Raw genomic sequence first — 63,081 nt, forward strand, 5'->3', positions numbered from 1 at the left:
AAGATGCACACATCTAAGTTGCAATGCAAACGCGCAATGAATCAATTGCTTGGTTAAGGACCAGAACCAAAATTGTGCACACAACAAACAGTCACACACACACGCACACACACAACACCCACAACACCCACAACACACAGCACACACGCACACATGAAATGCAATAATAGGCCCCTCTCATAATTAGCTGCTCATGTGTCACGCAGCAAGTGCAACAGCTGAGACGCGACAGACAGACGGACATTTAAGGACGAGCATAAGGTCCTTTTGGTCGACTGAGAATGTGAGATTTGGCGTCAACAGCCAATTTGGTGCATTAGCGAAAACCGTTGGGCAATTACTGTCAAGTAGGTTTGTAGGTTCGTGGATTACCCTAAGCTCGGCGAGTTGCTAATCAAACGCTTCTTCGTGGTAGGGGCCAACTGGGAATTAACCGGGACATGCCTGGGGCATTGAAAAACCAATTGTCAACCGGCTGAGTCGCTTGTAGCACACACGCAAAAGCAGGCAGGACATCTTTAATCACACACGACCCGGGGCAATCCGTGCAGGTAGCAGTTGTCCCAACTCAATAAATGTCATCATCGGGCTAAAATGTTAATTAGCCAGCGGCACCTCTGGGGCGGCAATTGGGCGTGGACTTGCGCGGCGGAGTCTTGGCATGGATTGCAGTACGTGTGCGACACTAATTACGCTGAAAGCTGCGATTGTCAGCCGAGATTGCGGCTATCGGAAAAGTCCTTTTGTTTTCCAGTTTGAAGCGAATTAATCAGCGGCAAGCATTCGACATTGTTATCGGACGTCATCAGCAGCCCCGGCGAGCGCAACAACAATGGGCCAAGAGCCAAGGGCCATAACCATAACAATGACAGCAACCATCAGCAGCTCACAACAACAACAACAACAATACTGGCAAGGAATCTACCCCACAGCACCAACAACAACACACACACACACACACGAGCGCTAAACAACAAACGGGAGCCTTCTCCATATCTGTCGCCTGCCTTTGATGTGCGCCTTTGACAAGTGAGTTGACAATGTCAACGTCAACAGTTGACAGCCTTATTATGGCATTATGTCTGCCCCCGGCAAAGCTTGAGCCTCCTGGATTCGAATATGGTGTTGACTCTAGATAAAGACTGATGAAGACCTCTTAACGGCGACCCTTATGCCGTTGATACCCAACACCCAGGCTTGATGCAAGATGGTAATCAAGCGCATTGACGCAAACATTTTGCAGCACTGAACGAAAGCGCTTTGTCGACAACATTTTGCAACACCGAACGTCTCTGTTCTATATAGTAAGGAACACTGGCAATGTATCTACATATATATATTATTATATTATGCTGCTCTTATGTTATTATAGCCTTGTAGAGGCTAATATCATTTTGTTATGGAATGTGTAACGCATAGAGGGAGACATCTCCGACCCCATAAAGTATATATGTATATATATATATCTCGGTTTTCAAGCTTTCGTCTTGAAACTTTGCATGGATCCGTCTTTTTGTTGTATGCAGTATATCAGAACCGGCCAGATTGGACCATTATATCATATAGCTACTGTTTGGTCGAAATGGAGATCCCTGTATTGCAAAATAGTCGGTTTTCCAAGATATTTTCAGTAAACTCAACATTTTGCGAGCTTCAATACTCCCACATACATATCTGCAAAGCCGTAAGGCATTTGTTTTTTCAAGGGCATTCAGTCTTCGGTGCGCCGAGAATATCCTTTCTGTCCCGTTTTTTTTTTAAGTCATTCAACAATTTTTCAGCAGGCAACTTTCTTAAATGAAGTTAAAGGATTTTGATTGGCAAGCTAGACGGGGGCTTGTAACCCGTTTCCAGGCCGGTTATGTGCATAATTTATGATCCCATCAGACTGAATGTGGACGCTTCTAAGAGGAGGTGAGAGCGTTTGATACTCCTTAGATTCCAGGTAGGAATTACAGGTTTGTAATTTTCTTTGCTAAGCAACACGATTTTATAATGAATTTGTAGAAACTGCATAAGTTTACTCTTGACGAAATTTGCAACCATTTCCTATACCGCCGCCATTCAAACTGACTCAATTAAATTTAAATGTGATGCTTTTCACTTTCTTCATTTGCTTTTTACTTCATGAGACTTTTTACTCTTTTCCTTCTGATACATCCACGGAGATGTTTTGCATTCCTATTTATTATTTAAAGTTGAGCCAACCTCAGCACAACTAATCCATATATGAGCATCGCCTTCCGTCGCAGACATTCAAGTGTGACAGCTAAATCAATTATTTTATTTTTTTGGACAATCTGCTCGTCAGCCTGTCGACGAACGTCAAATGCCACACTAATTACATAAACCAAATCATTTTTTTTAAAGAAGAAATCAATGATTTTTATCCAATACATGTTGCCGCATTGTCATTCAAATGTTGACCAGATGAAATGCGTCATTTCATATTTCATTTCGAATGACAATAAAAATTCTGCACATATTACTTGTGAAACTCATCAGGACCAGGAGCAGGCTCTCTCTGTATCCTCATCAACGCGCCGCCCTGTCAGCGACCATTGAGACTTCAAGTGTAAGACATGTCAGGTCCACTCAATGACAATGCAACCCCTCTACTCGCTACCCCCGCTACCGAGGGCTTTATCCCACTGCCTGTCCCCGTCGAATGGTCATTCCCATTTGCACGAGTGCGTAACACTTGTCCGTCACATCAAAAGCATCAAAAGTTTTGTCATGTGAATGAAAGTTTTGCACCTGCCTTTAATACAAAAACATTGACATAAGTATTAATCCTAAATAGAAATTTCATCAACAGGCAACAACAATGACAGCCACAGGAACCACATTATATATATATGTATATATGTATGACAATGACAGCAGCTCCAACTGTTGCCCTCGGACTCGGACTCGCTATATGTCTGTTCTGACGGCAAGTGACAGACTGTCAGCCTGTCTGCTGATGGGTGCTGGGCTGTGGGCATGGGCTGATTTGACATTTTATGTCCAGGTGCAAAAAATGTCAAATAAATACGCTTGTGCTGGGCATTATTTGGTGGACAATGGATTTGATGATTAAAATTCCAATAGGCAATGCCTTCTCATATTCACTAATATTTCAACATTTTTAAATTCCTTTATAAATTAAACCTGCTTCAATACGATTCTTTATCAAAGCCAAATAAATTGCATAGAGCTTAGCTTATCCACTTTGGAAGTTGTTTATATATAATTTTGAGAAATTTTACATGTCTCATGGTCAGATTAAAAACTAATTTAATCATGTAAATTTAAAAAAAATGTAATATGTAATAAAATACAAAATTATATATTAAAATATAATTTATATTCTGTAATAAAATGTTTTGTAAATTATATTCAATTATTGCACACAAAATAATAATTTTGTATGGTTCAGAGAACTCTTTCTTATCGATTGAATATAAATTGACATTTTAATATATATTTTTTTTTAGATTTGTATTGATTGGCTTACATTTTGATTTAATGTTTTTTGTGAGCTAAGCTGCATTTCAAGCTATGAATATTAACCGAGTAATGGCTGTCCTATGCCTTCAATTATTTTATTAAAATATCATAATTAATTTGCAGTACTTAATTGCTTACTGTCTCAGCCTGGCCTGAATCGGATCTCAACTGAATTACTGCCCAAAGTTAACCTCTTGTGAAGAAAAACATATTTTAAAAAATGTTTTCAACTAAAAAGTTTCAAACAAAAAAAAAAAACGAAGTCCGGCAAGTTAACTGCACATTTAATGAACTCAACAGCCGCGAGTGACGCATTGTTCCATTTTGGATGGTGGACGGCGCCCAACCGCCAACTGGACTGGGTTCACGGATGTCGAAGGTTCGAATCCGGGCTTCGAACTCATTTGTCGCAGCGAATTGCGATTGACAAACTGTCAAGCGACGGAATTTGTTGTTTTCATTTTGGCCGCTGCTCGAATGCAACTCACGGCACAAAAAAAAAAAAAAGCTGCCGAAATTAATTGAACAATTTAAAGAGGTTTTTTTCCTGCTGGTTTCTGGCTCGGCGGCGGTTACCGCCAGCGGACACTGGCTGTCGGTGTCAAAAAGGACATGACCGAGCATTTGGGTGAGTGAGTGAGAGATTGTATTATTGATTTTGCATAATAAAAATGTCACACACACGCGCGCACACACACACACACACACACACACACAGAGACTAGTGGGCCTAGAGTGTGTGAGTGTGTGTGTGAGTGGACAATACAGCAACAATAAATTAATTAAGCCGATGAGACAGTTTAATGTCATTTAATAAAATATTGACGTGTCACTGACGCTGATGCTGACACTCACGCACACACACGACTACACACACACGAAATGAATGACGCCATTTTGTTTTTTGGCTTTGACATCTGATGGGTGTTAAAATCAATTGACGAAATCAATTGGAATTGGCGGTCAGTTGGCGTCGAGAGTCCAAAGCGCGCGTTGATTGATTGACAGGCGACATATTGGGCAGCCCCAAGATTGATGGCTTCATCAAGAACGTAACAAGGCAAGGCCCGAGAGAGGTGGGGGAAGAGAGAGGGAGCGAGGGGGACAGCCAAACTAGACAAACTCATAGATTAAGCGAATTGGTTTTAACTGCATTTCCAGTCACACTCTTCAAACTTGACCATAAATTCACATAATGAAATGTTAATTTTGACACGTCATTAATATATTTTGTCTACCTTCCGATTGCCACGCCCACCACAGTCTCCCCTCCACCTCCTGGTCGACGACCACAGCTGACCATTCGTTCAATTGACAGCGGCAGCGACATTGTAATTAGTTTTGACGTTTCTCGTTGCACAAATTAATTTATTTGACATGTCAGACGACCATCGGATCGGCCATTGACAATTGGCCACTAGCCGCTGCCACAGACGCCATTTGCCACAAAGTCTCATGGTTTTTCAAAATGCGACATTTATTGGCAGAGCGACAAAACATGCACATATCTATACATATGTATATGTATATACTACCTGTCATATCATCATATTCAAAAATATATATGTGTTTATAGAGTTTTGTGCATGTTTGTGTGTTAATTGCAATTTGTCACATTATATTAGACAATAATTTAGTTTATGCTATGATTAAACAATAAAGGCAGAGACTTCAAAGTCTAGCTGAATGCTCTATTATTATTATATTATTATAATTAAGGCTACACTAAATCTCAAGGGAGAAACCCAACACACAAACTATCTTCTAAATGTATAGATCAATCAAAACCAGTATAGGCTTCCACATCAACATATTAAATTATATCAAAAAGAAAATATACAGAATAAGAAACCTTACAGTAACATTCTTATTATTTTTAACCCAATAAAATGTTGGGAATTTAAAAAATATAAATAAAAATTTTGCATTTCAATCGCAGTTAAATTTTTCTTACTGATCCATTTCTTACCTTTCAGCGCACTTTTCTCATGGAGGTCAACTCAAGCGCTGAGCACTCAATACACATACGAACGGAAGGGGGATTATCGGGGGGGTACAAGATAATTAAGTGTTTCCACTCCTTCAAGCGTCCCAACTCTATTTGCACTTTAATCAATGGTCACTCCCATTCAGTAATTTTCTTCTCGATTCTTTTTCCTTAGCATTTTTTCTCACTCGTTCCTTTTTGTCTCGCTCCATTTGAATTTATATTCTTGGGCGGCAGGGGGGTAAGGGGGTCAGCAGTTGACACTTTGCATCTTGTGCAATCACCAAATATTGTCAGAGGATGTCAACGTCGTTTTCGTCGCAGTCGGCATCGGCGTCAGCTCCAACTTTGTATCGAAGTTTGCACACAATCAGTAAAATATTTTGGCCATCCTTCGGGGACGACCTCATTTCGTCTTTGTCGTTGTCAGTTGAACGCTGGAGGGGTTACGGAGAACGGGGACGAGGACGAGGATGTGGACGTGGACAAGACGACGCTTCGTCGCCTGCTCGGGACTCTTCAATGTTTTTCTTTTAGCCCTGCACATTTTTCCGTTTTTTAATCTTTTGCCTTTCGCTTCTGGCTGCTTTCTAAGCCTTGCCCCTTTCGATGCTCCGCCAAGCCGGAGTCCTGGTCTAGCTGAGGGCAAACTTTTTGGCGTTTCATCTGCAGCACATCAATTTTTGTTGCTGACGAGCAAAAGTTGCAATAGTCTAAGTCCAGGCAATGCCAAAAGCTAGCCACCCACCCAACTACCACACCATGCCCTCGAATGCGAATATTATTCTACTATTGGGTCGCAGGCTGTCCTTCCGGCTGTCTACTGATTGACGGCGACTGACAAGTTTCTCTTCGACTGCGCATTGACTTTTCTTTGCAGTCGTTGCATTTTACGAGTATGTTCCAAGTTCCAACTTGGCTCGTGTTCAGGCCCAGGCTCAGGCAGGCTACGCAGACAATTTCAGTAAATATCTAATCCTTAAGTATATAACAGGAAGCGTCAACCGTCACATGTGTATGTGTTTTGGTCCTGGCTATGTGAAATTCTGTCGCTTCGTTGCATAACATCGTGCCTGCCAGACATCGCATTCGCAGCTAACACCCCCAAGCTGCCACCAGCCCGCCCCACTGGGAACTGGGTAGCCCAAGGAGCTTTTGCCTGTTATTTGCTGGTCACTTTGTCAGTCTTTCAGTCAGTGCAGTTGCACAAAACTGTCTACATTGAGCCCCAACAACAACAATGACAACCGACAGACACGAGTCCTTATTACATCTTGGCGACAAACTCCTTGACCGTATTTTCTTCATTTTTTTTTATTTTCTACAAAGATTTTGCATGTTTCACTAACAAGTTGCAAGTAAATTTCAATTAAACTATTTCTTTTCTTATCAACAATTTGGTATCATCTGAATGAACTTGACTTGGCTAAGAATTTCGGGAAACTTTAAAGCTCAAACTAATCCCCAAAAAGTACAGAGGAATTTCGAAATAACGAACGCTGAATTTACAGATTTTTTATAAAAAAATTAAGCTTTCTGAAACTAGAACGAACCAGACACTAAAAAAAGATATTACAAATTACATTCGTAGCTACTCTGCCATTTCTTCAACTACCCGACGTTTATCAACACTGGAAGTCCACATCAATCAATATGTATACGCAATGAAAAATACATAGCAGAATGCATCAGGATAAGAGAAGTTCTAGAACTGTCAAGAGGAAGAGAGAGAATGAGAGCAAGTGATGGAGGGAGATAGAGGGGGGTCGAGAGATGAAAAGAAATACGTTGGCTACTTTGTGTGGAGCAGAGTTCAAACCTCAAGCTCATTGCTTAAACTTTTCAACCGACCAAAACCCAAACTCAAACTTGAAACTTCAACTCGGACGTGCATGTGGACGTACAACATATAGCGCATCAGTCAAAAATTGTTCTTGCTTGTCATCAGAGACGTGCCACGTCCGCGTGCAGCGTGGCAAAGGGAAGTAGCTGGAAAAAAGATGAGGAAATGTTGCAAAAGCACAGAAGAAACTTTGATGCTGACCACAAGATAGGCAAATCATCAAGAAAGTTTACCGAAGTGGGCATACCCTAATCAGAAAGGCGAAGAAATTATATCTGCTTAAATAACTGTTCTAAGTGCTAGAAAACAGTGTTGCAAAGTGTTATATTAACTCTTAAGTGGCTATATAACCTCCTACATTATTCGGCTCAAGTTATACACCATGATTGAAACGCCTCAATGGCAATTGTTTACGCTATTGTCCTAGGAGCAATACAATTAAATTATCTCTTATATTCCTATCTAAGCTCCTACACCATTCGGCTCAAGCCATACATCATGATGTAAACATCTTTAAATTAAGGGTAGACATTAACTAATTTCCAATATTGTAAGAAAAACATAACAATTTAGCTAAAACAGCTTAATTAACTTGTAGGAGCCTATCAAACCTACCACATCATTCGGTTCAAGCTATACATCACGATTGAAACGCTTTTAAAGTGAGGGTATTTAGCTCACAGCATCTATAGCCAGCACACAGGAAGTCCATATGTGTAGCTTTTGGTTAGTTTCCTAGTGGACGCAGCATTGATGAGGGCCACGTCAATAAAATTGCGGGCGGGTTGGGGGCTGGTTGGACGTTTGGCGAGATGGAAGCTCGACATGAAACAAAATGTCTAACTAAGAAGTATAAAAGAAATGCGCCACGTCAGACTAATCCTTGCGCCATCATATTACAGCATCGTCGGGACGACTGCTTTAGCTACAACCCAAGAGCCAAGAAAACTTGTGAATATTGTGCAGGAGGCGAGGCGCTCGACTCCTCGTTCCATCTTCGTCTCGCCTTGCCTCTGCCAGCGCCCTCCGCATCAGCCAGTGTGTCATGGAAGCCATCAATCGTTTTGTTGAAATGTGCAATAAAAGAAAAGTCATGAAAACTTTCTGCGCTGCTCGCAGATTTCTCCGAATAAGGAGGTGGCCTTGGGTTGGGTTGGGTTGGGTCAGGTCTGGGCTTGGATTCGGATTTGGGTTCGCTGTTAGTTGCCTAATGCCAGCGACAACATGGCACGGCTACGACTTCGCATCCGCATCCGTTCGCCTGTCCAAATGTCCGTCTGCCCGTCATTTTCCTGCATTTGACAGCGTCTTGGCGACATTTGACGATTGACGAGGACGTCGAAGACGTTCGCCTCAGTCCCAGGCTCAACCATTGCTCTGGTCGTGGCTCGTAATAGCCAAGACGTTGCCCACACTCAGCCAGGCTCCAGCTGCCACTGGTCCATGTTGATGTTTTCTGCCACCCAAAAATGTCTCGGGTCAAACTGTCGTTCGCACGTTGAATTGCGGTTCGCTGGGGCATGGCGCATGGAGCCAGGCAAACTGGGCTTGTGTATTGGATTTGCGCCTGACTGGGACTTGACTTGACTGGGAGGTCGGCGCTGGCGTCTTAGTGTCAGCGTCCGAGTCCATGACTGCGGCATCAGATTCTAGTATTCTCTCGCTCTCACTCTCTCCCTATCTCGCTCGCCCTTTCTCTCTCTATCTCGCAGCAACTGCAAGCGACAAGTGCAGCGTTTGTCCCTCTGCTCCCTTCGGGCCACGTCCTGGCTTCGAGTTATTCGGCTCGGCTCGCTCTATCAATCCGCACAGCACATTGAACGACAGCGTCAGGATTTTTGCAATTTGAGAAGTTGCTACGTGACATTTCAATAATTTTTGAAAAGTTTCTTACTTAGCCCCGCACCTACCCCGCGCCCACGACCTTTTCCTGCTTATTTTCGCTTCAGCTTCCTTTTCTCTTTTATTTTATATACGTTTTTTTTTTTAGTATTTTTCGCCATCGTCTTCTTTATTTTATATATTTTTATAGTGTATTTTGCGCTGCGTCCTTGGGACAAAAAGCGAGGCGAGGCCAGGCGGATGTGCATGTGGTTTGGTCCTGGGCATGGGCACACGGTTTGGACTGTCGCATCGGGCGGCGCCGGAACTAGGAATTTTATATTCTGCAATTTTCGTGACAACGTCATTTTGTCCACGACATTCTGCCTGATGCGTCCTCGTCTTTCGTCCAGCCTCCCCCCCCCCCTGCCGACCCGTCTCCAGTCCTATGCAAGAAATTTGTTGTGTGCATTAGGAACTTTGACGCTTGACTGGATAGCTGTCAGTGGGCTGGCTGACTGCCTGACTTGGGTGTTGGCTGTTTGGTTCTTTTTGGGGCGTTTGGGCAAGGGTTGCGGATCTGGATGGTTCGCCTCCTTTTGACGTTTGAATTTTGATGCTCCGACAGTTTATTCGATTGTTTTTCTCGCTTCTACTCGGCAAAATTACGGAAGTGCAGTATATGCCCCCTCCTCCGCCTAGCCGAACCAAGTCCGCCCGCTGCTTCTCTCATCTGGCGCTGCTCGGGCTCTGTCTCGGGCTGGGGCTTATGTAAGAACAGAAAATTGCTGGCACAAATGGCGCCCGGCCGTGTCCTGGGTCCTGGGTTGCGCCATGCTGTCCGGCCATCTTCATTAGAATTTATTTTTATTGTTTTGCGCAACTTTCAACTTTTACAACTTTATCAATATATGAATATAGATGCGCGCATAGCTGCTTCCATAGAAGCCTTTAATTATGAAAATGCTTCTGACGATGACGATGACAACGACCACAATAGCGATGACGACGATTTCGCTTCCGGCGAGGTGAATATTAATGTTAAAGCGCCTTAGAAAGGCGGATAATCTATGCTAACCTAAGACTGAATTACAGTACTTAGATGTCTAAGACCTTTAAGTAGCTTTAATAAAAATAAATTCAGATAGCTTCAGTGAAAATCCTGACACAAGATTCCATAAATCTAGTCAATATCTTTTAATACTTTTTCAATTTTTGGATATTATCAAAGCTGGACCTCGACATTTATTGAGTATTTTTGTGCAAACGATAAAAAAACAAATTAATCATGCGGATTGGCATATTTGTACTATACTATATATTTAAATATACGTATATACTTATGCCATCGAAGAGGATTATTTTTGTCATTTGAAAAACACCCATTTTTGTAATTTTTGACCAATCCATAAACAAATTGTAACGAAATGAAATCAAGTTTAATAAAAAGTATCGAAGAATCGCACTTGCCGATTGTCCTATGAAAGGAATCGACTTGTAGAGCGCTAAGCTTATCAACTCAATTTGCACGTTTTACAACACTAACCGGGAAGAGAAAGAAAACTTGAAACGAAAAATTCTTTCATTGAGTTGACATTGCTCGAACTAGAGTCGAAAAATATTCAATTTAAAAAATTTAAACATGTTTATGCAGAAAGTTGATCGCAATGCAATTTACACCGTGCTTTTTCGTTCGGGAGTTATGTTTGCAGAGCGCGCACCCCAGAAGATGCATCCGGAGGAGGAGTTGAAGCATTTGACCAATTTGCAGGTTATCAAGACGCTGCAGTCGCTCAAGTCGCGCGGCTACGTCTCGGAGCAGACGGCCTGGCGCCACTTCTACTGGTGCCTGAACAACGAGGGCATCGAGTACCTCAGGGGTTACCTCCACATGCCCACCGAGGTGGTGCCCACCACTCTGCAGCGCCGCAACGAGCCCGTCCGCATGTCGCGCACCTCCGAAGATCCTCGCTCCCGTGGACCACGTGAGGGCAAGGAGCGCGACGATCGCACCATGTACCGTCGCACTGAGCGTCCCAATGAGACGGACAAAACGGGCAATGTGGGAGCTGGCACCGCGTCTGTGGAGTTCCGCGGTGGCTTTGGACGTGGCAGGAAATGAACAATACAATTGCTTTAAAAGCTCAAGTCGTACGAATAAATCTCATATTTACTCTTTAATTTGTCAGTTAATGCAGTGGAACTGCAGCTGGACCCACATTCACATGACGTCCGCTCAGCTGGTGAGGCCGACACCTTTCTGAACATGTGTAGCTACAACTTCGACTAGAAAGAATTTGCATTTGAATGGATTACGAGTGTTGTAGGCGACAGCGGGTTACGGCCTCGTGGGGGCACAGATCAGCGCCACACGCTGGCAACAAGTGTTCCAGGTTGCGGTCGTGGAGTTGAAGTTGGATTTGGTCTGGGGAATCGTGGGCGCCTGGCTGAGGTCTTTTGCATATCGCGACATGGTCGTGTCTTTGTCGCTGTCTCCGCTGCGAGGCGACAAATAGACTTGTTTGCCCAATTCCCAGCTGCTAATGATGCATTTTCGATGACGTTTCGTGCGCATGCAAATTTTCTGTTTGCTCTGGAGCCGCCAAGCGCGACCTATTACCCAGGAGGAGGGGGCTGCGGCAGTCTGTGGGTGTGTGTGTGTATGTGTGTGTCTGGGGCGGCATAATCACAGCCATCAGTAACGTGGCGTGCGACATTTATGACACGCTCCGCTCCAAGCTCGAAGGCAGCCAACGCGACAGCGTAACATAATATGGCTCATCATCTACAGCATCGCTGTTAACCTCATCAGTTTCAGCCTCCGCGCTGAGATTGTCACCATCAGTTGCAGTTGCCTGTCCTTGTCCCGGTAACAGAGACCGTCGACGGCGTCCCTGCCCCTGACCCTATCCCTATCCCTATCCCTACAGCTCGCCCGCTCGTAATCATGCTCATCAACCTCGTCCTCCTCGACGCGACTGCTCTTGTCGACGACGACGACATCAGCATCATCATCCTCGCAGACATCAGCTTCAGCTGCAGGGACGGCACAACATATCACATCATCACTGGGAATGCATTTTGCATCGCTTCGTGTCACTTCTCCGCATTTGGCTGCATTCCTTGCCGCCGCCTCCTGCTTGGCGTGTCTCTGGCAGCCGCCGCTGGCTGCGGTCCCCAGGAATTATTTAGATGCAAGTCAAGGATTTTGGCGGGCTCAAATGAGTTATGATTCGTGTGGACCAATTTCGAATGAATGAGGATTAATATAAATGCATATATAATATTTGCCTGCTTTTAATTTTCAGTGTCCCTCCAGATATTTGTTGATAGAAATATTTAAAGGTTTTGATTAGTGGAGAATTGTTTCTTTATATTTTATCTGTATTAGTTTTTTATACTGAAGTTCTGACTGGATATATAAGCTTTAATGCTTAACAGAGTCAACTAGGGGATAAGATCGATGACATGTTTAAGAAAAGAATAATGTGATTTAAAATAGTTGTATATAAATTTGAGGTATGGAATGATCTTCCCGGTAATATTCATGTTACTTAAGGAACTTGGGTATAAAAAGCTGAGCATGTATGACAACAAAAAATCATTTACATAAAGATTTTCATAAAATATTTTGTTCGTACAAGAATAAAAACAAAATAAATTAAATTAAAGGAACAAAGGCGTCTATCTAAAATCTATCCGATGGTGGAATCTGTTTGTGATACATAATAATGTAATCTATTATATATATCTATATAATCTCTATATCTGTGTATCCTTATGTGTATCTATTGACATAATCTAAGCTTTAATGCTTGGGATAAGGCAACTTTCTGTGGAAGAATAGTTGATATAAAACTGATACAGATATATATCTAATTTTCTGGAATCTACTCTTTATAAGCATCCTTCTCGTTATAAGCATCCTACTCACTACAAGTCACCTACTTACTTAAAGTCAGCATACGAAAATCATCTCCTTCAAATAGGAAACCCTTTTCTACTAACTTTTAGGCCCTTTCAAAGATCCTTTTGCACCAACTAAGAACCTAATATAAGCCCTGTTATACTTATAAAAAACCATCCAATATCTTTCTTATCTATTCCTTTTAATATTTTTGAAAGATTTTTATGTCGTGATATAAAAGTCCTAGCTGCAAGTAATCGTAGTTGAATCTTAAATACATTTTATAACACAATAATACTCCTATTATTTCTGCCATGGGATTAAGTGAGCTATGTGTGCTTTTTTCTCAAAATCCTAGTTTGTTAAATATTTATGATCCACATTTGAAGCTATTTATGACATCCATTAGAACTTGCAGCAACAGGTTGCGTAGCTTTAAGAGTTCAGTCAAAATAGATTGTAAGTTCATCTAAACTTTTTGTCCACTTTATTTAGGCAATAAAATGCACATATGTACACATAAGCGCACGAATAAATTTAAGTGAAACATATTTTAACAGAAGAAGACAAAGATTCTAAAATAAGCGCCTAAATGAGCTCCTCCTCAGGCGGGGGGAGTATTTGCTTGCCCAGCTCTTTGTGAAATTTCACAGCCCAATTTGTCAGGGGCGTTGACAAAGACGCTTTGTTGGCATCTTTTTTTTTTTTTTTTGGTTTTTTTTGGTTTGGGATGCAATGCGTCCAGCCTGGCGACTGCTGCGCCAAGTGGAAAACATTTCCGGATGAGTAACCCATCAGTCAGCGCGCCGAGAGCTGTTGACACCACTTTGGGGGCCAGCGTCATGAGAAGATGCAAAAGTTGCAAAGTGATTTTCAGCTGCTGCAACGTTTAGTCTGCTTCTGCCACTTCTAGCTGTTGTTGTGGCTGTTGTTGTTGTTGTTGTTGTTGTGGCGCAACAAGTGCGCAGTAAATCATGGCATGCAGCATGGGAGCTGTGGGTAAGCGGAGCTGTTGCTGGGTGGCGGGGACACGTCGAGGCGTTGCAATTCAGCGCGTGATTGAAAACTGATGGCGTGTTGGCGGCGCATTCGAAATGCATTGGCATTAAATAAACAGAAATTGCGCATTTCTCACGCGGAAATGTCTCGCAGTTGCCGACAGACAAACAGACAAACAACAGCTAGAGAGTCAGTCGGACGGGTAAGAGATACAGATACTCTGATAGACTGACTGAAGCATCTACATGGATGCAGATGCAGATGCATCTGCAGCGCTGTCGCCGCACATCTTCACAGCTCTCGCTGCCGATGCCATTCCATTCCATTCCATTGGCATCGCCAGCGGCACCCACTTAATTTGCCAGCTCGCTGCAACGGCCGGATGCAGATGCAGATGCAGTCAGTCAGTCAGCTGGCTGCCGCCTCTGTGGATGGGGTCGCATCTATTCGCGTCACTTGGCCCTGACAAAATGTATCTGTTTGCAATTAAATGTCACCCATCGTGCATAACGGCACTCGTTGACAGCCTGCCAAATTCCAGAACATTATCTAGGATATCTCATACTGGCAATGTCATATCCTATATGCCAATGGTAAGCAATCGCGAGCATAATAAGTATGTCAAATTATTGGATTTATTATCCAAAGATGCTTTAAAAAATGTATCATGTATCTATATTTATGCGAACTAGTTACTTAAATGACAAATATTAATCCCATTACTAATTTGGTTTATTTTTCTTTTAATTTAAAAGTACCTAAACTTTGACCATTTGATAGAGAATACCCTACCCGTCATCTTAAAGTCAGAATTTCTAACCGATTCTTGGCAATATAATTGAATTCTCATATTATGTGACTACGTAATAGCTGTGAGGTAGCGTACATGCTTCCATAAATATACAGATTTGAGAATTGAAACTTTAATAGACAGCTTTAGCCTATCTTATATATAAATACTTCCTATACTATGTATAATATTCCTCGATACTTTGATTTGTATATGATTTAAGGACCTTTTCCAAGAAGCAAATATTTTACAATTATCCAAATAACTCATAAAACATCTCGTAATTATATGCTTTTTATACTTTCAAGAAACACCAATTTTTTCACTTAAAACTCACCCTCTTCACAACTTCGTTAGTTCCCCAACAGACGGCCGTAATAAGTCAAGTTTTATACAAATTTTGCATATCTTGGTAAGCTCAGCGAGCTGTAGATAGGCCGCATATTGATTCGGCTGCTAATTGGGGAATTGAGAGGCGAGAGAAGTCGACTATCTCACGGCTGCCCATTGATCTGGGGCTGCTTACTTATTGCAATTCAAACAATTACCATAAATGACGATAAATGGCCAGAGTTTAATCAGAGCTGAGCCAAGACGCAGCAGCGCAGCCGACTGGGGGTCCGGTAGCCAACTGGACAACCGTGTGCTGCGTGGGGCTCCCAAGGCGGAGACGCAGGCGCAGCAGCTACCTTGGCTGCTTTACGATGGCAGTTGGCGGGGCACAGCTTTTGTGCGGCGTGTCAAACGTCAACCTACTGCCGACTGGGAGAGTTAAACATGCGCCTTGCAGCCAGGCTGCGAGGCAACCAGTAGAGACTTTGACTTTCCCAAGCGCTGCCAGCGTGCAACGGCACCCATTTGCCATGAAATATAACCTCAATCAACATTCGCTCATTACCAGCCAAGCAGCCAGCGAGCAAACGGCGGCGGCAGCGGCGGCAGCGGCGGCGTCGGAGGACTCCAGATGACATTTTATTTATGAATACCAAATTGTAAATTATTAACATGTTTCACGCAAGTTATGGCCGGGCCGAGTGCGAGCTCTGACAGCGAATGTCCATGTCCACGTTCACGTCCAAGTCCAACTGCAACGGGTCGCAGCCAAACGGGGAAAGAGACAGAGAGAGAGAGAGGGAGAGAGAGCAAAAGGGAGAGCGAGATAGATACAGTGAAGCGACTGGCGATGGATCGCTGACTGGTCGGCGAGTCCATTGGACAATCTCCATCTGGTCTGGCCGTCTGTGCCCGGGCTGCCTGCCTTCCTGCCTGCCTGCATTTGCTCAATGCAAAATTTTTCGCGTGGCAAATGAAAAGTTAATGGCCCGCTTGGACATACAAATGAGGTTATTAGCGCTTGATTATGGCGTCCATTTAGAAATGCCATACCATGGGCATGTACTCCCAGGAAACGACATCAATCGGGCGAGCAACCAACAAGCTACAAAAAAAATGTACAAAATGCAAATGGCATAGAAGAGGGTGAAAATAATTGTGGGTTTGTTAGTGCCAAAAGCTGTTAGCTCCTAGTTATGAACCCAAACTATCTGAATAATAATATGATGAGATAACGTTGGCAGATATTCCTTAAACTCTCAGAATTAAAGCTACCAAGAACTAAATGAAAATAAGCAGCCAAAATGATTTAATATAAATAGGAATATTGAACATTTAATGTGACGTGATAAAGGGAAAAGCGAAAACGAGAAAGTAAGGATATCTACGGCACGTCGAATGTTGTATATCCTTAAATGCTGAGTCCGATGAATATATATTGGAAATCAGATAATGTTGCAATATATACTTTATTGGGTCGGAGATGTCTCCTTCTATGCGTTACACATTTCATGATAAAACTATAATTCTACAAGTGTATAAGAATCTGGTCAGATAAATGTGTTCAAATATGTTACTTCTGAACAGCTCTTTATTCAGAACCTTCAAGAGTTTAGATTGCGTCTTCTGTGGTGACAATTTGTAATCGAACATCATTATGTCCAATCTCTAGACACTCTGCTCCTACATATTGCATACTTGCACTGAATATCATGACTAAGTAATACAAATTAGTTAAATAAAAATATTATTATATTATAGATCCAAGTGTTTTTGGAAGAATTGATACATCGCGACAATTAAAAAATTCATTTTAACAAATGATTGAATTGAAAGAACAATTTTTCAAATGCAATTATAAATTATCAAGTGTAGATATAAAATAAACAAATACTCCGCAAATTGTAGTATTAATATTAATCAATACTTTATCAACCAAAAAGTATTTTATTTGACTTTAGAAAACTTTAGAATTAAACTAATTTTATTAAAATTTTACTAGAGTTCCTATTATCAATATTCTTAATAGTTTTTCAAAATTATAATTGTCATATTTAAAATATTTTATTATATTTTTTTGCCTAAGGAGAAACCTATTTGCTAAGCCATAAGAAGATTCCAAGTAAAAGTTGGCATATTAAATTCGGTTTACAAATAAGGACCTGCCACTTTCTTTTAATTCACAAGCCTCGATCTTCTTTCCCATGCAAATGTTGTACATATATATGTTGTACTAGTTATCTGCTGCGACCTCAAAACGTAGTGTTCATAAATTAACACTCGACTAAGATCCAAAGATCGGAATCTGCAACACTTGAATACGTATACGACTACGTACGCGTGCTTCGTATAGTTGTATGAATGTATGTATGTATGGAAGTGTATATCTATATATCATTGCTTGAAACACAAATCAAAGCGCTGTGAAATCTCGGACACTTCCTGATGCAGCAGATCCAATGGAGCGAGTGCCTCAGCGCGCCTGGCTTATGCCTTATGGCAACTGGCCGCATCGTTAGGGACGTTTCAATAATTTACCTGAAAAATTACATGCGGCCAGGTGACGAATGAAAGCAGCCGCCGCTGTGGACAGCAGTAAAAGTTGCCAAGTGAAAATCGCCAACTGATTGCGATTCGGTCAAACGGACGGACGGATGGACGATCGGACAGACAGACAGACAGACGGACAGAGAGAGCCTGCGACTTGGCGACTTGGCGACTGCGGGCATCGTCAATTTATCTTTCTCATATTTTTCAAGATAAACACGAAAAGTAGACGGACTGCAAACAAATCATGCGACTGACTGCATAAATCACACAATACATTTGACACTTTTGGGATGCCACTGCAGCCACCAATCGCCCCTCCTTCAAATCCCCTACCCCGATCCCTCGACCATCATTACCAGCCCGAATCTGAACGGAGCTGTTTAAAGCAAACGCAACTCTTGTCTTTGATGAGAATTGAACTGAACGAGAGGAAAGTTTCATGGTCTGGGTCAGAAGTTGTATCCGTGTGCCTGTTTGTGTGTGTGTTGACCGAGGTCAACGCTGATTGCCCGTGAAATTGTTGCCAGTTCCTCAGCTTAAATGCTTACAAAATGGCTACCCGAACTTATCCTTCTGTTTTGTATCTGACATATAGACACTCTTTAGATACTTGCAAGTGTATAAGTCAGGACCACTTCCTAATTTTATTTTAGATCAATTTAATCTCCAAGTCTTAACAGATTATTTTATTTTATTTATCTATTTGTACTAGATAACAATATTTTGAGTAGTTTTGACAACTGAAGGGCGGATTCTTGGTCGTCTCTCTCTCTCAGATAACGATTCTAGATAAAAATCGATATATTTTTGTGAAAAACGAGAAAAATTAACTTTAAATAATAGCACAAAGATTCCGGAATCAAGTCGAATCCTAACATTTTATAAGTGTTTAAATTTGCTAACCATTCCAACAATTTCTTTTAGTACATGTACAATGAGAGTTAAAAATATTCAATTAAAATATTTCTTTACCTTATAGTTCAAATATAATAAAATATAAAAACTTTCCTAACAAACAAATTTTTGAAAAGAATAAAAATGATTCGTAGTTAAAATAGAAGCTCAAACTCTAAAATATGGATTTCAGATGTTAAACAAAAAACTTTTCTACAACCGTTTGATGCGTTTTTTCCATACTCGCGGCTGGAATTTTTCACAACCTCGTCTCCATCACAAAAGGGGGTACAGTAAAAATTTCAGTTTTCTAGCTTGAACGACTTGTGCGTTGATCACCAATCAGTCAATCATTCAGTCAGTCGGGACTAATAGTTTTAAGTATAGTGCTTTAATATTTGATGCTCTTCAACATAAACGTGATATTTTTCTGTTGCTCCTTTAGATTCACCTTGGTAAATAATCCAATATCAGGCCAATCTATGGCAGGGTCTCTCACTTTCGAGATGCCGACGCAAGCTTTTTGGTTAATGTTATTTTTTTTTAAGTTTCTTTCTTTTTTGTGATATTTTTTTTTGCTTAATGAGGCTAAAGAGTTAGGGCTTGTTTCAAAGTGCAAAGGGAAAAGCGGGGCAAACGCTTCACATGCCACCCATAAAGTGATGGTCCTGGTCTTCGTCTTGGTCTTGGTCTTCCGAAACGTTGCAACGTGCAATGTTCGGCTACCAGGAGTGGCCTGTGCTGAGCTGCAGCAGCTCCGCTCCGCTCGACACGAAGTTGATTACACTGATGGCGTTGCCGTGTAGCTGTCAGCATCGTTGCCTGATGACGACGATGATGAGCTCGAGGACGCGGACGCCGATGTGGTCGATGCCTCGCTGCAGTTGCTCACTGACGGCGGCTGCTGCTGCTGCTGTTGTTGCCGTATCTGTTTGTTGTCAAAGCGGAAAGCGTCTGCCGTCTGGCCAGGGGTTGCCCGTTGCCGGCGAGAGTCGGTCGACTCAACCGACTCGCTGGCTGTGTAATAAATCTGTCAGTAGGTGATTTTTATGGCCCCGCTCGACACTCGCCGCTGCTCGCTGCTGTTTATAATCAAATAATAAATGCGCTCCAAGCGTTTCCCAGCTCTTCCCAGCCAGCCAGATGCCCGGTCTAAAACCAGGTCCAAGCTGCGTTGGCGTGGCCAGCACTGCAACGTCAAGCTGTGGATTTATTGTCGTTATCCCGCGTCGGGGTGAATTGTTTATCATAATGTAGACACATATTTTTAGTGGGTATTTAAGTAGACAGCTAAACGTGCAGTTGATTGAGCAACTGAGCGGTAAGAACTGGCCAAATGATTGAGTCTATGACACGATGCAATAAGGACTTACACAAGCAACTATAAATATGTAAACTAATATAAACATACAAGGATAAGGACGCCAATTTAGGTCCTTACCAAGTCAAGTCTTCAAACATATTCAACATAGAATGATTCGGATCGGAAGGCTATATCACATAGCATTCACATCACTTTCACAATTCCAACTCATTTCCAAACTAACATATTCGAAACAAATATTAATATAATACCAAAATTGGCTTTAATATATGTGAGTGCATGAATAAATAGTTGCTTACAAATACTCGATTCTTTAATTGCATCAGCTTTGGCAAATTCTGTATAAAACTCTAAGAAAAATAGGATATTTGCCAGCTTTACTTGCGGCCACGTCCAAAGCCACCGCGGAACTCCACAGACGCGGTGCCAGCTCCCACATTGCCCGTTTTGTCCGTCTCATTGGGACGCTCAGTGCGACGGTACATGGTGCGATCGTCGCGCTCCTTGCCCTCACGTGGTCCACGGGAGCGAGGATCTTCGGAGGTGCGCGACATGCGGACGGGCTCGTTGCGGCGCTGCAGAGTGGTGGGCACCACCTCGGTGGGCATGTGGAGGTAACCCCTGAGGTACTCGATGCCCTCGTTGTTCAGGCACCAGTAGAAGTGGCGCCAGGCCGTCTGCTCTGAGACGTAGCCGCGCGACTTGAGCGACTGCAGCGTCTTGATAACCTGCAAATTGGTCAAATGCTTCAACTCCTCCTCCGGATGCATCTTCTGGGGTGCGCGCTCTGCAAACATAACTCCCGAACGAAAAAGCACGGTGTAAATTGCATTGCGATCAACTTTCTGCATAAACATGTTGAAAATTTCCAAATTGAATATTTTTTCGACACTAGTTCGAGCAATGTCAACTCAATGAAAGAATTTTTCGTTTCAAGTTTTCTTTCTCGTCGCGCAAAGTGTTGGAAAACGTTCAAATTAAGTCGATAAATTGGGTACTCTACAAGTCGATTACTTTTATCACTAACCAAATAACATATAGACCGGACAAACCCTACTTTTGATGGTGACATTCGATATTTCTGCGGCTGGTCCAAACTCGCCTTCGTTTTTGTTCGGGTTCGAGACATGCCCGCATGCTCTCAGAAGCAAGAGAGTAAGAATACATATGGCCTGTGTCGGGGAACGGCAACGCTGTCTTTTTACTCGCTCACTCTACAAGAAACTGCTGTGGCTTACTCTCATCCATATGATTTGTGCGATAGAACGGCATCGCTGTTTTTTATCTTGCTCCCACTACAGGAAACTGCTTTGGCTTACTCTCAATGCTCTTTCAATTTGTCTATGTACCGTTTAAATGTTTGTGTGTGTATGTGTCCGCATAAGCAAAAATGCCCACAAATTCAATTTTTCTCAAAAGTCGGTGGCATATCTTCCCTTTTGAGGGGACGAGTAATATGAAATAATGAAAGGGTTTGCCCCGTCGATGCGAAATTCTTTCATTTTAGCTCGTTCTTCTTCGAAAGGGTACCTAAGCGTTGGCATGTGTGCATTTAAAAGTTTTTGGACTTGCTATTCACGCATACTTGCGTATTTTGTATATGAATAGAAGCATTTATGCGCTTGTGTGCCTGTTGGTCCCTGCCTGCCTGTCCGATGCAAATTTGGCAATATTTTTGGACTTCTGAATTTCGAGCTCTGCGCACACACACACAGAGACACAAATGTGTGTGAATGGGCTGATCATGGGCGCAAAATTTAAAAATATCATTATCACGCGTCTGACGCGCGCCCTTCTTTTTATGATTTAGGGCTTGAATTGATGAATGAATGTTGACCCCTTATTACCTGCAGCAGCCCGTTGGGCCGAAAGGGTCAACTTTTGGCAAACACCTGCACCTGCATATGTAGGTCAAGTGACTGATCACTTAAATAATTTTAGGAAATTTGTGTAAAAAATAAACTCTTTAAAATATTCAAATATACCAAATACAAAAAAGGAGCAATTATATATTTATAGTATTAATAATTTTATTGTCTTAAAATATTTAGCTTTTTCATATATGAATTGGATCTGCAGGTAATAAGGGGTCAACATTCATTCATCAATTCAAGCCCTAAATCATAAAAAGAAGGGCGCGCGTCAGACGCGTGATAATGATATTTTTAAATTTTGCGCCCATGATCAGCCCATTCACACACATTTGTGTCTCTGTGTGTGTGTGCGCAGAGCTCGAAATTCAGAAGTCCAAAAATATTGCCAAATTTGCATCGGACAGGCAGGCAGGGACCAACAGGCACACAAGCGCATAAATGCTTCTATTCATATACAAAATACGCAAGTATGCGTGAATAGCAAGTCCAAAAACTTTTAAATGCACACATGCCAACGCTTAGGTACCCTTTCGAAGAAGAACGAGCTAAAATGAAAGAATTTCGCATCGACGGGGCAAACCCTTTCATTATTTCATATTACTCGTCCCCTCAAAAGGGAAGATATGCCACCGACTTTTGAGAAAAATTGAATTTGTGGGCATTTTTGCTTATGCGGACACATACACACACAAACATTTAAACGGTACATAGACAAATTGAAAGAGCATTGAGAGTAAGCCAAAGCAGTTTCCTGTAGTGGGAGCAAGATAAAAAACAGCGATGCCGTTCTATCGCACAAATCATATGGATGAGAGTAAGCCACAGCAGTTTCTTGTAGAGTGAGCGAGTAAAAAGACAGCGTTGCCGTTCCCCGACACAGGCCATATGTATTCTTACTCTCTTGCTTCTGAGAGCATGCGGGCATGTCTCGAACCCGAACAAAAACGAAGGCGAGTTTGGACCAGCCGCAGAAATATCGAATGTCACCATCAAAAGTAGGGTTTGTCCGGTCTATATGTTATTTGGTTAGTGCTTTTATGGAATGCATATCAGTAATTTAAGCATTTCTTATTTATTTTTTAAACGCATCGATTAATCAAGTTGACCAGCGCTTTGCCTAAAAGTTTCAATTTAAAATGAAAAACTTAAAAGTAGTGCTGATTAAGATAGTTTTAAGCCACAGTTTCCCTTAGTAAATATTCTAAGTTTTTGAAACAATAAAGTAGCAGAAACCTATAAAAAAAATTGTTTATTTTGGAGTTTCATGTAAGCCAATCCAAAATCATAAGCGCCTCGTCGCAACAAAATGTTTATTGTCTTATGAAGTTATGTGCACGCACACATACTGCAGCTGTGTGTGTGTGTGTGTGCAGCCACATGTGTATTCCTCGCATCAACAGCATCCAAGTCGTCCGTCTCCAAATTGGCCAAAAATATGTCAAAGCAGCGGCGCCGCGACAACTTTGTTAAGTGCAAGGCACTCGGTGGAATCGGTCCCCATTCATATATATGTATGTATGTATACATGTACATACATATGTATATACATATGTATGTATGTATCTTTCCCATCATCCGATGTTGTCACTTGCAACGCGTTGCTGCAAATTGTCACCGTGTCTGTCACAACAGACTCAGCCCAAAAGGACGGACAGCATCGACGGAATGCCTCATATCTTACGACTGACTGCCGGCGGCTAACACAAAATGTCAATGTTCTTATTGTTATTGTTGTTTTTTGCTGTTGCTCTTCTTGTTGTTGTTGCTGTTGTTGTTGTTGTCGTCTTGTCGCTGCTTTGATTGAGTGACGGTCGCTGCGATGTTTGCCAAGTCGACGGCCAACATATCAGGCATTAGATCACCTATGCAAACCAACAGCGCGGAACGCACCTCATGTCTATTGGTTGCGAAGTTTCCTCATTCCGAATTTCTAGCAAGAAAGTAATAAGTACTCGACTTTTACTTGACTTTTTCAGCACACAGTAAAATTGCCAAGGATCGGGAGTATTTACTTTTAACACCTTGAACCCAAGGAAAATGTGCGAAATGTATGGAATAGGAAGAATGATGAACCTCCAATCCTATTAAGTATATCATAATTTCTTGCTATAAAATCTAGAGTCTTGAAACTTTAATTATAGCTTCTCCTATTACCAAGATAACTTTTCTTCAAATCAATTTCAACTTCTTGATTTCAAAATCCGTTTTTTGTGAGCACATCTCTGAGCTTATTTAAGCTAGAGACACCAAGTAGAGTATGTAGCCTTTCGTATAGTATACGCAGACCAAGAGTTTTTCACTTTTTCGATACCTTCCTCTGTTCCACACCAAAGTGTAAAAAATGCATTTTGGAAGGTATCATCTTGGACATTGGTATTAAAACATATTTGAGTGCCATATTTATGACTTGAAAATCTCAGAAGGATCGGATTTTAATTACGAGCGTTAGTTTCCTGTGCTGCATAGGGGAGAAGTTCCAAAGCCAGCTATGAAAGTCCCAGTCTGCATAAAGCTGTACAATCCTCCAGAATATTTTCTAGAGTTCTTTTTATTGATTATATAGACTGACTGTCATATAATCAGTTAAAGCACTTTATAAGAATCACAGAATTCTCAACAATATTTAGGGGAGAGTATTTCTATCACAAGATATATATTATATCTTATTCCAAGAGTTGTCATTAAGAGCTTCAACATTCTCGATGAAGCTCGTACTATTAAGTTTGAATGCTTATTAGATTGCTTCAATTGTGGGTACAGGGTATTTCTTAGTTAATCAATCCATGCCTAGCCGAAACTTCGATGTTAAAAGTGAGATATATGAAGTTGATATAAACTTGACGAATGGCTGACTGACCAATTAAAAAGTTTGATACCAAGAATTCGTTACAAACTTATGTACATATATGCAAGATTTTACATGAAAAGTTGGTATCAAGATTTGGTCCATGGAAAATGTCGTAAATAAATGAATATGTATGTAACATGTCATGGTCCAAAAGCTAAAATAAAACATAAATTCATAAACGAGCGCAACATTTGGCGCTGTGATGGCCACTACACACACCGACTGATGGACTGATGAACTGACTGACTGACGGACTGACGGTCTGGCATAAGTTTTCGAGCAAAAACTACAACGACATAAATTGTCAGCTGAAGCGTTTCGTCTAGTTCGTCACTCTGGCGTATGAATGAATGTCATATTCTTGGTTGGAAATGACGAACTGCTGACAGGTGGCAACGTCTAATTGGGCTTCTTAATTTTTTGACACTCGGTTTGCCAGCGCATAAAGTGATTTACATGCGGCGCAACCCACCGCCAACCGCTGCGCCTCAGCATTAGTGAATGCTGCCCAAAAGACACAGACAATTGCTTGGCTGCAGAGGAAATTCCTCGGAATTGCCACATTTCTTCAACGTGGTCGTCGTCGTGGTCGTCGTCGTCGTCGCTGCTGTCATGTTGACAATCCGCGATTGCCGCTCACAGTGGAGGCTGTGGCAGCTGAGAGGGTAGGGGCGCGGGACGGCTTGCAATTGGCAAAAGGCGGCCGAGCAAATCGGACAACCACGCGTTCATCATCATAATCATCATAATTCCCTGCCAAAATAAAAAACCAGAGAAAATACTGTCACCATGAGGCATGTCAGTCTTTCGCATTGGCACAGTGGAATGCAAAGGCATATATTAACATGCATACACATGTAGGTTGATCGATCATTGAGATAGAAAAGGCTAAGGAAAATTAATTATAGAACCTTGGCATAGCAGAACACTGGCTACAAAGGCCTTCTACTAGAACAAAAATTGGCAACATTTGAACTAGAGCCTGGATCCTCATTGTTAGACCAGCTAGACAGGTCATTTATCGAAGGGACAAAGAGTTATAATGCCTCAAAACATAATTTTTGGATTTTGTAAATGACAAATTCTCAAAATTTCAAGCCCGTCATAAGATTACTGTTAAATACATCGATAACAGGATAATGTTAGTTTATTGTGAATGCAACTAGACTGCGAACATACAATATTATTTTTACTTATTTAAATTTTTGTTTAAAAGCGGGATATTATATTGCTTGGACTTTTGCAGTTTTCCGTTTGCAATGCAATGTATAATAGTATAAATAGTCAAAGGTATTGAATAGTAAAAATTAATTTAATTTCGGTGCGTTTTGCAGCACTGACCATATAAACTGAACTCTAGGAATTGAAATACATGCGTCAAATTGATGAGGGAATTATAACTGCGTCGGCTCTACATATATTTGCTTTTACTTCTAACGTCAAGTGGAGTATTAACATATTCAATATGAATTTATACTAAAACATTAAATTAATTCAAGTCAGATTGACAATTGGCAAATACGTGATTTGATTTCACTCTGAAGTCGCAAAATCAATAATACATATAATCAATAAAACACGTAAATATATATATTATAGTGTTATGAATTGCTGACATTTTGACCGCCAGTGTTGAAAATGTTTTTGTGCATTTAGCAGCATTGTTTCTAATAAAATAAAAATATCCTGAACCCCATCCTGAGAGAAAAGAATTAAAAAAAATAATAATTTAAAGTTTATGTAATATTGAGGGTTTTTCCAACTCAAATGTGACTAATTAAAGTTATTTGATGCAAGTACTTTAAATAAATTATTATTTGTATTTGCCATCGAAATACGCGTGTATATATAACTTCGTCACCTTTAATTAAGTTCCACTGTGCACATCGCCTCAGTTTCAGCAGGCCACGAAGCTAAGAGAAGCGCCCGCAGCATCATCCACAGCGGCGAAGACGACGTTGACGCTGACGCTTGTCACTTGTCAGTTGTTTGTCATCTGACATACATGTGAGTGATATATAAACACACACGGTCGGTCGGCTATGCGACTCGGGACTTGGCCATGTCGGCGTCCACGTCTCCCAGTACTGGGGGTATTTTCCATCCACATTCATGTTCACATGCAGGCACTTAGTCTAAATTCCCGCGTACTTAGCGGCATGTATGTACATATTTACGGGCCCAACTCTCTCTGATACAAAGAGAGACGGAAGGAGTGCCACAGAAAGAGAGAGAGGGAAGAGGAGATATACACATACACTAGAATATATGCATTTTGGTATGCTGCTTGTTTTTGTCAGCAAAATTTATTGCTTCATTTGTTTCGCAAAATCCACATCCAAAACCTGGCACGAATCGCCGCCTCGGCCACAGCAGCCGCAACATGAGCGAAGGCCTCTTTCAAACGAGACGCGTTCGGTAGCGGGGAGCTTACAGTTTAGTTTTTCATATTTTTCAGATGTCAGTGATATATCATCGGGCAAATGGCCACAGCGAACACAGCGCCGAAAAAAAAGCAGCGTATGAAAATATAATTGAATAACTAACCATCAGCTCGGATCAAGTGCCACTTCCGCTCAACTTCCTTTCAAGTGCGCATATCATCTATCAATCAATCTGTCATTTGTGGACAATTTATGCTCTAAAGCATGTACAGACGCATAGCTCGATACTGTATGTGACCGATATATAATAAGTATATTTAATATTATGGCGAATTATTTGACATTCTTTAATTTCTTATCAAAATCAAAAGGCTAGAGAATCGATGGGTGTGAGTTTGCATTTGGGACTCGGGCATTGGTTTTGACTGTTGTCTGTTGAGTTCTTAGTTTTAAATATATCTTAATCAAAGTTTACAAAAATTGACTTAACTGTCGCAGTTAGAGCTCTTGTAATACACGTAGAAAGATGTCTTTATTTTTGCTCACTTAGCTTGTTGTTGCTTTTTGTTACTTATCGCTTATAATTCTCAACAAGTTAAAGCAAGTGGGACAAAATGTTTGCTAACCTCAAATCATTGGTATAGCCTGCGAAGGGATCTCTCATAATAGTTGAATAGATAACCCGGCCAGTTTAAAGCGTTTAATTCATCCGCTTTTTGGTTATTATTAAATAATAGTAATTGGTGAGTTTTTCCATGAATTCTTTTTTAAGACAATTTACAAAAATTCAACAGCTATCAATATCGGAAGTTGTGATAAAGAAAGTTCAGTACGTAATCTTCATAGAAAAAATAGCTGAAATCTATTCATTGCTTAAGGCTTACACAAAAGTTGTGTCTAATTTGTTAAGTAAAATAAACCACAGCCGCAAATTGGCTCGAGACACATGTCTGACCCATCTGTTTGGTGGTTTGTGTCGTGTATATATAAATATATTTATATATATTTTCACGTCTGTACACTACTGTAGGGCTTTTATGACGTTCATTGAATGACGGACGGAATGCAAAACGTCACGTACTTTTTGATTGACGAAACAAGCGCGCACAAAGCTTAAATCCATCTAAGTTCGTACTGACAAATCGCCAGACTGTGGGACAGACTGACGACGCGTCGTCGTGGCTAGAACAAAGCGCCAAAAGGCGGACGGTAAAAGTTTTGCAATGCATTTGCACGGGGTTTTCTCTCCCACGGCACTGCGAAGGATACGGAACCGATTCATTTGTACGTGCGGTTGTTGTACTCGCTGCGTTTTCTATATGTATGTCTGTGTACATACATAACCATATATAAAATATATATAAACCTCTACAAGTTATTTAATCTCATCTGTCTATCAAGCTGTCCATCAATTTGCCAGTCAGTCAGTCAATCAGTCAGGCTGGCGCTTAGCTAGTGCAGTTCCGTTGGCTTCGTGTGTTTCAAAAGCACCCAAAGTCGTAACAATGTATGTCCATCTAACAGGCACATCTAACACACACACACACAAAAGCATACATATACACACTCATTTACACACATACATGCTGAAGGATTGTGCAGTAACTACGAAGGCTGTCCATCATTTTGTCTGCTCTATAAATTTTCTATTTTAAATTGACAGCGTTTCGTCCAAAACTGAAGCTAAACGGAACCGAGGCACTCAACCTCAGGTTCTCCTGCTTCAAAATTGAACATGCAATTGAATGGATTGAGCGAGTGACTGCCTGACGGACGGGGAACGGACGGGGGGCAAACTGACGTCCTGTCTGGGCAAATGAGCGAACGGGTCGAGGCAGTTGACAGATTGACGTCGTCCTCGCAGACCAGACCGCCCGCCCGCCCAACCCGCAGTCATCGCCACCTATTCTATTTAGTGCTGAACTTGAGTTGCAAAACGGATTTTCAATTGGCATTAAATTATACTCAAGGACGACGTTCAATTCAAATGGCATATTGCATTTAGCTAAAGGATTTTATGGCTATTATACGGAGATCGCTAGACTACAAGAATTTGTGGAAAATGCTTAAATATCAAATATTGACAAATATATAGGTCGAAATTCCCCAGTCCCATAACTCGGGCAAAACTCATCCGATTTTCCTTAGGTTTGTCTTTTTGTACATGGTCCGACCTCTAGATCAATTTGGCATTTAAATCGGGCAACATTATTTTTGGTCAAAGTTCATGTTAGGTACCCTCAAATGTCCTACAAATGTCCTACTCCCATAACTCGGTCAAATCTCAACAGCTTTTCAAGAGGTTTAACTCTTTGTTCATGGTTTGGCCTATAGATCAATTTGGTATCTTAGTCTGGCAACATTATTCCTGGTCAAAATTCATGTTAAAATGGTACCCTCAAATATCCCACATAGACATAGGTCGAAATTTTCCACTCCCATAACTCGGTCAAATCTCAACAGCTTTTCAAGAGGTTTGACTTTTTGTACATGGTTCGACCTCTAGATCAATTTGGCATTTAAATCTGGCAACATTATTCATGGTCAAAACTCGTGTAAAAATGGTACCCTCAAATATTCTATGTAGACATAGGTCAAAATTATCCATCCCTATAAATCTCATCCAGTTTCCACGAGGTTTGGCTCTTTGTTTTTTTATTCTATACGTTCCACTAGTACATATACTAGTACATATATAAGTTAGTATATGGTCAAGTAAGAAGGGTAACATGCAGTAACATGCTCAGATTGATTTGTACATCCTTTCAATTGCAATCTCTGGGATCTACTCGAAAGCCCCGTCTGTAAACGCACTTTTGCTGTTGACTATGGCGACACTTGCACTGTTTGTAAACTTAGTGAACTGACACTTGTCCTGTCAAAAGTATGCCCATGACTTTCGTAAGAAGCGCAATTATTTGGTCAACTCAAGGCTCGTAGCCCTTAAGACACACACACACATACACTCACGCCACAACACAGAAGAGTTTTATAGCTCAACAGTTTTGTAAAGGCTCCGGCAGTCGCGTCCTGCTCAAAATTTATGCAAGACTCTTGTTCGACAATAACAACAACAAAGGATCTGGAAATTGTCTGTTTACTTTAAAAATTATTTTCACTTGACTGAAAAATCATTATCCCTAAGGTAACACACTGCGCGTTTGTTTTGCGTTCCGGTTGGCAAAGGGAAAGTTCAGGTTTAGTTCCCCCTTCCCCATCTCATTCGATGTCCGTCAACTGTTTGGCATGGCTGGACATGCGTTCACACAGCCTTGCCCCTACAGACCCACTCTCCTCCGCTCTCTCTCTCTCTCTCTCTCTCTCTATCTCTCTCTCTCGTCCCACTCTATCTTTTTCTCACCGCCCCAACCAAGTCTAACGCCCACAGTTGATTGTGTGGACGTTGGACAGTTTGTAAGGATGAGTGGGCTGGGCACATTATGTGTGTATGAAAGGATAGAAACCTGTCTCTGACAAGTCATCGTCAGCTGTCAACTTATTCTTTTGAAGTGTATTTAGTTGTGTTGCTGTTGTTGTTGTTGCTGCTGTACAACTGGGTGGTTGGTCCTTCATCCGTTTGGTCATTCATTTCAGCCCCCCGCACACGACCCTGTCCCAGAAGCGACTGACTGAAAGATTGAATGAAACGTGCGCCGCTGAGTTCGTCAGTTTGTCAACTTTGGTTCATTTTGCCTTTGGCCTCAGTTCCTCAGTGTTGGGCTGATGCTGTTGACACTGCCGCATAATATAAAGTAACGGTACAGTTAATGTCCAACACTGGACAAACTGTCAACCGTGTCCAATAAACGCAGACAAAGCCCCACACACACACCCACACAATAAGTGTGTGTTAAACATATGTGCGGAATGACACATTTTGTATGTGCAATAAAATATACTAAAAGATTTTTTGTTATCTTGAAGTATAGCAGAAAAGAGTTGGTAAACAGTTTTGGCAAGTTTTATTAAAATTTAGGTTTAATTTAGTTAGGTTTTGAGTCGAAGAGAATTGAAAAATACTGAAAGAGTCTCTAGAGCCGAGACTCTCAACTCAAAACTCGATTTAGTTCCAAAGCACAGAAAACTTTTACTGAGCCTTGGCTCTTGGCTGTCCACTTGAATCTTAGCTCCATTCACTAAGACCTTTCTCATTCATTTGCAGCAGATTGAAAGCACAGTAAATTATTGTCATTCCAAAGTATAAATATTATCGATGTGCAGTCAATTAAATCGAGACAAATATTTTCAAAAATATTCTAAGAGAATCTAAAACGCAATATTTGAGCTGCATTTTGCTCATAAAAATACCAAGAATACATTTTTATTTCCATATTAAAGCTTCCAGCTACAAATGTCTCTCTTATCGCATTTTTTAAAGCATACTAAATCGTAATCAAAATAAAAAAAAGCTACACAATATTGAGTGCATCTCGTCCTTTATGTATCTCGTATTCTTTTTAAAGGCAAAAGGAAATACATATGAGTAGTTGTGGCAAGGATATAAACCGACTGCAGTTTGCAACTGATGTGTGTGTGTGTGTGTGTGCGTGTGTGTAATGGCTTTTATGTCTTTGCAATTTGTTAGCCTCGCAACTAAAATCAACATTTCAATTAACAGGAATTTGATAAACTTTTTTGTCCAGAAACCTGCAGCAGCAGCAGAGCAGCAGCTAGTCAAATTTCTATTTAATTTCTGGCCAACAAGCGGAGGACGAAGTTCGTCAAACCAAAACTGAAAAGTGACGAACTCTGTCCAGGCGGCGGCGACCCTTCATCAGGCAGAAACAACAAAAATTGTTGGAAATGTTGAAGCGGGTGGGCAAAGTGGGCACAAGCCAAGAGGCCAAAAGGATGCAGCGGGCTGGCGTAGTACAAGCAGAAGATGGACAAATGAAAAGCATAAGGAAAAAGGACAATATTGGACAAGTTGGTGGCACACATGAGAGACAGAGAGAAAACATCCTGACGAGATGTAAAGCGACAGCAGAGTAGCAAAGGCAACAGCCGTTGGTTTGACTTGAGATTGAGTTGATGACGAAAAAGATGACAAGTTGAAAATTTTTCTAATGAAGGACCTTTTGTCGCACAAAGGACACCCGCACACACACACACACACACGCACACCCAGAGACATGCAAACCGATGGGCAGACATGCGCTTGTACTTGTATTTGTATATATGTAGTATATATTATATATGTATTTACCAGCGGAAACTCATTTGATGCTCTGGGAAGTAACTCGAACTACTAACCGAAGCGGAACTACTCTTGGAATGGGATACTAATTTTAATTTAATTGAAAGCAGCTCAGAATTTCATTTGGTATTTCGTCAAGTGGACTGATAATCTATTAATTGATAACAGCAATTGACCTAGATATTGATAGACATCGAACTGCGACAGCATATGTATATTGTATATGCACATAATAATATAATGGGAGGTAATGGAGATTTTTTACAATACCCTCAGTATGGTATATTTAAGTCAAATATCTGTAAATATTCAGCTTTAATTTTTGTATCGGTAGATAAATTTATCGATGTGTCCATATGCATCGATATGTCAACAAATCAATTCATAGCTTCTTTTCTGCATGTTCCCATCCCATACAGCGATATTAAAAACTATCGAATTTAACCAATATCGATATCGATCTTTAAACACATTTATCAATATCTAAAGGTTTTTGGCGATATATATCTAGCATGTTGCTTAACACCTATTGCCTGCACCAATATCCAAAAGAATATTGATGATTGGAGTTATAGATATCTATAATCATATATATTATCAATATCTTGAGGCTTTTATCGATATCTATATGCTATATACCCAACTGGAACCCATTGCCTACATCTACATAATTATTTTTCGATAACAACCCACAAAGCTTTGTTTTATCGATCAAATTGACCTCCTATCACAGTCTTTTCGTTTTGATAACGGGCTCGAAACAGTTGATAATATCGCAATGCCCTGCTCGAATGTATTTTTCTAAAGAGCGCATAAAAACGGTTCAAATAAGTAAAGAAATTGTGAAGTGTGCTTGTTGGTGGCGTCAGCGTCGTCTCGACTTTGAAGCATGAGAAATTACAAAGTTACTCGCCTCCAGTTGTCAATCCGTTGAAGGATCTTTGTTATCTGCTCCAATGCACATGCGGGTGGCGGCTGTCGATCGTCAACCGGGTACAGGACCGGTCTATGGCCAAGACGTTTGCCCTGATGGCACGAAGATGATGTCCCTGAGTGGATAGATAAAGGATTTGTGATAAATGAAAAGCAACTGGCGTATGAAAGCAAAAACGTAGAGAAAAGAAAAATATGTGTGTCGTCGGACTGACGGACAGACGGACAGAAAGCGGACAGCGCACAGGTCCTCTGACTCATTGGCGGTCCGTCGTTATTATCCCGTCGACAACAACTGGACTGACATCTTCGTCAACGAACAGTGCTCTTAACTTTGATGTACACGCAGTTGTTTCCTGCTACTGACGCCCCCAGGTTGCTCTAGTTAGAGTGCATCAGCGCACATCTGGTGGTAAGTTTGACCAGAGCTTGGGTTGAATATCGATTCGAGATGTGTTAAAAAGCAGGCAGGGCCATATATATATTAACGCAGAACTTCCGGAAAAATATGGCTCTCTTATATGATCTATTTGGTAATACTCGAATTTGTCTTTTTATAGCCGAATTCTCAATTCTCAGCTATTACTTCTGAGAGGGGGGCAGTTGGAATAAATTGCAAAAATAAATTGAAAATATGAAATATCGAAGGTTGACATCCTAGCGAATGATTTATCCTTCCGCTTGTGTCTCTGTGCGTGTGTCGATTTGTACATTGCTTGTCAGCGTTGTCCATTGTCAATTCGTTTGTTGTCACATGCGTGTCCTGCGGGTGGTTGTTTCATCATCCTCAGCATCAGCAGAAGCAACATCGGACAGAGAGAGAGAGTGAGATGATAAAAATGAGCTGGTGCTGCACAGCTTTTGGTTTGATTGAAGGTTGTGATATTTGACAGATTCGATTGAAAATCCTTGGGGCAAGCACAAGACGAACTCGTTCCTCGGACTCGCATTCGAACTCGGACTACGAGTCGATTGAGTGACAGACTGACCGGCCAACTGACAGCCAATCCGACCGTACACACACCGAAAACGACGGGCAGACCAGACTGGACCGCTGCGGCGGCGGACCCATCAAGCCGGATGGGTGTTGCAGATTGTGACAGCGGCAAAAGGGTAAATAACAGCTGTGGAAGGGAGAGCTGGGGCAGACTTTGGAAATAAATTGAAAGTGCTGTGAACGAAAATTGACGAGCTGCCATCGGAGCAGAGGGGCGGGCAGCGAGGCGTGGCGTTTGAGGAATCCTTCCGCTACAGTTTGTCTGATTGAGTGAAAGGTGATTGAACTTATTTGCATAAAATAGCCAAACGTAGACAGCTTCTACTCTAGTTTTTCATTGTCAGAGTTGTGTCTCTCAAAATGGTTGGACTTTAATTTTTGGCAATGCTTCGAAATGGAGTTGGGGGCTGTGGCTGTGGCTGGGTATGGGACTGGGGCTGGGACTGGGACAGGGGCTTGTGAGTGCCAGACAATTGCGTCTTGCGGTTTGACAAAAATACAGAAAAAGACATTTCCCAAAGACAATTGCAATGCTCTCTGGTAGAAGTGGGAGGCGGGGTAGGGGGAATAACACATCTGTTTCGTACAAATTCATTCAGTCGATTGTTCCCAGCCAGACAGGAAGACGAGCGCCAGCTGGATGGGGGTACAGGGGCCCAGGCGACACTCAATTCCGTCAACAGAAAAGTTCAATCAGAAATTAAGAAAACAGCCGCCGCGCAAAAATTGTCACTGGGAAAAGGCGCGAAAAACTTTGCACCCCGCGAGGCCAATGGTAAATGAAAAGAAAATGGCATTAGACAATGAAAGAACTCTAGGAAAAACTGAGCCTGAGTCGGTGGCCCCGGAACATTTCATCGCGTGTCGAAGACGCATTTGAAGGCTCGACGACACTTCAGACACTTCCGCACAGCCACAGGGAATCGAATATTGGGAGTTGGTGGAGTTTTCATTGGGTAAATCAGTAAAGACATAAAAATACAGTTTTTACCCAAATACAGATTAAATCTTTAATGGGGAAGTAGGAATAGATATAGTTCGATTGAAAGAAAAATTAAAATTGTTTTGGAAGAAACCAACTGACAACCAAGGGGAATTGTCTTGTGGGAATATAACTTGGTAAGGCTAGGCTGTTTAGGCTGAACGATTGGTTTCGAGAAGGAAGCATATATAGGCTATTTAACTATTTAGAGCCTTTTTAAAAAGTGTTCCGCCTGGATTTCAACAATTCGCTTCGGATTGTAGTTAGCTCAACGGCAGCTTCCTGATGTCCAGGCCCGCCTTTTATCAATATTTAAGAATTTCCCATTATTATTTTTTCCATTCAAAAGTCCGATACTTAAAGAAAGCATTTGTTTGTTTTCACTTTTCCAACACTCGGCTGTCTAAAGTCAGTTTCAAGGCTTCGTTTGCTTCTTCGGTTATGGCCTGTGAAATATTTTGCAATCCATTCTGTGTGTAGCCGAAGTGACTTTGCGTTGATTGAAAAAATAACCGAAGCGGGCATAAATTTTGCGACTGGCGAATGCCACAAATTCAATTTACGATGGACAATCAATTTTGTATCGAACGATCGCAGGTTGACTCTTGGCCCCCATTCGTTAGGGGCCCAGCCCCAGTGGGATCCCAACTAAACAACACACAACACCCGCCACACACACTCCCATAAGAACAACAACAACAACAACATACACTTACATATTTCATTTTGTTTATTTGCATTCCGCCGCACGCCACCGCTTGGCGTTGCCGGACTTTCAAGTTCTTGATGTTACGGCTGAGTTTTGATTCCCAGAGGTAGAAAAACTTGCTGCGGAAATTGAAATTTAGCTGGGCAAAGTGAAGGCGGATCGATTGCAGGCACTGATCAAAGTCTCAACGGCTCACAAAAAACTTACTCGGCTGCAGATACAAAGATACAAAGATACTTTGCTTGTGGCTAGCTGCGTATATTTGGCTCTCTCTATCTCTCTGACAGCACGTGTTGTTGTTGTTGTTGTTGTTGTTGCTGTTGTCGTCGTCACTTGGTCTGTGAGCCACATTGGGGCCTCAGTGCAATTTTTATTGTTGGCATTATTATCGTCACATGTCGCTCACTAATTGATTTTTCTTGTCGCCTGCCTCGTCGCTCGCTCGTTCGTTCGTTCGCCTTTCGTTGGATATTTCGATCGACTCGGATCGTTGCTCGATCTGAATGATTGGCTATATTGTTGTTGTTGTTGTTGATGTTGTGGCTGTTGTTAATTTGGTTGCTGTTGTCGCAGTTGCTTGCAAATTTTGTGCGCACATGACACTTGCCGGGACAGGCAACATCAGCGCTGCCAGTGCTGCCAAATGTGTCAAGTTGCGGTTACATTAATAAATTTTGCGTGCATCACACTCGCGCAACTCCTCCTCGCCCCGCTCTTCCCCCTGTCTGGCTTTTAAACAGCTGCCAACGGGGTGTCAACAGAGCTCCCACTTTCTTCTGCCGCTAGCTTTATCTTTGCTCGATCTGCAGATGTCTATTTCCACAAAAACTTTTTGTTTCGAAAAATTGTAAATATATAAATATTTAATACGGCTTGTTCTTGGTACAATCGTAATAACACAAATATTTAATAAAATTTCTTGCAAAATATCTGTAGAAAACGAAGAGTTTTTACCAAATAGGGAAAAGGTCTGCGATTTGGTTCTGCTGTTTGCCAATTGAACGAGAGAGAATCAATGATCCCAGCTGCGATTTGGACGCTGGGTTGTTTGCGGCTGTGTGTGTTGCTTGTTTGCATTGACATTTTGTCACTTAATTTGTTGTTGTCGGGCTGCTGCTGCAGGTTGGTTGCCTGACTGCCTGCTTAGTTGGTTAGCCTGGACAGCCAACTGGTTTGGCTATGGCCCGGGCAGCTGGCGGCTGGCTGCTGCTGCTGCTGCTGCTGCTGGTCGGCAATTGCCTCAGCTGCATGGGGCAGCAATTTGTTGGCCGATCGCAGATAGGGCAATTTTAATTGGACTTAACGGAAACTAGCTAAGAAATGCATGCAAAGCATACAAATGAAAGGTGAAACCTGGCCGAAGCAGCAGAAGGGGAAAGCATGTCAAACTCTTGGCTAAGAGCTGGTAAATGTGCTGGCTCCGCGCTGTGAATTGAGCTATCTAAGAGTGATCATAGCAGCAGTGATCGCAGTTTGATTGCGGCAGCCGGAATCCTGAGACCTGAATCAGCCTTTGACAGGAGCACACCACAGATCGTGAGAAATTCACATTTTGAATGCCAATTGCCAATTGATTTTCACAGCAAGTTAAAATTCCAAGAGTATCAGAGATTTGTTTTGGTTAAACTGGGAATTTTGCATTGGAAATTTTGCTCTAGAATTCGACTTTTTATCGGCGGTCAAAAGTTTTCTTAAATTAATCATTTTTTAGTTCCACTAAGTTTGTTTGGGCTTACAAAGAGTGCATTTTTTGGGCAAACTTTGTTCGCACTTCCCTTTTAATTATTACAAATTCTCATCTCGAAATATATAGTCCATATATTGACTAGAAATGTCCAAAAGTTTGTAAAAAAAACTTTTAAATTATTAATTAATTCTTGTTTTTCTTTAAATGACACCTTTGGAAAATTGAAGGGACGAAATCGGAAATCGGAAGGGAATTTTTCGTTAAGTTTTCCAATCATTAAAAATACCAATTTTATCATACTCTTTTTTGAATGACACATTGGGAAAATCGAGGGGAAATTTACACGAATAAGGAATTTTAAAGGGAATTTCTCGTTAAGTTTGGCAATCATTAAAAATACTTAAGTTACCAATTTTTGCATACTCTTTGAATGACATATTGGGAAAATCGAAGGGAAAGTTAAACAAATTGGAAATTTTAAAGGAAATTTCTCGTTATTCTGTTGGCCGTACTCTTTACCCTTATCAAATTTGGCGAGCTTGAATTTATCTTTATAAAACTCAACTATCTAAAACAATTTCTTTTGACTATAGACAAATGGGAATGCATTCACCACGTGGCGACCAGTTGGTTAGAACTGGGAAAGCAACCTGTTTCGAAGCTAGCTCCAGTTATGATTGATTTGACTGAACAACGTAATCTAAACTCTTTCGTCATCAGCTCCATTGGAGGCGGCGGCGGCACTGGCTGAGTTCGTCGCCTTGTGAAACACCTGCGCTATTATTTTACGTTATTGTCGCACATAGCGGCGCCAATATATCATTGATAGCCGATGACGACGATGCTGTTTCTGCTGCTGCTTCTGCTGCTGCTGCCGCCAACGACTCATATGCCCCTACAAGCATGTGTGTGTGAGTGTGTGCCACGTCGTGGATGTTGCACATTTCTCAGACGTCACAAAGACGACTCCTTGCCCTGCGACGGCCAGCCTGACCGTAGCGGAAATTGGGGCTGGGACTGGGTCGTCGCCCGGTTGGGTCTTGGTCTTGGTCGGGTTGGGCAGGGCTGGGTGACTTATGTTAGCTGCCGCTGCAGCCGGCACATCCATCATCTATCAAAGATGAATTCATCTCCGTCAAATCGCTGGGCTTGCGCTTTGAATGTGGGCTACAACATTTATGAATAAATTGCACGTACGACGACACCTCATGGCTGCTGCACTCACTTGCCGCGGAGTGGAGTGCAGCAGCAGCAGCAGCTACGTCGTCGACGTCGTCATCATGTCAACCCACTTGGCCGGCCTAGCCGCGCATTGCCAAATGAGCGCTGCTGTCGCTGCCATTGGACCAGGAGAGGACCGGGACTAGCTGAGTGGGGTAGGGGGCAGGGTGTAGGGCCGGGGCGGGTGTTGCGCTGTCGTGGCCACACGGAGACGAAGACGATCATTTGCTGCCGCCAGGAAATTTCAAATTTATTATCGCATTTGCCATTATTTATGATTTGTGCAAAATCTTGTCGTATATCAAAGTCAATGGTGTGACATAAACTATCGATGGCTATCGATAATTTACGTCAACTCTTTCAAACTAATAACAACAAATACAACAACATGAACAACAACAACATCGAGAAAAACAACTAAAATAATGATGATGCTGCAAATGACGCCGTTGACAGTGTGCTGCATGGCATTCAGTTCCAGGAAATACATTTCGCGAATTGCATCCGGTTCACCAGACGGCATCTCCAATGCGGAGCTCACTTTGGGAACAGTAGCTAAATCAATTGAAGAGATTTATCATTAATCTCTGGCTAGGTTTCGGTTAATCATGCTCCCACGCTCAACAAATATTTGTGTCGCATATTAACAAAGTTTGATGCAAAATAAAAGTGTTAAAAGAAAACTTTTTAGCTTTGACCCTGAAGGCCTTAAGCTAGTCATAAATACGATTAGTCAACCAATTCTGGGCCCCTTTATCTCCCAAAGTTTTGGAACTTCTGCTTGGGAATCGCCAATCTTTAAGCTGTCTGTATTTCACAGTTGGGAAACAGAACATATTATCTAATAAAAAATTACATCTATGAAGTATCGCACCAGATAATTCAAAATATTTCTTGCCCGTAAAAGACATCCAGCTTATATTTTGTCAAATGAAGTTAATTATTTAAAGTATCTTTCTCTAAGTATTTTAAAATTATATTGGCGAATATTGCTTTTCTTTTTCAGTAGACTTTGCATCTAATGTCAAATCGCATTTCATTACGCCTCATATAAAACCCTCCCAAATTAAATCACTTGAATTCAGACCGGCAACGGTAGCAGATGTCTGCTCCAGCAACAAAATTAATGTTCTAATTTAAAAAAATAAATAACTGCCGTTTTATTAAATAATATAAAGTGATGTGACAAAATAAAGCAATCAAGATTGATTTGAATAAAGGACTACAAAATTTTTAAATAATATAGTTTAAAGCAAAAATAATCAATATATAATTCAATTCAGTTTTCAAAATTCAAAAAATTAATTAAATATTACTTACCTATTTTTTTAATTCTTCCAGAGTTAAAATTATAGTTAATTTAAAAGATGGCTATTTTCTGAAATCAAATTAAAATTCAAATAATTATTTTTTTATTTATTAAAATAGTTAAGAATATGCAAAAAAAAAAGTATGTAGTTTATCATAATTTTGCTCATCAAAATCCAAGTTAAAATTCATAAAATAAAAGATAAAATATTAAGAATGAGAATATTCCAAGATTTACTTAATATGTATTGATTTTATGATACTTTAAATTTCTTTATTTATTTTTCATGTGCATTAATAGAAATGTTTCCAGATATTTAACAGATTTAATTGCTGAGTTAATTTCATTAACACATTCAAAAATTTTTTGTGGGGCCGGCAAAAATCCTCTAACTGAACCCTCCACGAGGGTGCCGGCCGGGCAATGGGCACTGCCTTATTTTGGATGAAACGGGCAATACTTTGCACACTTTTCATCCAGGCGATGCAGTGTCTAGCTAAGGTTCCGGTATAAGACCGGAGCCATGGTTCAGAGGTGTTTATTGCCTGGCGGTAGGCATAAAACGCTAGGGGTGATTCCCTGAATTCATAAATCGCAATGGAGGTGAATATAGAAACAACTCGGGCTGGGATATCAGTCCAAACGTCGGTGGAAGAAGTGACCGCTACCACCGGCGGGCACGGGGAGGAGAAGTCCTCTCCACGTGTCGCCAGTGGTCACACCTCGACCTTGGTGGACGCAGGCCAAGGTCGTTGCACAGCGACTGCCATCAATCTGAGCGTGCCGCAAGCGAACCTCATTCAGCCAATAAAAACTGAAGCCGTGTGCGAATCGTGTGGCAATGCTAAGATACCTCCAGCTCAGACTGCCGCCCCCAGGGTAGAGATCAACAATGCTCATGGTCTATATAACGTATCACTTCTAATCGGTTCCCGTCCACAGGTCAGTAACAACTTCTCGCCCCAGAACGAAAGTCAATGCGTTGCGTGTGCGGAGGCAACTGGCAGGTCAATTTCTCCCATACCCCAAATCAAAGAAGAACCAGTGACCCCCAAGGGCAAGCAAATTGCAGCCAAGCCCGGAGCCACTAAGCTGAAGGATGGCAAACATTCGGTTGAGGAGTCGTCGGCCTACAAGAGACCGCGCTCCTCCAAGACTGAAGCGCCTGCGTCCAAGCGGCCTTGCAACCAAAATAAGACAGCCGATAAGATGGAGAATGAGGCCAGAAGGGATGATGATCTGATTGTGGCGCTCATTGATAAAAGCAATTCATCCGGAAAGATTACACCAAGCCAGTGGCAGTTGGTCGAGACTAAGCTGGTGGATGCCATGCTCCAAAGTATGGCCAAGCCCGACAGTATACCCGCCCGCTTTGATGATGCCGGTTGGCAAACTGGGGTCAAGCTTATCGGTTGCGGCGATGACCATGCCATGAAATGGCTCTCCACGACAGTGGCGGCCATGGATGCCCCATGGCCAGACGCGAAACTCGAGGTTGTCAATAAAAAATGGATTCCGCCGCTGCTCAGAGCGAAGCTGACTCTGCCGCGGGTCATGCCGCGGGAGCAGGCCATGGACCTATTGAAATGGCAAAATCCGGATATACCCACAGCTGACTGGCAAGTGGTTACTGTCAAGCCCGATAGCAAGGGCCAAAAGATGGTACTGAAGATCACCAAGGAGTCCAACGAGCTGCTTTTAGCCAGACATGGAAAGATGGCCTGGGGCATGGGCACCGTGCGGGTGCACGTTAAGAAACGCCGCAGAGAAAAGAATGCTGCTGCTGCTGAGGTTAAGCAGGACTCGGCTTCGAAAGGTGCTCAAGGACAGGGAGCTGGAAATGCGGCCGTTACAGAAAATCCCAACGACAAGCCCGTGGAGGATCACGATATTCAGGAGTTACCTGACAGCAGTATAGCTGCCAGTACTCTAGCTCAACAAGCGTAGGGGCAAGCTATCGTCGATGAAGTTTCTTATAAAGGTCCCAGCAGCTTTGGGTGGAACGTAAAGAACCAAACTTGGCAGAAAGTAAATTAAACTAAAAAATGCTTTCTAATTGGTTTTGCATTCAATTCTTTTAAAATTTCTAATTACAGCGCGGAACATCTTTCTAAAAGAACAGACCTCGGCTTACAGGCTGAGCATGTATTTCTTCCATTAAACAAACGGAAATCTTACATATTTGTATTGTGTACCTTAAACAGCAAAAATCAAAGTATATACGTATCCCACTAGTTGGGAATTATAACAGTTCTCTCTCTCACACCTACGACTATTATACTTATTAATAAACATTAGCTAGTATAAGATCCTATTTTATGTTAAGGAAAACCTAGTTTTGCGTCCTGTGATAATCACCAAAACTAGGTGTGAATTATGACAGCTCTTCGTTTAAAATCTGTAATAAATATTTTATAGTTCATAGTAATTTTTAGTTTTTTAAAAGCATAATTTTTTGTGAACCCCCTGCTTAGTCTTTATTGAGATGATTTTTCTTAAAGAAACTCGTTCAGGAACTGATTCCATTAGGGCCTAAACTTTGGCATATAATTTCATTCAAATCGCCAATTATTGGGACATCGAAGTCGGAACAAACATCAAAGTGGCTTCAATTGCGATGCTGAAACGACTTGAGCGAAAAGAATTTACAGTTGCATTATACACACTCAGGCACACACACACGCACGCACACAGATGCAAGCTCAGATGGCTTGCAAGTTGTGCCGGAAAAATCTTTCACATAATCATAAAATGACTTGGAAAAAGGAAATTCTAGCGACAGATTTATGCACTCGAGAAAGCTTTTGCGCCGTTGCATTCAACTGCTCTCTAGGAGCTGGCTGCTCCATGGAAGCGAATCCTGCCCAGGGACTGGCGCTGGGCACTTGGTGCAGCAGCAGCAGCAGCCATTTCTCTGCTGAAATGTGATGGCGGCGCAATCGCTTGGATTTAGTTGCAATTATTTTTAATGTTGTTTACTTACACTTCAATTGATGATGCCAATAACTGTTTCAAAACTTTTTCCTCAAATCGATATACGTATATACTTTTTTTTCCAGTGTTTGTAAATGTGCAAAATATCGTAAATGTTGTGCAACGGGGGCGGGATCATACTTAATGGATTCGCCATAGAACTGGGGATTGCAAAGAATATATTTGGTATTCAAAGCAGCTGCGGTTGCATAACTCTAATCCACACAGATATCTATAAGATGTCAATGCAAGAGTGTTGAATATACAACAATAGATTATCTGGCTGGAATTTCGAGAATTTATCCAGACTACGCAACATGTTTGTGAGACTGTTAAAAACCAGAAAGTTGTGTACATTGTTCTTAGCTATAGCTAAATGTTTGTTGGAATGGGTAATGCGAGTGATATGGGGAAAGTCTTCATAAATAATCCCATGAAATTACCGCACGCACCAAACATTTGAGAGTTTTCTCTGCTTTCATACCTATTTTGGGCATTGGCAATTACCATTTCAGATGACGACAAGCAGGACAAGGACAAGGACAAGGACATCAAGTCGATCTAGGAAAACTAATCAAACGCCGCTGCCCAAAAACAGATGAGTCCTTGGCGCGAGTGCAGGCGGTGGCACGTGGTCCACTCGGAGTATGAAACATTCATTTGACGCATGCGACATGACGACACATCAGAGGAACTGCCGAGACGTATTCGGAGCTGGGTAGCAGGCTGAAAGTGATGCGCGAATTTGATATTATTGTATATGGCTGTGCGTGACGTTGCATCACGGATGAAATGGATGGAAATCGTGATGGAAGCGAGTCGAGCATAACAAAAGCTGCCAACTGAGCAGCACCAACTGACGCCCGATGTGCTGCATCGGCATCAGCCCCAGCACCAGCATCGCCATCGGCAACGGCATCAGCATCACATCGCATCGCATCAATGTAACTGGCGCCAAGAAGCAGCACCAAGCAGCGGGCACTTCAGCCCTGGCAGCATTTGGAAGCGCCATTCACACGTACCGCTCATACATATCACAGACACACTGGACTAGAATTTAACCTTGCACAGGGCACGAAGGACGCGTTGGGGTAAACAAGGCGCTTAAGGACACACTCGTATTAGGCTAACAACCGTTTCAGACGCAACAACACGCAGTTCGTATTGCCAGCCATGTTGAAGATCTGAATGAAAATCAGGAGTATATCAACGAAGTCGAGATATGTTTCGCAAAGAACTGAAATATATTTTTTAGCATTTGGTGCACAATTTTTAAAGCGTTAAAAATCAGATGAAAATATTGTTAATAATTACAGAATATTTTCAGTTTTTTCTTGATACTTGATAGCTTGTTTGAAATATGAAAATATGTATTCATAATTTACGACTGGTTGGGCGATTGGTGTTCAAGTTAGAAGCTAGAAGCAGAGATTTCACTGCAGTTATTTTATATATCATGAATTTTGGTATAACCCTTTTCAAGCCCATTTTTAAAGATGAATATTTATTGGAGCCGTGTTTCGCAAAACTAAACCCATTTCTTTTGGACAGGAAACACGTCAAAAGTTGCATTGCTGAAGTTTCTGGTTCATACCCATAAACATTATTTTGAGATATACTTGTAATTCGAACTCGAACCACTTGTAATCACACTTTTCGGTTGTTTAAGTGGGCTGCAAACAATTTATAGATATTAAAGTACATATTTTTAGAGAATATGTATAATAAACAAAAATATATACTATATACAATCAAATTTAAAAAATGATTAATTTAATAATTATAATTTGGAAACTAGTCAATTCTTACAAATTAAACAATTCATTTGTACTCATTCGTAGATAGATATAACAGTTGATTGTGATTAATAACATGTAACTACAAGTTCGGTTCAAGTTTCCCAAGTTTAAAAATAGACTAATATTTTTAGCAGTTAATCAAAAAACTGCCAACAATTAATGTTATTGCACATTTTGCACGGTTCATATCCCGCTTAGAAACCACTGCACTGTGGCGAACCTAAAGCAAAATTATGCTACTACATTGCATCCCCAGGCTTCCAGAGGGCATCCCAAAAAAGAAAGAGAGCGAGTGAAAGGGAGGCTGTGTGTTTTGTTGCATAGTTGCCGTCGCATCGGTCGCATCACATCCCACAAACATAAACAAGGCAAAGTTATGGACGCAGCTTATGTCCTGCCAAGCTGCTCCACATCTCAGCCAGAGTCGCAGCGAGACAAACTTTCGTGCAATTCGGAAATGATTTGTGCAGTTCGTGCTGGCTGCCTGGCATGGAGCGACTGGCAGGACTGCTGATAAACGTTGTCCTGGCACTCGTGCTTCGCCGTGCTTGTTTCGCACCTGTCTGTGCCAAGGCCCACACGAACGCAGTGGCGGCGGCGGTGGGGCAATCATCCGGCCAAGCCATAAATAGAAAGCGAGTCAAGAGACCCTGCGGCATCATTGCCAATGGAAAATATGGCAACGCGTTGTCGGTAATTTGCGCAAATTATGTGCCGCCGCCGCCGCCGCCGACGACGCCGACGCAACCGATGCTGCCAGAGTTGCCGTTCGGTCCAATCTTTGGAATGTGTGCACGTGCTAATGGCCGCTGGAGCCAACGAAAATCGCCAACATCAGAGCCCAGCCCAGCCCAGCCAAAATGCCCCACATGCAAACTCCTCCAACTGAAATCTCGGCCTGCCAGTTGGGAGGCGGGCTGCGGACCATTAGCATTGGCCTGGAATTTACGCTCTGCACACGTGCCCGACGCCACTGGATATTGACACGATTCCGTCATCATCAACTGGCAGCTGGGAGCGTCGGGTCGATAGGTTAGCTTTTTATCAGCTTATTTGCCAAATGTTGCGCCAAAAATCAAATTGTAATTTACCAAAATCGGGTGCTAAGCCCCTACAGCTCTGCTCTGCATGGTTTAGGTTTACAAATGTGGTTTACGTAGAAGTTCGATTAACATACGTACACAACTGTACTACACAGTTGATAACTCGATGTAAACAAAAGAATTATTCTTATTCTCTATAGCAGAAAACAAAATTGTAAAAAAATTACATTCGAAAATTGTTTATTCAATGGATCGAGAAGCATTCATATTTAATACTTTTTGTTAGAAATGAAATATTAAAAACAAAAAATTATTTATTATTTGTTCAATCAATTTATCAATTTCTTTTATCAATGCTCAAACATTGATTCCGAATTCTCTTCAGTGTTGTATAACAAAATCATTGATTCCGAATTTACTTTTAATTGATTAATATTGATATGTATTTTTAAGAAAATTGGTGTAACTATTTCACTGGATTAATTAAAGCAAATACTTCAAAAATATATATTTTATTAAAAACGTTTTTTCATGGTATAAATATATAATTTAAAGTCAAATTATGAAACTTGAACTGAACACAAATTCCAACCAAAATGTATTTAGATTAAACTAAACTTTAAGCCGATACCTCATAGAAATCAAAATGATAATATTTGAATGCTTGTAAAATTAATTTCCGATTCAGCCTTATTCATATAAGCCGCTTATTGACCCATTGAGGACTTAACCAACGAAACATCATCTAAGCTAGCTGCATTGTTATAAGAATGTATATTGTTCTTAATACAAGATTTAAAAAGAAAATAAATAAACGTTATTACTGGCTGATTAAATCCAATCAATAATTAGTGCACGGAATGCGTTGTGTTGTCCTGTCTTGATTTCATTCAAAACTTTATTGCTACAAACAAATATTTCTTAATAAGTTAAACTGTAAAACCTGGTAGACTGGAAGTCTCACTATATAAGAGGTAAGCCAGACAAACAACTAAATCAACGCCGTCCGAATAAGTGCCAGCAAGTTTGCTACTGTCTGGAGGGTGGAAGTGTGGGGGTAGGGTTTAGGTTTATGGCCGCATGCGGTGCTATTTATGACACGTTTCCGTCAAAATGTTCGCGATTTGCGAGCGACGCCGTTGAAATGCAAAAACTCGGCTCGCACCGAGGGCAACATTGGCTCTCTCTGAAGTGCAATCACTTGTGAAAATCAACACACACACACAAACCCGCACACACATACAGAGAGTAAGTGAGCTCGACAATTGTGTCGGTTGCACCCTGGACCCAAAAGGACTTAAACTGCCTGCGATTGTTCCTTGTGGCAAAGCCGCGAGTCGTATGTCGAGCACTTGAAACTTCAAAGGAAATGCCTATCGCTGTCAAGGACATAAATTGCGCTGACAGGGTAAAAATTTAATGCCACAGTTGTTGTTGCTGCTGTGCATTTCAACGTTGCCCCCACATACCCCTCGATTCCCAGCCTAACAAAACCTGGAAGAGCTGCAGGCCCGTTCCGATGCGACGCTGTAATGTATGCAGCAAAATATTTTTTAGCAATTGCATAAGGCAGGGACATCAATAAAATAAATAACAATAATTCTGCAAAATGCCCATAAATCCAAGGGGCGACGTCATAACTTTCGTTTTTATGACTCCCCAACTAGACAGACTGACGCGGCCTGAACTGTGACAAGAGAGAAGGCGGAGGAAGGGAGGATCGGGTTGGTTCCACCTGCGTGGCAGCCGAACCGAACGGAACCGGGCCGTGGGCCACGTCAGTCAGCAATAAATAAATGCAAGCTGGCAGTCAGTTGGTCGTCACACAGGACACACACAGGACATACTGGGCGAGGGGTCACAGAAAATTGCAGCTGAAATTATTGCATTTAAACAGGACATTATAACACACACTCAACCACACAAACACACACACACGCTAGACGCGGGACATGGGGCAAAAATTGCAGCAGTTGCCTTTTTCCAATTGTTGTCCTGTACTCTGTGTGGAGCTGTCCCTGTCATTGTTGCTGCGACTCATAAATTAAGTCCTCATAACGGCAAAGTTATTGAAGTAATAAAATTTTACACTGACATTTGACAATCGATGCGTCGCCATTGCCATCGACAGCGACATCGCCAGCGCCAGCGCCAGGACATCGCGCTCGTGTCCGTGTCCGTGTTGCCAACGTTGTCAAAAAAAATTGCGCGATAATCAAATGGAATGGTTGCAATGGGAACTGGAGGAAGACCGTGTTAATTTGATTAACTAAAATTAAGATTAAGCAAAGAGGATATGCCGGAATCACAATAGAAATAGAATCACAGGAAATCGAAGAATAATACAATTTATGCAGCTTATAACATTTTGGATGAATATTGGATATATATTCTTGATCAGCATCAATAGTCGGCTCGATCTAGCCATGCGCGTCACAATCAAGTATGTAACATCCCTGAATATTAAATTATGGTTGAGAAATGAGTACATAAAACTTAATTCGTTTTTTAAGTAATGTAAACATCTTTTTTTTAATCTACGTGGATTACCTACGTACGCTTACCCTAGTCAGGTGAAAATCCAGGTAAAGCTCTATACATGTGAATTTTCTGGTCTGAACTCTTGACTAATCTCTACGGTCGAAGAAAAATGCAATGTTTGCCAGTCAATTTACATTTCATATACACTTTGTGTGAGTGAGTTTATTTACGTTTCGAAATGGCTAAAAAGTCGGGAGACGTGCGCCCCATTATGGGCCGCATATTGCCAGACATTTATTTACCGTAATTTACCCACACCGATGTCTAATTAAATTTACCGGCGATTAACCAACTTGCTGGCTCAACTCAAAACAGAAGCACACACACGGAGACCAACGAACCGGAGAGACGACAGTAATTCGTTTATAATGCGTAGGACATGTTGACAATGCCACAGGACATTCGTAATGAGAAGGCAAATGTGACAAGGGGGCTGGAGGGTGAAGGAGGGCTGGATGCATCAAAAGCGAAGAAACTTCCCGGTTTGGCAACTTGAAAGCCGCCCACAGACTTTGACAGACGCGGCAGAAGGAAGATGAGCAGCAGTAGCAGCTGCAGCCGCTTGATGGGGTGGTATAGGAGAGGGGCAGGAGACGGTGGCTGGTCAGACGGGGGTTGGCCCGCTGACAGTTTGGTGCGCTGCCATCCGGACGCTTCAAAGGTTCGCCGGGCTTGACGCATGTAAATGTGGTTGAAGTAATGACGAAATGGGCACTAGACACACTCACACACACACACATACACATACGCGCTGGCAGACAGACAGACCCACAATAATGCTTCCCCCTTGGCCCAATCCTTTGACTTTGAGCCGTGCGGTGGTCGCCGGCGACGCTGCCTGTTGTTGATGTTTGCCCTCATTATTGTTGTTGTTGTTATTGCGGTTGACATCGTTTTGTTTGCCTAAAGGACGAGCGCATATTATTGTTGTGCGTAATGATGGGTGGGTGGGGCGGTTGGCAGGTGCTCTATGACTTTTTTGTAGTACGAGTATTTGTCGGCCGCGCATAAACCCCTAAATCCGGCTTCCGTGGGTCGCCCATCGCCTTCTACTTGCGCTAATCCCTGATGTGTCTGTGACATTTGCACTGACAGTGACAACACTTTGATGGGCACACCCAGAACCAACTCCAGTGGCTGAGCCAGTGACGACAATGACAACGAGACAAAAGATCTATCTAAGGCATGCCGAAGATAAAACACCCTAGTTGGAATATGTCTTAGCAGTGATTCGAGGCAAATGATTTATTTATAATATAGTAGCTCGATTTGATACGGGTTGTTGAAAGAATGAAGTTTGGTCAAAGTAGCTTGAAACTCAAGAAAGCTTATAATACATTTATTTGACCCATTCTTTCCAGGTCTATGGAACGATAAATCAGTCCATTTGGAATAAGAATTAATAAGAATTGCAAGTAAGCTTAAAATATCTTAAAATATTTTGTTCTTTGAATAAGAAAACATTTTTTCCAATAATTTCTATGCCAGCTACATGATATAGTAGTTCATTTCGGTAGATTACTCCATATGTATTGAGAGAGATCAACCTAGCTACTTATATGTACAGTTTATGAAGTCGGACAGTGCTTTTCCGATTTGTTACACATTTTGTGACAAAACTAATACCCTCTTTGAGGGTATTTTAACAATAACGCGATATTTCCATGCGACTTGCCTCCGGCCGTCCTTGCGCTTTGTTGTCCAACCTACGCAGTCACTCCCAGCGGCTGGCTGGCTGGCCTTGGTCTTATCTTGGTTCCCGGAATGCTCTGCTTATTAGATGGAAGCCCTTTAAGTGGGTTGCTCAATCATTTGGGGTTAATTCGTTGTCCGGCGCTGGTGCGAACTCAATTAAAAAGCTGTTTTCGTGTGCCTTTCATTTGCAAGGGTATGCGCGACTCATGGATACACTTGGCCCACAACTATCCCACGCCTGTTGGCCAAGTGAAGAGCCAGAGATTGAGCACTTGGCTAATGTTCTCTAATCGCATTGAGGGATCTTCAAAACTGAGTCGTAAAGGTTTTGCCAGCTGCTGCCGTGTGACGGCTGCTGCGACAGCCTGTTGCAAGTCTTGTGTTGCAGCAGCAACAACAACAGCAGAAACTTTTGTCACCCGCATTTTCCGCCAAGCTGGAAAAAAGGCAACTGGCGCAACAAATTGCAAAGATCTGCACAGGCTACACAGGACGTAGGCGTTACAACAACAATGACAACACGTTGCCAACGACGCGATGGAGGCCCGAAAACTGCTGCAACTTGCAGTTGCTGCTGCAAACAGATGCGACAGAGCCGACACTCGACAGCAGCAAATTCGTCGCTTGTTTTGAGAAATTGTTAACAAATTTGGGAAGCTGTCGCTGTTTGGTAAACGACACAACAGTCAGGACAGCGAGATAGATATCTCTATAAAAAGTGCAAAAGAAGAGGAAGCTTGAGTGAACTCTCAATTCTCCATTCTCTGAGTAACTAAGAATTAGAAGAAGCTGAATACATTATGGGCATGTTACCGAAGGTGAGTTAAGTTCTTATTATTCGACTTCATTGAGTGCGAAGTCTGCTTTGAACACTCAATAAACAGAATTGTACATCCTACACAAAACAGAAAATAGCCTGCATTATGTACCTAAGTCGATTAATTCCGATCCGATTTCAAAACCATTCAGAAGTTATTTGAAAAGAAGTATGAATTAAATTTAATGAAACATATTTTTAACAAATGCACGACAATATTTGTATATAGCCCGCCGTTTTTCTCTCTGTGTTTTATAATAAGTATTATTAACGATATTATATATATTAGACCTGAAGATCCTTCTATTGACATTTTAAATAAACATAGGGCCGTTCGTTAAGTGAAGGGTTAACTAAAGTAGAGAGGACACGCCCTGCTGTGATCTTTAATAAGGTATATTGAACCACCACAACATTCTCAATAACCTGATCCGAGTAATCCCTTACCGACATGAGAGATTTTTATACTCAAGTACAATCAAAGAATAAGAAATTAAGAAATGAAAATTATTTTTGGCATTCATATCCTCTCGTCGTCCTTCAACCAGTTGAGATATATTTAACAGGGAGATAAGCTTCCTGGTAAATATTATGAAGCCATAAAAAAGTAGTTGATTAATGAGACTGGTACTTGATAAACTATTTTAATTACTCGCGAAGTTAATAGATTTGCACCTTATGTTCCTAAGAAGTTTCGGCAAAGGATCCGTACATAATTATATGCTGAACTTTTTATGCTTTTATGAAAGATACGAAAGATTCACGCCTACAAGTCTAAGTCTATCTCACGAATCTCACGAATTAATTATTAAATATTTAAATAATTATTAATAACAGAAAGAAAAGTTTCTGAGGGTAGAATATTTGGATTTTCATGTGGATGAAATCAAATATAAAACTAATCAGAAAGCAATTCACTGAGCATCCTTCAACAGCTTTGTTGTTGCTTCTTCATATAGAACTGTCTTTAAGTTTTTTCTGTGGATCTGTGTGAGTGCGAGTATTCGAAATGGAACATTGACAGGCGAGCCAATAAAATTCAAATGTGTGGCGATTGTCGCAACGCGCGGACTGTCGCTTCATCTTACGAATGTCAAGCAAAAAAACAAGCGAAATGGGGGGCATAAAAAATGGGAGTGCAAGGAGGGCAGAAACGCCAAACAATAAGACAATGTTAGGAGGAGGAGCTGCAGATAGGGGGTCTGAGGACAGCGGTCGCGCTGTCAAAGCGAGGACATCAGAAGCGAGGATGAAACGAGACTAACACGACAACATGCAAAATATCGCTTGGACAGCCGGGCAAAGGGTTGTGCGGGCGGGGGCGGGGGTCGGCGACTGCACAACATTAGGCAACATGAGCCCCACATATCGCTGCGACGACGACGACGACGACGGCGACGGCGACGGCTTCTCTCTCTTCTTCGCTTCACGCCGAGTGACATCTTGGCCACATATTTTGCTTGTCGAGCGACGGCGAATGAGGACACAATACTGTCAGCCAAAGGAATGCCCGCACATTCATTTCAATAGACCCCAGCTACCCTCCCCCCGCTGCACACACACTCACACATCACATCAGCATCAGCTCGATTGACCGAAATAGAGAAATTCTATAGTTGACTTCGCGCCACGAACCCAACATCATTTATCAGTCGCAAGTTATTGCCAACTCGTCCAGATTTCTGCATACCACACGAGCCCTCAGAGCAAAACATCGAAATGTGTCAAAGCTTGTTTCACAATTTCGAATGTTTCCAACATCCTCCAGCAGCAGCTCTTGGCCCCACCCTTGCCTGATGGTGTCTGATTTTTTAGTCAACTGCAATTTGTTATCCATCAGTTAGTTTTTCTCATAGTGGAAGCTTTTCTTCTTTGCTTTTACAGTTGAAAGGTCGAGCAAGCATTGTTCTATTTCGGGTATATTAAAACGAAGCGTATTTACCAACTTTTTAGACCCTTTTTCATTCAGTATTATCACATAGAGATGACAAGAAATAAGAACCAATCTGAGAACCAATTTAACAAATTTCAATGTTCATTTATTTGTCGAACTATAATTCGCAACTAGTTAAAACCGTTTTCAGACTAAACCAATTTAAGATTTTTTCTAGATCTTTATAAGTTAATACGAACATGTGCTTCCACATCCAGCTTGGGAATCAAACCTAGACTCTCGTTTTTCACTTGCCTACTTGAAAATTCATCTACGAAGTATATTTAAGTGTAAGTCCTTTGTAAGCGTATAGCTTATTCTAGATCAAATTTAATATCCACATCAGTTAAGCCATTATCCCAGTAATTTTTGTTTTCTCACCTCAACTAAAAACTGTATAAATTTTCAGCTATAAACACTCGAGTTTCCAATGAAGAAGTTTCATTTATTGATTCCCGGGCCACCTTGTATGCAGTTATTGGATCTCATCATCATCATCATAATAAGCCCGCCCCCGCGTATCTCGTAACCTTGACGTACATATGCAGAGGCCCAATGCAAGTGCAGTGGAAGAGCATTTAGCCTTTCAACTGCTGGCAATCATTTTTAGCAAATGTGCCATTACAAAGGCGAATTTATGTTATGGCAAATGTTGAATCTGGGATACAAACTCAGCAGCACACATGGAATAATATTTGAGTCATAATTTGATCAACTAAGTTCAAAGAACAGAGGAGCGTGAATATATTTCTTGAATATTATTTGGGCAATAATTTTGAAGGCAGTTTGCAGTCACAAGCATCGAAGAGCACGTAATCAGACGAAATAAACACTTGCGCCTCTAAAATAGATAAAAATATCTACACTTCAATAAACATGAAAATCATGGACTTTCGGACAGGGGGAAACGGGCCCGAAACGACCGCAAAATGTGTTGAAAATTGCGCAGCAATGTGATCATAAAGCATTCGCCATTAATGACACAACCCGACAGATACATCCCATTGTCAATAACTTTTACGCGCCGCAGATTGCCGCCCCGTTCCAAAATCAAATTCAAATTTCCCAAACGAGCCACAGCCACAGCATCAGCATGCATGCACTTGCAGATATGTATATGTGTAGATGCCAATGACGTTACAATTCAGCGAAAGAGGAGGGCATTCGGCAACTGGGTGCTGCGGCTGGCGCAAGTGATGGCATCCGCCAAAGCGCTGTTCGCCAGCGACTAGCGACTAGCGACTCGCGAATCGCACAAGACACTCGCACATCCGTAAATTTATCGACAAACATTTGGACAGCGCCGGGACAGGCGACTGGCGGCGGCGGCGGCGTTGACTAGACAAACTGCGCGATACGCGCGAGAGGCGCAACAAGCGGTGGCAGCACCAGTGCAGGCAGTTCGATGCAGCGAACTGGCGGATCGTTGCTTCCTTTTCAATTATTAAGTGTTGCCAACTATGCGCGAATGGGCGATAAACGAGCCGCATGTGTGTGTGCCTGTGTGTGTTTGTGTGTGCAACTGTGGGGCACTCATAATTCGCGACACGTTGCCGCACCTCGCTGCTTGTTGTGTGTCTTCAATCTTGTGCAATGGATCTGTAACTGCATCCATGTAGCCATTTATTTCGTATTGCCTGGCAGATAACTGCCAATGCATTTTTTCTTCTCCGTCTTCTTCTTCTTTTTCTTCTTCCTGTGGCGCCACCTTGTTGTGCCGCCTGGCGTATTTTTCTATAGCCAACAAGAAACTGTTCGACCAGGAAAGTTAACGCCTCGGGCATTCGAATTTCCATTTGATAGTTAATTTACGACATTTATATGCCTTTGGATGGGTTTTTGGAATCAGCGCTCAACGTGACATTTGCATTCGACTGTTAACTCTCAATGGTCTATGAAAACATATTAAAATTATAGTTTCAAAAAGAAATGCCTATGCTAAATTATAGAAATTAAAACAATGACATTAAAAACATTCTTAATTTCCAACCTATCTGTCTATAAAAAACTAGTTTTATCTTTTTTTTTAAGATATTTCCCTATTTTTATCAGCATTTTGTAAATTATTTGTAATAAAAATAAATATATAAAAATATATAATAAACTAGCTACTGGGGTATACCCCGGCCTTGCCCGTGGTACGTTGGAAAAAAATTCTCAAAGATCTTTGAAAATTAGTTTTAAACCGATCGGACGGTAAGCCAATTTACAACTGTTGCGGGCGAAATTTCCCAAATCACTGAATCACGGATTCATTTAGTTCTTATGTAGAGCTTGAATATAAGTTTAAGTAAATCGGACAAACCTAAAACAAGGACAATGTTGCCATACTTAGATGCCAAATTGATCTAGAGGCCAAACCACGAATGAAAACCTAAGCCTCGTGAAATTCGGATGAGATTTAACCGCGTAATGGGGGTGCGAAATTTTGACCACTGTCTATATAGGATATTTGAGGGTATCATTATCACATGAATTTTGACCAGAAATAATGTTGCCAGATTTAGATGCCAAATTGATCTAGAGGCCAAACCATGAAAAGAAAGCCAAACCTTATGAGATTTGACCGAGTTATGGGGGAGGATAAATTCTTTTATCGCATCATCTTTAAACTTTGCCATTAAATTTAAATAAAAACGATTTAATATTATTTAAAATCAAGTGCTGTCTAAGAGCGAATACTATTTATAAGATAAATCATGAAACTGATAATTTACCTACCCTATCCTACTTATCCTAAGGTATCCTACTATGTTTAATTAAAAGCCTTTCAACTTTAAATGCCTCCAAATTGTAGTTCAGCAATTAGTTAAAAGTTGCATTTCATTGCGTTATTAAAGAGAAAATAATATTCTTCAATAAAAGTTTCGTTACTTTATGCGTATGCAGTATTTATAAGTTGTGGGCGGAAGTAGTGGAGGGGCTTTGATATGATTGGGTAATGTTTACTAATGTAATGGATGCAAGTTCTGAGTTATGTACATTGCATTACACAAAGGCTCAAGGATTTCAACAGCAAAGTCCACTCATAAAATTGCACAAAGACGGCGCACAAATATTGAAATAAAAGCAGGATTTGTGGGCAAAAAGGAAGCAACACCAAAGGATTAACCTAAATAAATACAAAACAGATGTAAAAATTGTGCCAGCGCCCAAAAAAAAAAAACGAAGTAGACAGCATGAAAAGCTCGAGAGAAAATGCCATTTTGAATGAGCTGCCGCTTCAGCCTCAGCTGTTTGCTGCCAGGGTTAGGACTCGGACTCTTCATTATGTCGGACAAATGGAGCAGGACATAACCCGGACGGCGGCGTCGGCGGCGTCGACTGCTGCTCGGCCGACCGCAATGATCTATCGCCTCTGATGGCCGCCAACACACAGCGACTGAGGATGAGAAATAAAAATGCAGCTCTGAATAAAAAGCAAACGCCAAGTGAAATAATAAAAGTCGACAAAGAGCGCCACAAAAAGAAGAAGAGTAAACATTAAGGAATAGCTAGTTTCGGAATGCCAAAGTATTGAATACCCTTGAAGAAGTGCCTTGATACGAAAGTCTTATTTCCGACCGATTGATTCTACAGGAGCTGTATAATATCGTTATCTAATGGGAAAGAGCCGGGCAGATATTTTGGGAACACATTTGGTCATGATTTTTTTAATTGCAGAAACTTTTTTATACAAAATTTTTCCTGTAGAGCTATATGATATAGTAGTCCGATGTTGACAAGATTTAGCTCATATGTAAGGAACTCACAACTGTAGAAATAATGGTTTTTCATACAAGAACTTAATTTTTGACTTAAATAGAGGGTTTCGATCCGGTTAAACCCGACATATGTTTTCCCTGCAATAGGACTAAACTTAGACACGGCCGTTGGATACTGGTCCAGAATTTACATACTTTGTCGGAAGACATTTTATATGCGTTATAGAATTGTAATACCCTCGGCAAGGGTATGCCGATGAGAGAAACAAATGCGCGTAAAGGGATATTGTGGCTAAATGCAGGCTGATGGCGAGTGGCGGCTGGCGGCCACTTCATTATGTCGGCAATGCATGAAGTGTTGAAAAATGATTCCCTCAGCATCATCAACACGAGCAGCAGCAGCAACAGCAGCAGAGGGCGCTGGGCGCTGGGGGAGTTGAGGCGTGGCAAGTGCATTTGACTTTTATGCTTGCTGAACGCCCACGGGGACTAGCGCGGGCGTTGAAACGAATCCGCTTTTGCACAAAGCGCCGCAGGATTTCAAATAGTTTCCAATGCAACAGACAAAAGCATGGAAAGTGTTTGCCAGCTGCCTCCCAAAGCCAGCGTTAAGTGCAGCGGACACTGAAACGCACAGCTGTGTCTTGGTCCACCCTACTCCAACCTGGCCCCACTCTAGCTGCCCCTTTGGCATCATCAGCGCCCAGTCGACGTCATCATCAGCGTTGTCGTAAATTGTTTACTTGATGCCAGCAAAAGTTACTTCAAACAAAGTCATGTGGACACTGAGCAGCACCAGCACCAGCACTAGCAGCAGGACAGGGTGTATCCTGGACAGGATGGGAAGGCACAGCACAGGGAGCTGCCAGCCGACATCAGGCAACAGGCATCAGGCAACGAGGCGACCATCAAGTGCAAAATGTTTTGGTATCGGGCACATAATGTGAGTTCTTTAAAACTTTTATATGCACATGGCCCCACTCATAGACTCCTTTCGTAACCCTGCGCCACGCTCCACGTACCGCCACGGCTGCATATTGCATATTAAAGTAATAATGAGATGAGCCAAAGTGCCAGCTGAAAGCGCATTTTTGCCACATCTGGACATTGAAAGTTGAGGTAGATGCCAAATTGATGTAATCATCAGAAGAGAATACCCTAGTACACCCTATAGAGTCTGAAATATTAATACTAAAAGTGTTTAGCCCCGGATAAATTGGGTCTTTTATCAAGGAAGAAAAAATGAGTCCTTGGTAGATGAATTTACTAAATGCCTATAAGCCTATTAGGTTATTTATTTAGACATCATGCTCTTTTATAAAAAGATGTGGCATGACTGAAGTGTTTTCATAAGTCTATATATTTATAGGCTTTTTTTTGGAATTCAAAATGAAACCGAAATCAAGGGGCGCTGTCGTATACAGTCGAATGCAAACTAAAACTTTAGACTAAGACTGTCTACTAGATAAATAATTTAGAATAGAAGACTTTTAGATAGAGAAGACTCCGAGCAAAATACTCTGTAGTGCTTGTGGTTATCATTGCAGATGACTCGGAACGGTTCTTGAAAGACGTAGTTGAATATAACGTGTTAGTCTGGTAGAGACATGGAAATTTTATTGGCAAGTCAACCAATCTCGGCTAATAATCTAAAAGTAATTTTTTTATACAAATAATTGTACAATTAGAGAGGAAGAGATCTATATAACCTAGAATGTCAGTCATTGATTCCCATAAAAGATTTTAATAAAAATAATCATTATTTCTTCGCTTACTATTTTTTTTTTTAACTCAAAGTCCTTTGGTAATTTAATTTTTAATTATTTATTTTTTTATATTCCCGACAAATGTAAGATCTCATAAATTAGCTACTTCATTGAAGGAAGCCATTTCTAACATTAGATTAATTTAAGCTTAAACATGATTAAAAGCGAGTTAATATAATATTAACTTCTATATACTTTTGTTCGACCGCATTCAAGAGCAGAAAAAAACGTAATGCACAGAGCATTACTTTATGTCAAGTTTCTGCAAACTGGGGGGAAAAAAAAACAAAAGCAACAAAAAAAATTGGATAAAGGGTTGTCCGTGAGGATGAGGCAACTCTGACAGTGACACGGACGTCACTTACAAAAGTGGAAGTCCAATGTGGACCGACCACCGCCCAGCGGCTGCATTGCTCTCAAAGTGTCCCTCAGAAACCCCCTGGTGCAACCTTTACGTGTGTGTGTGTGTGTGTATGCTGGACACTCTATTTGTATTTCCTCTGAAAATTTATTGTAAAACTTAAAAGTTTTGATGGAAAAATGAAATAAATAGTGACATCACTAAAAGTAAAGAAATTATAAAGTGTCACCGGGGATGATAAGTGGGCTACAGCAGCAGCAGCAGCAGCAACAACAATAACAACAACAACAATAACGAGTACGTTGGCAACAGCATCAACAGGAGTGACATTGCCAACAAAAACAACAACAACAGCTACAGCAGCAGCAGCAACGACGAGCACAAGTTGAGGCAGGACCGTCAGGACTTTAATAAGGACATTGGACAAGCAACAGCAATGCCAGCGCTGCCATCACGGACAGCCGGACAGACGGCTACAGGACAATGCGGTGGCACGTGCGGAGGCCAAGGAGCGGGTTGATTTAAACCAAAACACGCAGCAGCAAGCACATAGTATATCCAACAGAGCCGGACAATTGATGTGATCGTGAACGCAAGCTGGGTAGCTAGAATATAGCAATACTCTATAAATTTACATACTGAATAGTCTATAATGCTAAACTAAACAAAGGATCTACAGCATGATCTAAAAAAAAACCCTGCATTTGCAAGAAAAAAGCTGACACGAAAAGATGAAGGAAAAAAATGTTCTAGAAATCTGCAAGAATTGCCAAAATTATCAAAAATATTCTAAACATGTAAATCAAAAATATTAATATGTTCCATGAAAAAAATACTTAAGATTGACATTTTCAAAACCTTTACATCTAAAATAATATAAATATTACATAATATAATAATAATATAATATAATATACGTTTGTATTGTTAATGGTTTATTATTTTCCTTTATCTGGAGTTTTCTTTTTACATTGTATTAGCTTTTATCGTGGGCATTCATAGTTGCTCACTCGATTGGCCACAGCCAACTTAACGTTGTGCAGCGTTGCCAGCCTAGCATTAAGTATAGATACACACTCACACACACACAGGCGCACACATATTTAGACTCACTCACATGGGGCAACTCTGAAAGGCAGCAAATTGACAGGTTCAACGAACAGAACGTCAAAAAACTTAAGAACTATTAAAGTTCTTTTTATTTTTGCCGCTGTGCTTCTGATGTTTTCTTCTGCTACTATTTTTTCTGCAAGTTTAATTCTAACAACATTTCAACTTTCACATATTCTCTGAGGACAACAAAAAAATAAAGGAAAATAAATAAAATGCAGGACATTCACTTAAAGTTTTGCTGTCAGTTTGCTGCTTGCCCTCACTTCATTCATGCAACGTTTAAGTTTCCATCATTATTTAGCACAAAGACGCGGCGACTGGCCACATGGGGGACTACGGCAACTGACCATGGCCCGAGCCGGGCCCAAGGCCCCAAACGCCTGAGCTCCGGACAGCGACGGCGGCGCCTCTAGAATATTTGAATGCTTTCCCGCTCTTAACACTTTGATGCTGATGATATTTTATATGTATTTATTTTGAGAAGCGAAAAATAATAAGGAGATGAGCCAGGCAAGATTTAATATTAAAGATGTTCCGGAACATTTTGGTTTAATGGGTATGTTAGGCAAATATCTAGTTAATGTCCTTCAACACTTTAACTTGAACTAATAATCAAGGGACAAACTTTATCAATAGTTAATTTAAATTTAATCAATTAAAATCAATATTTGTAAATTATTCTTAAATGCTTTTCTTGCTTCTTTCTGAGAAAAAATATATGTTTATAAAATAAAAATTTTTAATATAAATATATATACTAGGGGGTATACCCCGGCCTTGTCCGTGGCCCGTATCAAATAAATTTTCACAAAGATCTTTGAAAATGATTTTGAAGCCGATCGGATGGTAAGCAACAAATTTTCATAAAAACGAAACAGAAACCCTGTCTTAACGTTCCCTACATCACATAAGGTAACTACAGTGAAAATTTCAGCTTCCTAGCTCTTACGGCCTGGGCTGTGCGTTGATCACCAATCAGTCAGTCAATAAGTCAGTCAGTCAGTCAGGACAAACAGTTTTATATATAGAGAGATTAATATTTTTAAATTATAAGAACTTTATCCGACTATAAATGTTCTAACTTAATTCCGCTCCTATAAAAACCGATTAATAAGGATAATATTAATTGTTATAAATTTAATCTATGCATCATGCTCTCTTTCTTCATCAGTCTCATATATTTCCTTTCTTTTGTGTTTGCCTGTCCACTTGCTTGGCTCGACAGGGCCTGAGTGGGGGTGGACAGCTTTCAGGTTGACATATCAAAAGTATAAAATATTTTAAAAGAAATGTTTTCGGTGGAAAAGTTTTCAATTACAACATTATAAAGATCGACAAGCTGTCTGCGGCAATATGGCTGGACAGGGTCCGAAACTCACTCACACAAACACAAACACACACACACACATGCACTGTGTGCCAGAAATTATTATTTATATGCGCTGCGAACGAAATTCATGTTCGACACACGTCTCTAAGGATTAACAGGAGTGACCACAAAATCATCATCAGCACAAAAAGGCCAAAAGTGTTATGGCTAAAGCAGAGACGATGATGGCCAGAAGAGGGACCAGTCGGGCGTCGGGCGTCGTCGTCGAGGTGGGTGCAACGAAGTTTGACGTGTGTCTGGACGGAAGCTGTTCGCAGTGAAGTTTCTCTAAACTACACAAATTTTTGTATAAAAATGCCCGATGACTCAATTGACGAGCTGAGCGGGGGTTGGGCTTTAGCCAGGGAGGACATTGAAAAAAAATGAATATATATATACTGAAATATGTAGAAAAATGTTCCCAAGACAGGAGCTGGCCGCTGGGTCCGGCTAACAGTTACTAGATCTAAGGAATATGCTCCAAACAGTAAAAAGTGTCCATCAAGTAGCGAGAACTTTTTTATACGTGGCCAAAAGCGAAGTGTGTCCAAGCTGTCAAAAGCCACTATAAACTTGTGACGTGTCAAGCGTCACAACATGCCCCAAATGCTCCAACTACCCCTAACCCAGCGCCGGACAGTACTCGACTGCATGTGAAACTTTTGAACTTATTTCTCAATCGCTTTTTCTTTTCATTTTTCCTTTCTTCTGCCATAAGTATGTAATTTTTTAATAACGATAAACGGCATGCCATGCATGACAGTTGAGCTGCCTGACCTCAGTTAGGGTATGAGCTATTTGCCGTTCCCTGTACTTCATTGTACATAACTGTCAGCTTAAGTGAAAAATGTCATACGCGCGTCTGTCCAAAGGTGGCGTCCCGTCTGCCTCTCAAGAACTCGCCGTGCTAAAGCAACAGCGCCCCCTGGCGGCCAGGGCAGCGCAAAACTTTGCACATCAAAATCACACGGCATGTCAACGTCACTTGCCAACTGACCAAATGAAGAGGAAGAGAAGGAGCTGGAGGACGACAGCGTAATGGAATGCTCAGAAAAAATAATGAGAAGGGGAACACTTCGCGTTCCATTTCGGTGGTTTTTCCACTGTCTTTCGGTGGCTGTGTGTGTCACAAATCCTTCACAGCCAATGACCGACCATATAGTAATTATGATTTTAAAATTTATAAATCATATTATTAAATTTCCTCTTCCCAAATTTTAAACTTCAGTATTGCAATATCGTTATTCCAATTAGTCAGATAGTTTTTTAGAGGAGCTAATTTGCTAATTTTTAGTTTAAATTTGATCACTTTAGCTATTAAACTGTGGGATCTTTCGATTTTCGCGATTTGTCACGCCACCTATGGGCGTAGGCATAAATTAACCAACAATTTGCTAAACGTTCTTATACACAAGTATGTACATACATATATATGTACGTATATATTCCAGGACTCAAGTCTCTAAATTCCAAGCCGAAAAAAATTGCGTTCAGACGGACAGATGCACAGCAAGTCGGACATATCAAAAAAGAAACATATGCTGAAATATACACACATTCATACATTCATATACTACATATACTTTTCTATTTACTCCTTTCACTTTCTGAACGCGTACAAATGTATGTATGTATATACACATATCCATACATATGTAAAATGCATGTAGTATGTATGTGTATGTGTGCACATGTAAAATGGTAAAGATAACTGCACAACGAAAACAGCTTAGTTTTTTTGCACATAACAACAAAAATGCAATTGCCTTTAAAATTGGTATAAAATCATACATACATACATCCATACATAATATATATGTGCATCCACATATTAACACAAGAACTTTAAAATTGATAATTATATTTATGTAACTGAATTAATACGC

At 41.2% G+C, this 63,081-nt stretch overlaps 3 protein-coding genes and 3 long non-coding RNA genes across 6 annotated transcripts; 4 read left to right on the forward strand and 2 right to left on the reverse strand.

Annotated features, from left to right (window-relative positions):
- Positions 1-10,726: 10,726 nt before the first annotated feature.
- On the forward strand, positions 10,727-11,324 carry LOC135428192 (small ribosomal subunit protein eS10-like). Its single transcript, XM_064682036.1, has one exon. The coding sequence runs from the start codon at positions 10,786-10,788 to the stop codon at positions 11,263-11,265; it is 480 nt and encodes a 159-aa protein (XP_064538106.1). The 5' UTR covers positions 10,727-10,785; the 3' UTR covers positions 11,266-11,324.
- An 8,934-nt stretch (positions 11,325-20,258) lies between these two features.
- On the reverse strand, positions 20,259-20,870 carry LOC135428249 (small ribosomal subunit protein eS10-like). The gene has a single exon (XM_064682107.1). It carries the CDS (start codon positions 20,795-20,797, stop codon positions 20,318-20,320), a length of 480 nt encoding a protein of 159 aa, XP_064538177.1. The 5' UTR covers positions 20,798-20,870; the 3' UTR covers positions 20,259-20,317.
- Positions 20,871-40,444: 19,574 nt separating this feature from the next.
- LOC135428546 (uncharacterized) lies at positions 40,445-42,388 on the forward strand. The gene is made up of 2 exons (XM_064682614.1): positions 40,445-42,109; positions 42,178-42,388. Exon 1 carries the CDS (start codon positions 40,679-40,681, stop codon positions 42,026-42,028), a length of 1,350 nt encoding a protein of 449 aa, XP_064538684.1. The 5' UTR covers positions 40,445-40,678; the 3' UTR covers positions 42,029-42,109; positions 42,178-42,388.
- Positions 42,389-52,966: 10,578 nt separating this feature from the next.
- On the reverse strand, positions 52,967-53,476 carry LOC135428263 (uncharacterized). Its single transcript, XR_010436226.1, has 2 exons — positions 53,264-53,476; positions 52,967-53,201 (listed from the first exon to the last, which is right to left on the reverse strand). It is a non-coding gene; the product is annotated as an uncharacterized LOC135428263 (long non-coding RNA).
- On the forward strand, positions 53,077-54,869 carry LOC135428259 (uncharacterized). The gene is made up of 3 exons (XR_010436225.1): positions 53,077-53,172; positions 53,292-53,620; positions 53,675-54,869. It is a non-coding gene; the product is annotated as an uncharacterized LOC135428259 (long non-coding RNA).
- A 4,959-nt stretch (positions 54,870-59,828) lies between these two features.
- LOC135428505 (uncharacterized) lies at positions 59,829-60,504 on the forward strand. The gene is made up of 2 exons (XR_010436262.1): positions 59,829-60,066; positions 60,128-60,504. It is a non-coding gene; the product is annotated as an uncharacterized LOC135428505 (long non-coding RNA).
- Positions 60,505-63,081: the final 2,577 nt, after the last annotated feature.

Source organism: Drosophila montana, unplaced genomic scaffold (assembly GCF_035044405.1).
Source record: "Drosophila montana isolate Dmon_TW-CO22-7 unplaced genomic scaffold, ASM3504440v1 contig_1408_1, whole genome shotgun sequence".
Taxonomy (NCBI): domain Eukaryota; kingdom Metazoa; phylum Arthropoda; class Insecta; order Diptera; family Drosophilidae; genus Drosophila; species Drosophila montana.

What these genes read in the sequence shown, in the direction of transcription:
- LOC135428249 (XM_064682107.1), bottom strand. Translation starts at nt 20,797, where the DNA reads ATGTTTATGCAGAAAGTTGATCGCAATGCAATTTACACCGTGCTTTTT.
- LOC135428192 (XM_064682036.1), top strand. Translation starts at nt 10,786, where the DNA reads ATGTTTATGCAGAAAGTTGATCGCAATGCAATTTACACCGTGCTTTTT.
- LOC135428546 (XM_064682614.1), top strand. Translation starts at nt 40,679, where the DNA reads ATGGAGGTGAATATAGAAACAACTCGGGCTGGGATATCAGTCCAAACG.